Genomic DNA, 72089 nt, shown 5'->3' with positions numbered 1-72089 from the left:
GTACGAAGCAGGAACGGAGAGCATTTCGACAATCAGATTTGTAAGTCTCATTCTGGAGACATTCATGTATTAACACGTCAAACAGGCCACGAGAATGAGGGAAGGGGTCGTACCTTCAATACTGGATTTAATATTCACCAGGAAAGAAGAAGATATTTGACATCTAGTACCGCCCTCACTTTGGAAAGAGTGATCGTGTAGTGTCGTAAATTAAATATGCTTTGCGATACATTCTATAATAGAATTGGGACATTGAAACAGTTATTAAACTCGATTTAAAGAGAGAACACTGTGGGGAACTTAGAAAATTCTTTAATGAGTTTAAATGGACAGACTTGTTGCTAGCCAAAAAAGTAAGTGAAATGTATTCCAAATTTTGCGAAATATACTATGAAGGAACACAACATTTTTATCAAAACAGAGATGCAGGACGAGAAAACAGGATTGGTTCAACAGAAATTGTGATAGGGCCAGAGAGGACAAGGTAAGAAAATTGGTTCAATAACAGAACAGGTTTAATACCTGCAAAAATACCAGCAATACAAGCAAGGGAGAAACATTTAAACAGGGGTGAAGAGGTAGAAAAGAACTTTATGAAAGGTATAGCGGACATATATAAAACAGATCCAGGCATTTGTTTAAATTAATTAAATGCAAGCTGCATGTAAAGGAAAAAATCCAGAAAGTGAGAACGTGGAACAGGACAATTGAGAATGGAAAAAGAAATGTGTGAAATGCTAAATGCACAGTTCCAAAGTGTGTTTGTACAAAATGAGGATGCAATTCAGGTATCCCAAGATAAAGTTAAAAAATTACTCATGGGGCTAGGAAGAAATAAAGCAGTTGGCTTGCTGCGAGAATGTGCAACGGAACTAAGCATTCCACTCCAATTAATATTCCTGACATCCTTGTGCACAGGAATCTTAGCAAATACATGGAAAACAAACAAACATAGTACCAATCTATAAAAATAATAATCGAGAGGATCCTCTAAATTATAGACCCGTATCATTAACAAACGAGGTAGTCAAAACACTAGAAAAAATAGTTAAAGCAAAATGGGTTGAACACCTCGAGAGTAATGACATAATAACAGACAGACAGTATGGTTTTCAAACCAGATGATGCTGTGTAACAAATCTACTTACTTTCTTTGATAGAGCCACCGAAATAATACAGGAAAGTGGTGCCTGGGTTTACGGTGTCTTTCTGGACCTAAAAAAAATGGATTTTGACAGAGTCCCATATAAGAGGCAGTTCTGGAACCTGGAACATGCCAGCAGAGTGACAGGGAGACTTCTGACACGGATGAAAAAATGTTCTAACTGACAGATTGATGAAGACATTAATCAGAGACAATGTATGTGACAGGAGGAGAGTTACTAGTGGCGAACCACAGGGTTTAGTTCTTGAACAAGCATCGTTTTCCCCAAATAAGTATTCAGCACAGTAAACCTACAACTTAATCCACCATAATAAGCCCCCATAATAATCCTCATCATTAACCTTTAATAATAAACTTTAACATTAGCCTTTAATAATAAACTTCAACAATAACCCTTCATAATCATCCTCAACAATAAGCATCAATAATAATCGATAACAATAAGCCTCCATAATTTTCCAACAGAATAATCATCAAAATATTCCTTCATAAAAACCCTTAATAGTAATCCACAACAATAACCCTATATATTTTTAATAATACTCAACAATTACCTCTATAATAATAATAATCAACAATAACACTCTCTAATAACTCACAGCCATCGTCCTCCATAATAATAACCCACAATAATCTTTCTTAATAAACCACCAATATAACCCTCAATAATAATCAAGCACAATAATCCTACATAATAATCCATCACAATAAACCTACATAATAACCCTCAACAATAAACCTCATTAATAACCCTGAACGATAACCCTCCATGTTTATCTCCCACAATAACTTCGATAATCTACCAAAATCACCTTCAATAATAATACAATTCTAATAATAATTCACCACAATAAACTTCCATATTAATCCAATTAAATATTCTTCCATAGTAATCCATTATAATAGGTTTCCAGACATAGGTTGAAAAAACAAAACAAAAGGAAGAATTAGTCCAATTTTTGGGCTCGAGCTGACGACCGTCCGGCCACCGGCGGCAGACCCCACTCTGAGGCCATGACTCTTCCTAATTAGTCAAGACTCACCAAGTATTATATAGACCTCCACCTCAAGTGACCCCGAGAGACCATGTATACGCTTTAATTTCTAGTGACACCAAGAATATTCATATGAAGGAAGTAATAACCTTACAGGAGTGAAAACTGTCCTAATGGTATTTACCAGAGAAATCTTAATACAACACTCCTCTTATGGTAGGAATGAAAGCGATCACTCCTGACACGACTGTTATGAACTCTGGGTCATCACAGGTCACCCGTGTTTGTGTGTACTTATATTACCATTAATCAACATTCGAAGGATTTACTCTTTTTATTAAGATAGTCATAATCACTGTTCATGATATTACGTAAAATTTAGTTTCACGTTATATCATTTAGCCAGTTTATTTTCAGGCAACCACGTGATCATATAGTCATGTATACTGTAGAGCTCTCTGGACTGACAGCCAAGTGGTCATGTGGAGTGGCTGCTCCTTCATCAACAAGGTCATATGTTTTTGTAATTAGTGCGTCAGACAACCAATTGGTCATGTATACTGTGGAGCTGCTTGTCTGACAACCAAGTGATCATGAATATTATACTTACCTAGTTGTGATAGCGGGGGTTGAGCTTCTGCTCTATGGTCCCGCATCTCAACTGTCAATCAGCTGATTCGCATGATTGTGGGCCTATTGGGCTCCATCATATCTACATTTGTAACTCTGTTTGGAGTCAGCCTCCACTACATCATTTCAAATGCATTCCATTTGTAAATAATCCACGCAAATATCTTATCTTAATAATCCCCGGAAATAGCCCTCCACAATAATCCACGAAAATAATACTCCATATTAATCTACCAAAATAACGTTCTGTAATAATCCAACACAATAATTCTAAATAATAATCCAACACAATAATTCTAAATAATAATCCAACACAATATATGTCCATGATAATTATTCATAATAAGCATCAAAAATTATCTACTGCAATAAACGTACCTAATAATCTACAACAATAATCCTCCGCAATACTCAACCAAAATAGCCCTCCACAATAATAAAGAAATAACTCTCCAGATATAAGCCACAATAATAACCTTCCATAATAATTCTCATCAATTACCCTTTTTAATAATCCAGCACTATAAACCTCAATAAAAACCCACTAAACAAATCCTTCATATTAAGCCTCCAAAATACCTCCATATTAATACATGAGAATAATCCTCCATAATAATCCATCACAATAACCTTTCATAGGAATCCACCACAATGCCTCACCATAGTAATCTCTAACAGATACCGTTCATAATAAGCCTCAAGAATAACTCTCTATAATAATCCACCACAATTTTTCCTCATAATAATTAAATCAATAAAATCCATAATTTTGTAATATAATAATCATCCTAATAATCATCAAAAATAACTCACAATAATAGTTGCTTATAATAACCTCCTTCATGATATTTTACAATAACCCTCCATATTAATTCACCAAAATCACCATCAATAATAATCCACCACAATAACTCATCATAATAATTAACCATATTAACCCTTCCTAATAAGCCACTACAAAATCCCTCAATTATATTGAACCACAATAACCCTTCCTCAATTATCTGCAACAATAACTCTCAATAATAATCCACCACAATAACCTGTTATAATAACCAATAACAATAACTTTCCAGAATAATCCACCAAAATAAACCTCAAAAATAATCTACCACAATAACTCTTGGAATTAATCCACCACAATAACCCTTCAAAATAATCTTCTGAAATAACCTTCTTAACAATTACCATTAACACTGGTAATAATAAATCACCACTTTAACTTTCAAAAATATTTACTGCAATAACCCTCCCTTAAAATTCACCACAAAACCCTCATTGTAGTAAAATCACAATGGCATCATAAATCAATGGAAATACTTTTGGGGTAATGTAGTGACTTGTGGAGTACAAGTCACTCCATTGTCTCAAAATGATATTTATTGGTATATCACGTCATTGTGATTTCATTGTGATCTGAGTCTATTGTAGGAGTGTGAACGTCATTACCGACTGCCTGAATTTGGTCGGGTTGGCTATAAAACACTGGTTGGGCTCCGGTTTGGGGGGCCCAACCAGGGAGGTACTTATTAATTGTTTTCCTGTGTTTGGAATTAATACTTACAGGTTGAAATAAGAAAAAGGAAGAGTTGTTCATGAAGTGGGCTCGAGTTGACGACCGTCCGGCCACTGGCGGCAGACCCTACTCTGAGGCCGGGACTCTTCCTAATTAGTCAAAACTCACGAAGTATTATATAGACCTTCACTTTAAGTGACCCCTAAAGACCATGAATACGCTTTAATTTCCAGTGACACCAAGAACATTCATTTGAAGGAAGTGATAACCTCACAGGAGTGAAAACTGCCCTCATGGTACTTAACAGAAAAATCTTAATACAACACTCCTGTTTGGTAAGAATGAAAGAGATCACTCGTGACCTGACTGTTAAACCCTCTGGGTCATCACAGGTCACCCATCCCACCAAGAAGCAACACACGGACAAAGGAGGAACTCTATAACAAACGTGAGGGGCCTCATGATGGTTATGAGAGAGATTATAATGAAAACATATATAGATCGATGACGATCATTGGTTCTCGGGGACTTCAACTACAAACCAATAGACTGGGAGGCGTACGAAGCAAGAACGGAGAACATTTCGACAATCAGATCTGTAAGTCTTATTCTGGAGACATTCATGTAACAACACGTCAAGCAAGCCACGAAAATGAGGGAAGGGGATGTTCCGTCAATACTGGATTTAATATTCATCATTAAAGAAGAAGAAAATATATTTGACATATTGTACTGCCCTCCCTTGGGTAATAGTGATCGTGTCCATTTGTTAATTAAATATGCTTCGCGATATATTCTATAATAGAATTGGGACATTGAAACAGTTATTAAACTCGATTTCAAGAGAGAACACTGTGGGGAACTTTATTCTTTAATGTGTTCTTTCTTTAGAATGATAAGAAAAATTATTTAATGTGTTTAAATTGACAGACTTATTGCTAGGCAAGGAAGTAAGTGAAATGTATTCCAAATTTTGCGAAATATACGATGAAGGAACACAACATTCATATCAAAACAGAGATGCAGGACCAGAAAACAGGATTGGTTCAACAGAAATTGTGATAGGGCCAGAGAGGACAAGGTAAGAAAATTGGGTCAATATCGGAACAGGTTCAATACCTGTAAACATACCAGCAATACAAGCAAGGAAGAAACAATTATACAGCGGTGTGGAAGCAGAAAAAAACTTTAAGAAAGGTATAGCGGACAAATATAAAACAGATCCAGGCATTTTTTTAATTTAATTAAAAGCAAGCTGCACGTAAAGGATAAAATCCAGAGATTGAGAACGGGGAACAGGACAATTGAGAATGGAAAAAGAAATGTGTGAAATGCTAAATGAAGAGTTCCAAAGTGTGTTTGTATAAAATGAGGATTTCAGAGAGCTGGACCAAATACCAATTCCATAGCACACAATTGTGGTATCTCAAGACAAAGTGAAAAAATTACTCAGGGGGCTGTAATGGCGCCTGAATCTGGCCTTGAATGAATCTTTTCTACCCTCCTTCTTCTTCACTCAATATCCCAGATTAACACTGTTACAGTTCGGTATGACCCCCTCACTGAACTGCCACGGATATGTGCTGAATATTTAATGAAGAGGGCACAGCAAGAATTAGGGTTATTAATTTATAACTAATAATTAACACCTCATTAGACACTGCCACCACCTTCCCGATCATCCATACCTGAATGTGTCTATCGCCGATCCCCCAGGAAGGCAAGGAATCAGCAATCAAAGAACTCCCAGGTAATAGGTACTTTAGTAACAAATCTTGGGAATTTGTTTGTTTAATTTACTTTGCTTATTTAAATCCAAGGGCAACTTTAATATCTATTAAATGGAGGAGAACATGGGGGTTTCCAAGTACCACACGTATATATACCGCAATTGAAAAATTGAAAATCTTCAAGTACATAACCGACCGAAATTACTAAACAATCAAAAACTTTAATACTATATTTAAATTAAATAAATTTAACACATATACTGAAATCATATGAACATATACTCTATTCTATTATCCTAAGAGGCAAAGTGGATATCTACCGAGGACATGAATACTCAAGTGCACAATACCTTAAACTGCACTGAGGCCAAGTTGTCGATGGCTGCCCTCAGCCCCTCTGATGCGGGCCCGAGACCCTATTCCCCATACTCTCCCAGAACACACTACAGAAATTATGTTTCACCAACTTACCGGTGGCAAGGATTGCTCCTCCCACAATCTAGTACAGCCCCCAGAGCTCCACTCATTACTTGGCTATGGTCAACCATTTAAAACTAGGCCTGAGGTCTGGCTCTCTAGGGCCAATAAGGACTTGGCACTTATTTACCGCCAATCACCTTATATGATCAGCGGTGAAAGGATACATGAAATTCTTGAAGATTGAGTCAGCTCTCACCAGATAATTGAAGGGAACAAGGTGCCTCTAGATTGGACTACCAGAGCCTAGTGTACCTCCGAGCAATGTTTACAAAACTGATAAATTATGTTCAACCCCGTCTCCTCCAAGATAAAGTGTAGGGACATTTGACTCACCTGGTATGGAGGGAGGAACCGGTGAGAGGGGAAGAGTGGGAATTTAGAGGTGGATGGAGACGGAAATCTAAGTGGGGAGAACTGAGTGGGGAAGCAAATGTACCACAAGGGCCAGCTAGCACGACCACCCTCAAGTCCCTCCCTCCCTATTGGCCCTTGACAAATGGGCGAATGGGGGGTGAAGAGGAGGAGACGAATGACGGGCATGGGAAGGGAGAGAAAACGGGAGAAAAGGAGAAGGAAGGAGGGGAGAGGGGAGAACCATGATCTGAGCACCAGATCATTACAACTCCCCTCCTCGGAAATTAAGAAATTTGTGTTTAAAATGTTTTAAAGCACAAATTTATCCTGAAAATCCTGCGATACAATAACCATTAACTCTAAAAAGAAATCTTTGCAGATATATGGAAAAAGGTAAACATAGTACCAATCTATAAAAACGGTACTCGAGAGGATCCTCCAAATTATAGACCCATATCATTAACAAGCGAGGTAGTCAAAACACTAGAAAAAAATAGTTAAAGCTAAATGGGTTGAACATCTCAAGAGTAATGGCATAATAACGGACAGAAAGAATGGTTTTCTAACCGGATGATTCTCTGTAACAAATCTACTTACTTTTTATGATAAAACCACAGAGATAATACAGGAAAGCGGTGCCTGGGTTGACTGTGTCTCTCTGGACCTAAAAAAATGGCTTTTGACAGTGCCCCACATAAGAGGAATTTTTGGAACCTGGAACATGCCGGCGGGATGGCAGGGAGACTTCTGTCATGGCTGAAAAGTTTTCTAACTGACAGACAGATGAGAGCATTAATCAGAGACAATGTATCTGGGGAGAGTTACTAGTGCCGAACAGAGGGTTTAGTTCTTAAACAGTTATCGTCAGCCCACCATAATTATCCAGCACAGTAAACCTACAAATTAATCCACCAAAATAAGCCCCCATAATAATCCTCAACAGTAACCTTTAATAATAAACTTCAACAATAACCCTTCATAATTATCCTCAACAATAACGTGACATAATAATCAATAAACATAAGCCTCCATATTTTTCCAACAGAACAATCATCAAAATAACCCTTCACAATAACCCTTAATAGTAATCCACAACAATAACTCTATATAATAATACTACTACTCAACAATTACTTTTATAATAATAATAATCAACAATAACTCTAATAACACACAACAATCACCCTCCATAATAAAAATCCACAATATTCCTCGTTAATAAACCACCAAAATAACCCTCAATAATAATCAAGCACAATACCTCTTCATAATAATCCATCACAATAACCCTACATAATAACCCTCAACCATAAACCTCCATAATAACCCTAAACAATGACCCTCCATGTTTATTTCCAACAATAACTTCAATAATCTACCAAAATCACCTTCAATAATAATACAACTCTAATAATAGTTCACCACAATCAACTTCCATAATAATCCAACAGAATAATCCTACATAGTTATCAATTATAATACTTTTTCCAGACATAGGATGAAAAAAAACAAAAAGGAAGAATTATTAACTCTTTTGGGCTCAAGCTGACGACCGTCCGGCCACAGGCGGCAGACCCCACTCTGACGCCGTGACTCTTCCTAATTAGTCAAGACTCACCAAGTATTATATAGACCTTCACCTCAAGTGACCCCGAGAGACCATGTATACGCTTTAATTTCCAGTGACACCAAGAACATTCATCTGAAGGAAGTGATAACCTTACAGGAGTGAATGCTGCCCTCAATACTTAACGGAGAAGTCTTAATACAGCACTCCTGTTATAGTATGAATGAAAGCGATCACTCGTAACACGACTGTTATGACCTCTGGGTCATCAGAGGTCACCTGTGTGCGTGTTTACTTATATTACCATTAATCAACATGCGAAGTATTTACTCTTTTTATTAAGATATCAGTCATAATCACCGTTAATGATATTACGTGATATCTAGTTTCACGTAATATCTCGCAGGAAGTGTAGTCAGGCATCCACGGGATCACACAGTCATGTATACGGTAGAGTTCTCTAAACTGACAGCCACGAGGTCATGTGCAGTTGGTTGTCTTGCATCTTTAAGGTAATGAGTTTATGTAATTAGCTTGTCTGACCACCAAATGGTCATGTATACTGTACTCACCTATTTGTGCCTGCGGGGGTTGAGCTCTGGCTCTTTGATCCCGCCTCTCAACTGTCAATCAACTGGAGTACAGGTTCCTGAGCCTATTGGGCTCTATCATATCTACACTAGAAACTGTGTATGGAGCCAGCCTCCACCACATCACTGCCTAATGCATTCCATTTGTCAACTACTCTGACACTAAAAAAATTCTTTCTAATATCTCTGTGGCTCATTTGGGCATTCAATTTCCACCTGTGTCCCCTAGTGCGTGTGCCCCTTGTGTTAAATAGCCTGTCTTTATCTTCCCTGTCAATTCCTCTGAGAATCTTGTACGTGGAGATCATATCATCCCTAACTCTTTTGTCTTCTAGCGACGTGAGGTTTAATTCCCGTAGTCTCTCCTCGTAGCTCATACCTCTCAGCCCAGGTACTAGTCTGGTGGCAAACCTTTGAACTTTTTCCAGTTTGGTCTTATGCTTGACTAGATATGGACTCCATGCTGGGGCTGCATACTCCAGGATTGGTCTGACATAGGTGGTACACAAAGTTCTGAATGATTCCTTGCACAAGTGTCTAAATGCCGTTCTTATGTTAGCCAACCTGGCATATGCTGCTGAGGTTATCCTCTTGATATGGGCTTCAGGGGACAGGTCTGGCGTGATATCAACCCCCAGGTCTTTCTCCCTGACTCATGAAGAATTTCATCTCCCAAATGATACCTTATAACTGGCCTCCTGCTCCCTACACCTTTCTTCTTTACATTACATTTGCTTGGGTTAAACTCTAACAACCATTTGTTCGATCATTCCTTTAGTTTGTCTAGAACTTTTTGATGCCTCAAGCAGTCCTCCTCTGTCTTAATCCTTCTCATAATTTTGGCATCGTCAACAAACATTGAGGGAAATGAGTCTATACCCTCCGGGAGATCGTTCACGTATATCAGAAACAGGATAGGACCGAGCACAGAGCCCTGTGGGACTCCACTGGTGACTTCACGCCAATCTGAGGTCTCACCCCTCACTGTGACTCTCTACTTCCTATTGCTTAGGTACTCCCTTATCCACTGGAGCACCTTACTAGTTACTCCTGCCTGTTTTTCCAGCTTATATACCAGCCTCTTATGCGGTACTGTGTCAAAGGCTTTCCAACAGTCTAAAAAAATGCAGTTCACCTAGCCTTGTCTTTCTTGCTTAGTCTTTGTCACCTGGTCGTAGAATTCTATTAAGCCAGTCAGGCAAGATTTACCCTCCCTGAACCCATGTTGTCGATTTGTCACGAAGTCCCTTGTCTTCAGATGTGTTATTAGGTTTTTTCTCACGATCTTCTTCATCACCTTGCATAGTATACAAGTTAAGGACACTGGCCTGTAGTTCAATGCCTCTTGTCTGTCACCCTTTTTGTATATTGGGTCCACATTCGCCGTATTCCATATTTCTGGTAGGTTTCCCGTCTCCAGTGACCTACTATACACTATGGAGAGTGGCAAGCAGAGTGCCTCTGCACACTCTTTCAATTCCCATGGTGAATTTCCATCTGGACCAGCAGCCTTTCTCACATCCAGATCCAACAGGTGTCTCTTGGCCTCATCTCTCGTAATTTCGAACCCTTCCAAGGCCGCCTGGTTTACTGCCCCCTCTCCTAGCCCAGTGATCTCACCTTGTTCTATTGTGAAAACCTCTTGGAACCTCTTGTTGAGTTCTTCACACACCTCTTTGTCATTCTCTATATACCTGTCCTCGCCTGTTCTAAGTTTCATTACCTGTTCTTTCACTGTTGTTTTCCTCCTGATGTGACTGTGGAGTAGCTTTGGTTCGGTCTTGGCTTTGCTTGCTATATCATTTTCATAATTTTTCTCTGCTTCTCTTCTCACACTAACATACTCATTCCTAGTTTTCTGGTATCTCTCTCTGCTTTCTGGTGTCCTGTTATTTCGGAAGTTCCTCCACGTCCTTTTGTTCAGTTCCTTTGCTTCTCTACATGCCCTATTATACCATGGATTCTTCTTTGGTTTTTCGAATTTTTATTTTTGGTCCGGGATGAACCTGTTTACTGCCTCCTGACACTTTTGGGTGACAAAGTCCATCATATCTTGTACAGACATAGCTCTGAGGTCTGTGTTCCATGGTATATCCCTTAGGAAACTTCTCATCCCTTCATAATTCCCCTTTCGGTATGCCAGTCTTTTGTTTTCTAGTTGTTTTTGCAGAGAGATAAGTCCTAGCTCTACCAAGTACTCAAAGATTACTGGGATCACTCATTCCTAATGGTGCTTCCATCTTAGGGAAAAATATCAGATCAAGCATAGCTGGTTCATCCACCCCTCTCATTCTTGTCGGTCCCTTTATATGCTAGCTATGAAAGTTTCTTGTTGACGCGTCCAGCAGCTTAGCTCTCCATGTATCTGGTCCTCCATGCGGGTCTCTGTTCTCCCAATCAATCTTTCCATTATTTAAATCCCCCATGATTAGTAGTCCAGATCCATTCCTACTAGCAAGAGACGCTGTTCTCTCTATTATGTTAATGGTGGCCATGTTGTTTCTATCATATTCCTGTCTGGGTTTTCGGTCATTTGGTGGCTGGTTATATATGACTGCGACTACAATTTTTTGTCCTCCAGTTGCTATTATATAGTCACCTCCTATTATATATATCTCCTGTTATATAGTCACTGAAACCTTAACAACCCTGAATAACAATTTCGTCAAAGTCCCAGCTTTTTCTTACCAGCAGAGATACACCACCACCTCCTCTTCCTTCTCTCTCTTTCCTCACAACACAGTAGTCCTGTGGGAACACTGCATTTGTTATGGTTTCGTTAGCTTTGTTTCTGTGAGTGCTATTATGTCTGGGTTTTCTTCAAGTACCCATTCTCTCCCCTGTCCTTTTTCTGTAGAGCTGCTTGTCTGACCACCAAATGGTCATATATACTGTCGAGCTGCTTGTCTGACCACCAAGTGGTCATATATACTGTGGAGCTGCTTGTCTGACCACCAAATGGTCATATATACTGTGGAGCTGCTTGTCTGACCACCAAATGGTCATATATACTGTGGAGCTGCTTGTCTGACCACCAAGTGGTCATATATACTGTGGAGCTGCTTGTCTGACCACCAAATGGTCATATATACTGTGGAGCTGCTTGTCTGACCACCAAGTGGTCATATATACTGTGGAGCTGCTTGTCTGACCACCAAATGGTCATATATACTGTGGAGCTGCTTGTTTGACAATCAAATGGTCATGTATACTGTGGAGCTGCTTGTCTGACAACCAAGTGATCATGAATACTGTGGAGTTGCTTGTCTGACAACAAAGTGATCATGTATATTGCACTTACCAAGTTGTGGTTACGGGGGTTGAGCTTCTGCTCTTTGGTCCGAAATCTCAACTGTCAATCAGCTGATTCACATGTTTCTGGGCCTACTGGGTTCCATCATATCTACATTTGTAACTGTTTGGATTCTGCCTCCACATATCACTTCCAAATGCATTCCATTTGTAAATAATCCACGCAAATAACTTATCCTAATAATCAACGAAAAAAGTCCTCCACAATAATCCACAAAAATAGAACTCCATATAAATCCACCAAAATAACGTTTTGTAAAAATCTAACACAATAATTCTAAATAATAATCCAACACAAGAAATGTCCATAATAATTATTCATAATAACCATCAATAATTATCTATTACAATAAACGTACCTAATAATCCACAACAATAACCCTCCGCAATAGTCAACCATAATAGCCCTCCAGAATAATCACACAAATAACTCACCACATATAAGCTACAATAATAACCGTCCATAATAATCCTCAACAATAACCCTGTTTAATATTCCAGCACTATAACCCTTAACATTAACTCACCAAATTAATCCTTCATAATAAGCCTAAAAAAAACTCCATAATAATGCAAGAGAATAATCCTCCATAATAATCCATCACAATAACCTTTTATAGGAATCCGTGGTGTAGTGGTAAGAAACTCGCCTGGTGTTCCGCGAGCGCTATGTCATGGGTTCGTGTCCTGGCCGGGGAGGATTTGCTGGGCGCAAATCCTTAACTGTAGCCTCTGTTTAACGCAACAGTAAAATGTGTACTTGGATGAAAAAACGATTCTTCGCGGCGGGGATTGTATTCCAGGGACCTGCCCAAAACGCTACGCGCACTAGTGGCGGTACAAGAATGTAACAACTCTTGTATATATCTAAAAAAAGAAAAAAATCCAACACATAATAAGTTCATAATAAGCCTCAAGATTAACCCTCTATAAAAATGTACCAAATTTTTCCTCATAATAATTCACAGACTAAAATTAATAATTATACTATATAATAATCCTCTTAATAATCATCCACAATAACTCCCCATAATAATTTCTTACAATAACCTCCTTCATGATATTCTGCAAAAACCCTCCATATTAATTCACCAAAATATCCATCAACAATAATCCAGCACTATAACTCTTCATTATAATTCTCCACATTAACCCTTCCTAATAAGCCACTACAATAATCCTCAATTATATTAAACTACAATAACCCTCCCCTATAATCTACAACAATAACTCTTCGTAATAATCCACCACAATAACCTGTTATTATAACCAATAACAATAACTTTCCAGAATAATCTACAAAAAATAAACCTCCATAATAATCTACTACAATAACTAGGTATTAATCCACCACAATTCCCTTCAAAATAATCTTCTAAAATAGTCTTCTAAATAATTGCCATTAACACTATTAATAACAATTCACCACTTTAAGTTTCAAAATTATTTACTACAATAACCTTCCCTTAAAATTCCTCACAATAATCCACATCGCAGTAAAATCACAATATGGTTATATATCAATGAAAATAATTTTGGAGTAATGTAGTGACTTGTGGAGTTCAAGTCACTCTATTGTCTCAAAAAGATATTAATTGATATATCACGTCATTGTGATCAGAGTCTATTGTAAGAGTGTGAACGTCATTACCGAAGGCCAGAGTGTGGTCGGGTTGGCTGTAAAACCCTGGTTGGGCTCCAGTTTGAGGATTCCAGAACTTTCCATTAAATTCAGCAGAATTCTGGCTTGGTCGACTAATCTTTCGCAATAATCTTTCTCAACATCAGTATGTGTTATTGCAACCCGTTTCTTAGTTATTGAATATGAAATAATACTTTTTCCAAATAAAATATAACGAGAATTATTTTTTTTATATGGAACCATATTGCAGCTCCTTGTGTTTACTTATTAATTGATTTCCGGTGTTTGGAAATTATATTTATAGGATGAAAAAATATAAAGGAAGAGTATCTCATGACTAGGGCTCGTGCTGATGACCGTCCGGCCACCGTCGGCAGACCCCACTCTGAGGCCGTGACTCTTCCTAATTAGTCAAGACTCGCCAAGAATCATATAGACCTTCACCTCAAGTGACCCCGAGAGACCATGTATTCGCTTTAATTTCCAGTGACACCAAGAACATTCATATGACAGAAGTGATAACCTTACAGGAGTGAACACTGCCGTCATGGTACTTAACAGAGAAATCTTAATACAACACTCCTGTTATGGTAAGAATGAAAGCGATCACTCCTGACACGACTGTCATGACCTCTGGGTCATCACAGGTCACCCATCCCACCAGCAAGCAAAACATGGACAAAGGAGGAACTCTATGACAAACGAGAGGAGCCTCATGATGGTCATGAGAGAGATTATAGTAAAAACAGATAAAGATAAATGACGATTGTTGGTCCTCGGGGACTTCAACTTCAAACCAATAGACTGGGAGGCATACGAAGCAAGAACGGAGAACATTTCGACAATCAAATTTGTAAGCCTCATTCTGGAGACATTCATGTATTAACACGTCAAGCAGGCCACGAGAATGAGGGAAGAGGATGTTCCGCCAATACTGTTTTTAATATTCATTAGGAAAGAAGAAGAGATATTTGACATCCAGTACCATCCTCCCTTGGGAAAGAGTGATCGTGTCCTGTCGTAAATTAAATATGCTTCGCGATATATTCTATAATAGAATTGGGACATTGAAACAATTATTAAACTCGATTTCAAGAGAGAACACTGTGGGGAACTTAGGAAATTCTTTAATGAGGTTAAATAGACAGACTTGTTGCTTGTCAAGGAAGTAAGCGAAATGTATTCCCAATTTGACGAAATATACGATGAAGGATCACACCCATTCATACCAAAACTGAGATGCAGGACCAGAAAACAGGATTAGTTCAACATAAATTGTGATAGGGCCAGAGAGGACAAGGTAAGAAAATGGTTTCAATATCGGAACAGGTTCAATACCTGCAAACATACCAGCAATTCAAGCAAGGGAGAAACAATTACACAGCGGCGAGGAGGTAGAATAGAACTTTGAGAAAGGTATATTGGACAAATATAAAACAGATCCAGGCATTTTTGTTTAAATTAATTAAAAGCAAGCTGCATGTAAAGGATAAAATCCAGAGAGTGAGAATGTGGAACAGGACAATTGAGAATGGAAAAAGAAATGTGTGAAATGCTAAATGAACAGTTCCAAAGTGTGTTTGTACAAAATGAGGATTTCAGAGAGCTGGACCAAATGCCAATTTCAGAGCACGCAATTCAGGTATCTCAAGATAAAGTGAAAAAATTACTCATAGGGCTAGGAAGAAATAAAGCAGTTGACTTGCTGCGAGAATGTGGAACTGAGCTGAGCATTCCTCCCAATTAACATTCCAGACATCCTTGTGCACAGGAATCTTAGCAGATATATAGATAAAAGCAAACAGAGTACCAATCTATAAAAATGGCAGTCGAGAGGACTGTCTAAGTTATAGATCCGTATCATTATTAAACGAGGTAGTCAAAACACTGGAAAAAATAGTTATTGTTAAATGGGTTGAACACCTCGAGAGTAATGACATAATAACAGACAGACAGTATGGTTTTCGACACGGATGATCCTGTGTAACAAATCTACTTAGTTTTTAAAATAGAACCAAAGAGATAATAAAGGAAAGCGGTGCCTGGGTTGACTGCGTCTCTCTGGACCTAAGAAATAAAAAGGCTTTTGACAGTCCCACATAAGAGGCGGTTGTGGATCCTGGAACATGCCGGCGGGGTGACAGGGAGACTTCTGGCAAGGATGAAAAATGTTCTTACTGACAGACAGATGAGGGCATTAACCAGAGACAATGTATCTGACTGGAGGAGAGTTACTAGTGGAGAACCACAGGGTTTAGTTCTTGAACAAGCATCGTCTTCCCTCCATAATTATCCAGCACAGTAAACCTACAACTTAATCCACCAAAATAGGCCCCATAATAATCCTCAACATTAACCTTTAATAATAAACTTCAACATTAACCTTTATTAATAAACTTCAACATTACCCTTTATAATCATCCTCAACAATAAGCATAAATAATAATCCATAACAATATTCTTCCATAATTTTCAAACAGAATAATCATCAAAATAATCCTTCATAATAACCCTTAATAGTAATCCAGAACAATAACCCTATATATTAATAATAATACTCAACAATTACTTCTATAATAATAATAATCAACAATAATAATAATAATAATAATAATAATCACTCTCTAATAACGCACAACAATCACCCTCAATAATAATAACCCACAATAATCCTCCTTAATAAACCACCAAAATAACCCTCAATAATAATCAAGCACAATAATCGTACATAATAATCCATCACAATAAACCTACATAATAACCCTCAACAATAAACCTCAATAATAACCCTGAACGATCACCCTCCATGTTTATTTCCACAATAACTTCAAAATACTACCAAAATTACCTTTAATAATAATAAAATTCTAATAATAATTCACCACAATAAACTTCCATAATAATCCAACAGAATAATCCTCCATAGTAATTCATTAAAATACTTTTCCAGACATTGGTAGAAAACAAAAAACTAAAAGGAAGAATGCTACCGTTTTTTGGGCTCAAGCTGACGACCGTCCGGCCAGCAGCTGCAGACCCCACTCTGAGGCCGTGACTCTTCCTGATTAGTCAAGACTCACCAAGTATTATCACCTTCACCTCAAGTGACCCCGAGAGACCATGTATACGCTTTAATTTCCAGTGACACCAAGAACATTCATCTGAAGGAAGTGATAACCTTACAGGAGTGAAAACTGCCCTCGTGGTACTTAACAGAGAAATCTTAATACAACACTCCTGTTATGGTAAGAATGAAAGCGATCACTCGTGACACGACTGTTATGACCTCTGGGTCATCACAGGTCACCCATCCCACCAGCAAACAACAATGGAGCAAAGGAGGAACTCTATGATAAACGAGAGAGGCCTCACGATGGTCATGAGAGAGATTATAGTAAAAACAGCTAAAGATAAATGACGATTGTTGGTCCTCGGGGACTTCAACTCGAAAGCAATAGACTGGGAGGCGTACGAAGCAAGAACGGAGAACATTTCGACAATCAGATTTGTAAGCCTCATTCTGGAGACATTCATGTATTAACATGTGAATGAGACCACGAGAATGAGGGAAGGGGATGTTCCGTCAATACTGGATTTAATATTCTTTAGGAAAGAGGAAGAGATATTTGACATCTAGTACCGCCCTCCCTTGGGAAAGAGTGATCGTGTCCTGTCGTAAATTAAATATGCTTTGCCATACATTCTATAATAGAACTGGGAAATTGAAACATTATTAAACTGGATTTAAAGAGAGAACACTGCCAGGAACTTAGAAAAATCTTTAATGAGTTTAAATGGACAGAATTGTTGCTAGGCAAGGAATTAAGTGAAATGTATTTCAAATTTCGCGAAATATTCTATGAAGGAACATATCATTGATATCAAAAAAGGGATGCAGGACCAGAAAACAGGATTGGTTTAACAGAAATTGTGTAGGGCCAGAGAGGACAAGGTAAGAAAACTGGTTCAATATCGGAACAGGTTCAATGCCTGCAAACATTTCAGCAATACAAGCAAGGAAGAAACAATTACACAGCGGTGAGGAAGCAGAAAAGAACTTTAAGAAAGATATAGCGGACAAATATAAAATAGATCCAGGCATTTTTTAAATTAATTAAATGCAAGCTGCACGTAAGGATAATATCCAGAGAATGAAAACGGGGAACAGGCCAATTGAGAATGGAAAAAAAATGTGTGAAATGCTAAATGAACAGTTCCAAAGTGTGTTTGTACAAAATGAGGATTTCAGAGAGCCGGACCAAATACCAGTTCCAGAGCATACTATTGAGGTATCTCAAGACAAAGTGAAAAAATTACTCAAGTGGCTAGGAAGAAATAAAGCTGTTGGCTTGCTGCGAGAATGTGCAACTGAGCTGAGCAATCTATTCCAATTAATATTCCAGACATCCTTGTGCACAGGAACCTTTGCAGATATATGGAAAAAGGCAAACATAGTTCCAGTTTATAAAAATGGTAGTCGAGAGGATCCTCTAAATTATAGACATGTATCGTTAACAAGCGAGGTAGTCAAGACATTTTAAAAAATAGTTAAAGCTATATGGATTGAACACCTCGAGAGTAATGACATAACAACGGAAAAAAAGAATTGTTTTCGAACCGGATGATCCTGTGTAACAAAAGTACTTACTTTTTATGATAGAGCCAAAGTGATAATACAGGACAGCGGTGCCTGGGTTGACTGTGTCTCTCTGAACCTAAAAATTAGCTTTTGACAGAGTCCCACATAAGAGGCGGTTCTGGAACCTGGAACATGCTGGAGGAGTGACAGGGAGACTTCTGTCTTGGCTGAAAAGTTTTCTAACTGACAGACAGAAGAGGACAGTAATTAGAGACAATGTATCTGACTGGAGGAGAGTTACTAGTGGAGAACCACAGGGTTTAGTTCTTGAACAAGCATCGTCTTACCTCCATAATTATCCAGCACAGTAAACCTACAACATAATCCACGAAAATAAGCCCCAATAATAATCTTTAACAATAACCTTTAAGAGTAAAATTCAACAATAACCTTTAAGATCGGGCGATGAGTCACAATAACGTGGCTGAAGTATGTTGACCAGACTACACACTAGAAGTTGAAGGGACGACGACGTTTCGGTCTGTCCTGGACCATTCTCAAGTCGACAGTCATAACCTTTAGTTGTAAAATTCAACAATAACCTTTAAGAGTAAAATTCAACAACTACCCTTCATATTCTTCCTCATCAATAACGTTAAATAATAATCCATAACAATAAGCCTCCATAATTTTCCAACAGAATAATAATAATAGTCAACAATAATTCTCCCTAATAACACACAATAATCACCCCTACATAATAATAACCCACAATATTCCTCCTTAATAAACAACCAAATTAACCCTCAATAATATTCAAGCACAATAATCCTTCATAATAATTCATCACAATAACCCTCCATAATTACCTATCACGATAACCCTCCATAATAATCCATAATAATAACCCTCCATAATAACCCTCAACAATAAACCTCCATAATAACCCTGAACGATCACCCTCCATGTTTATTTCCCACAATAACTTCAATAATCTACCAAAATCACCTTGAATAATAATACAATTCTAATAATAATTCACCACAATAAACTTCCGTATAATCCAACAGAATATTCTTCCAAAGTAATCCATTATAATACTTTTTCAAATATAGGCTGAAAACTCTTCCATGGCCGTGACTCTTCCTAATTAGTCAAGAGTCACCATGTATTATATAGACCCTCACCTCAAGTGACCCCGAAAGATCATGTATACACTTTAATTTCCAGTGACACCCAGAACATTCATCTGAAGGAAGTGATAACCTTAAAGGAGTGAAAACTGCCCTCATGGTACTTAACAGAGAAATCTTAATACAACACTCCCGTTATTGTAAGAATGAAAGCGATCACTCGTGACACGACAGTTATGACCTCATGGTACTTAACAGTGAAATCTTAATACAACACTCCCGTTATTGTAAGAATGAAAGCGATCACTCGTGACACGACAGTTATGACCTCTGGGTCATCAGAGGTTACCCGTGTGTGTGTTTACTTATATTACCTTTAATCAACATTCGAAGTATTTACTCTTTTTATTAAGATATCAGTCATAATCACTGTTCATGATATTACGTGATATCTAGCTTCACGTGATATCACTTAGCCAGTTTATTATCAGGGAGCCACGTGATCACACAGTCATGTATGCCGTAGAGCTCTCTGGACTGACAGCCACGGGGTTATGTGGAGTTGCTGCTCCTGCATCATCATGTTCATGTGCTTTTGTAATTAGCTTGGGTGGTAACCAAGTGGCCATGTATAGTGTGGAGCTGCTTGTCTGACAACCAAGTGGTCATGTATACTGTGGAGCTGCTTGCCTGGCAACCAAGTGGTCATGTATACTGTGGAGCTGCTTGCCTGACAACCAAGTGGTCATGTATATTGTACTTACCTAGTTGTGATTGCGGGATTGAGCTACTGCTCTTTGGTCTCGCATCTCAACTGTCAATCGGTTGATTCACATGTTTGTTGGCCTATTGGGCTCCATCATATCTACATTTGTAACTCTGTTTGAAGTCTGCCTCCACCACATCACTTCCAAATGCATTCCATTTGTAAATTATCCATGCAAATATCTTATCTTAATCATCCACGAATATAGTCCTCCACAATAATACTCAAAAATAATACTCCATATTAATAAACCAAAATAACGTTTTGTAAAAATCCAACACAATAACTTTTAATGATAATCTAATACAATAACTCTAAATAATAATCCAACTCTAAACCTCTAAATAATAATCCAATACAATATTTCTAAATAATTATCCAACACAATATCTCTAAATAATAATCTAAAACAATAACACTAAATAATAATCTCATACAATAACTCTAAATAATAATCCAACACAATAGTTTTAAATAATAATCCAACACAATAATTATAAATAATAATCCAACACAATAACTCTAAATATTATTCCAACACAATAAATGTCCATATTAATTATTCATAATAACCATCAATAATTATCTACTTCAATATACGTACCTAATAATCCTCAACAATAATCCTCCGCAATAGTCAACCAAAATAGCCCTCCACAATAATCACACAAATATCTCACCAGATATAAGCCACAATAATAACCTTCTTTCATAATCCTCAACAATAACCCTTTTTAATAAACCAGCACAATAATAATAAAAACCCACAATAATAACTCACCAAAGTAATTCTTCATAATAATAACCCTTAAAAACTCCATAATAATACAAGAGAATAATCCTCCACAATAATACAAGAGAATAATCCTCCATAATAATCCATCACATAACCTTTCATAGAAATCCACCACAATACCTCTCCATAGTAATCTTCAACAGTTACCGTTCATAATAAGCCTCAAGAATAACCCTCCATAATAATCCACCAAAATTTTTCCTCATAATAATTCACGCCAATAAAATCCATAATTATGAAAAATAATAATCTTCATAATAATCATCTGAAATAACTCACCATAATAAGCATACACAATAATAATTTCTTGTCATAATCTCCTTCATGATATTCCACAATAATCCTCCATATTAATTCACGAAAATAACTATCAACAATAATCCACCACAATACCTCTCCATAATAAATCCTCACATTAACCCTTAATAATTAGCCACTACAATAAACCTCAATTATATTAAACCACAATAACCCTCCTCAATAATCTACAACAATAACTCTCCGCCATAATTCACCATGTTATCCTGATATAATAACCAATAACAATAACTTTAGATTATAATCCACCAAAATAAACCTCCATTATAATCTACCACAATAATTCTAGGAATTATTCCACCACAATAACCCTTCAAAATAATCTTCTGAAATAACCTTCTAAATAATTACCACTAACACCTTTAATAATAATAATCCACTTTAACTTTAAAAATTATTTACTACAATAAACCTTCCTTAAAATTAACTACAATAACCCTCATTGTAGTAAAATCACAATAGCATCATATATCAATAGAAATAATTTTGGGGTAATGTAGTGACTTGTGGAGTTCAAGTCACTCCATTGTCTCAAAATTATATTTATTGATATATCACGTCATTGTGATTTCAGTGTGTTCTGAGTCTATTGTAAGTGTGTGAACGTCATTACCGTAGGCCAGAGTGTTGTCGGGTTGGCTGTAAAACCCTGTTTGGGCTCTGGTTTGGGGCCTGCAGAACCTTCCATTAAATTCAGCAGAGTTCTGGCTTGGTAGACTTATCTTTCGTAATAATCTTTCTCAACATCAGTATGTGTTTTTGCAACAGTTTTTTTTGTTACTGAATAAGAAAAAATACTTTTTCCATATGAAATATTATGAGAAAAAAATTATAATATGGAACCATGTTTCAGCTCCTTGTATCTACTTATTAACTGATTTCCTGTGTTTGGAATTTATATTTATAGGTTGAAAAAACAAAAAGGAAGTGTTGTTCATGACATGGGCTCGAGCTGACGACCGACCAGCCACTGGCGGCAGACCCCACTCTGTGGCCGTGACTCTTTCTAATTAGTCAAGACTCACCAAGTATTATATATACCTTCACCTCAAGTGACCCTGGGAGACCATACATACACTTTAACTTTCAGTGACACCAAGAACATTCATCTGAAGGAAGCGATAACCTTACAGGAGTGAAAATTCCCTTCGTGGTACTGAACAGATAAATCTTAATACAACACTCCTGTTATGGTATGAATGAAAGCGATCACTCCTGACACGACTGTCATGACCTCTGGGTCATCACAGGTCACCCATCCCACCAGCAAGCAAAACATGGACAAAGGAGGAACTCTATGACAAACGAGAGGAGCCTCATGATGGTCATGAGAGAGATTATAGTAAAAACAGATAAAGATAAATGACGATTGTTGGTCCTCGGGGACTTCAACTTCAAACCAATAGACTGGGAGGCATACGAAGCAAGAACGGAGAACATTTCGACAATCAGATTTGTAAGCCTCATTCTGGAGACATTCATGTATCATCACGTCAAGCAGGCCACGAGAATGAGGGAAGGGGATGTTCCGTCAATACTGTTTTTAATATTCATTAGGAAAGAAGAAGAGATATTTGACATCCAGTACCATCCTCACTTGTGAAAGAGTGATCGTGTCCTGTTGTAAATTAAATATGCTTTGCGATATATTCTATAATAGAATTGGGACATTGAAACAATTATTAAACTCGATTTCAAGATAGAACACTGTGGGGAACTTAGGAAATTCTTTAATGAGGTTAAATGGACAGACTTGTTGCTAGTCAAGGAAGTAAGCGAAATGTATTCCCAATTTGACGAAATATACGATGAAGGATCACACCCATTCATACCAAAACTGAGATGCAGGACCAGAAAACAGGATTAGTTCAACATAAATTGTGATAGGGCCAGAGAGGACAAGGTAAGAAAATGGTTTCAATATCGGAACAGGTTCAATACCTGCAAACATACCAGCAATTCAAGCAAGGGAGAAACAATTACACAGCGGCGAGGAGGTAGAATAGAACTTTGAGAAAGGTATAGTGGACAAATATAAAACAGATCCAGGCATTTTTTTTTTTTAATTAATTAAAAGCAAGCTGCATGTAAAGGATAAAATCCAGAGAGTGAGAATGTGGAACAGGACAATTGAGAATGGAAAAAGAAATGTGTGAAATGCTAAATGAACAGTTCCAAAGTGTGTTTGTACAAAATGAGGATTTCAGAGAGCTGGATCAAATGCCAATTCCAGAGCACGCAATTCAGGTATCTCAAGATAAAGTGAAAAAATTACTCATAGGGCTAGGAAGAAATAAAGCAGTTGACTTGCTGCGAGAATGTGGAACTGAGCTGAGCATTCCTCCCAATTAACATTCCAGACATCCTTGTGCACAGGAATCTTAGCAGATATATAGATAAAAGCAAACAGAGTACCAATCTATAAAAATGGCAGTCAAGAGGACTGTCTAAGTTATAGATCCGTATCATTATTAAACGAGGTAGTCAAAACACTGGAAAAAATAGTTATTGTTAAATGGGTTGAACACCTCGAGAGTAATGACATAATAACAGACAGACAGTATGGTTTTCGACACGGATGATCCTGTGTAACAAATCTACTTAGTTTTTAAAATAGAACCAAAGAGATAATAAAGGAAAGCGGTGCCTGGGTTGACTGCGTCTCTCTGGACCTAAGAAATAAAAAGGCTTTTGACAGTCCCACATAAGAGGCGGTTGTGGATCCTGGAACATGCCGGCGGTGACAGGGAGACTTCTGGCAAGGATGAAAAATGTTCTTACTGACAGACAGATGAGGGCATTAACCAGAGACAATGTATCTGACTGGAGGAGAGTTACTAGTGGAGAACCACAGGGTTTAGTTCTTGAACAAGCATCGTCTTCCCTCCATAATTATCCAGCACAGTAAACCTACAACTTAATCCACCAAAATAGGCCCCATAATAATCCTCAACATTAACCTTTAATAATAAACTTCAACATTAACCTTTATTAATAAACTTCAACATTACCCTTTATAATCATCCTCAACAATAAGCATAAATAATAATCCATAACAATATTCTTCCATAATTTTCAAACAGAATAATCATCAAAATAATCCTTCATAATAACCCTTAATAGTAATCCAGAACAATAACCCTATATATTAATAATAATACTCAACAATTACTTCTATAATAATAATAATCAATAATAATAATAATAATAATAATAATCACTCTCTAATAACGCACAACAATCACCATCCATAATAATAACCCACAATAATCCTCCTTAATAAACCACCAAAATAACCCTCAATAATAATCAAGCACAATAATCGTACATAATAATCCATCACAATAAACCTACATAATAACCCTCAACAATAAACCTCAATAATAACCCTGAACGATCACCCTCCATGTTTATTTCCACAATAACTTCAAAATACTACCAAAATTACCTTTAATAATAATAAAATTCTAATAATAATTCACCACAATAAACTTCCATAATAATCCAACAGAATAATCCTCCATAGTAATTCATTAAAATACTTTTCCAGACATTGGTAGAAAACAAAAAACTAAAAGGAAGAATGCTACCGTTTTTTGGGCTCAAGCTGACGAACGTCCGGCCAGCAGCTGCAGACCCCACTCTGAGGCCGTGACTCTTCCTGATTAGTCAAGACTCACCAAGTATTATCACCTTCACCTCAAGTGACCCCGAGAGACCATGTATACGCTTTAATTTCCAGTGACACCAAGAACATTTATCTGAAGGAAGTGATAACCTTACAGGAGTGAAAACTGCCCTCGTGGTACTTAACAGAGAAATCTTAATACAACACTCCTGTTATGGTAAGAATGAAAGCGATCACTCGTGACACGACTGTTATGACCTCTGGGTCATCACAGGTCACCCATCCCACCAGCAAACAACAATGGAGCAAAGGAGGAACTCTATGATTAACAAGAGAGGTGTCACGATGGTCATGAGAGAGATTATAGTAAAAACAGATAAAGATAAATAACGATTGTTGGTCCTCGGGGACTTCAACTCGAAAGCAATAGACAGGGAGGTGTACGAAGCAAGAACGGGGAACATTTCGACAATCAGATTTGTAAGCCTCATTCTGGAGACATTCATGTATTAACATGTGAATGAGACCACGAGAATGAGGGAAGGGGATGTTCCGTCAATACTGGATTTAATATTCTTTAGGAAAGAGGAAGAGATATTTGACATCTAGTACCGCCCTCCCTTGGGAAAGAGTGATCGTGTCCTGTCGTAAATTAAATATGCTTTGCCATACATTCTATAATAGAACTGGGAAATTGAAACATTATTAAACTGGATTTCAAGAGAGAACACTGCCAGGAACTTAGAAAATTCTTTAATGAGTTTAATTGGACAGAATTGTTGCTAGGCAAGGAATTAAGTGAAATGTATTTCAAATTTCGCGAAATATTCTATGAAGGAACACATCATTAATATCAAAAAAGGGATGCAGGACCAGAAAACAGGATTGGTTTAACAGAAATTGTGTAGGGCCAGAGAGGACAAGGTAAGAAAACTGGTTCAATATCAGAACAGGTTCAATATCTGCAAACATTTCAACAATACAAGCAAGGAAGAAACAATTACACAGCGGTGAGGAAGCAGAAAAGAACTTTAAGAAAGATATAGCGGACAAATATAAAATAGATCCAGGCATTTTTTAAATTAATTAAATGCAAGCTGCACGTAAGGATAATATCCAGAGAATGAAAACGGGGAACAGGCCAATTGAGAATGGAAAAAAAATGTGTGAAATGCTAAATGAACAGTTCCAAAGTGTGTTTGTACAAAATGAGGATTTCAGAGAGCCGGACCAAATATCAGTTCCAGAGCACACTATTGAGGTATCTCAAGACAAAGTGAAAAAATTACTCAAGTGGCTAGGAAGAAATAAAGCTGTTGGCTTGCTGCGAGAATGTGCAACTGAGCTGAGTAATCTATTCCAATTAATATTCAAGACATCCTTGTGCACAGGAACCTTTGCAGATATATGGAAAAAGGCAAACATAGTTCCAGTTTATAAAAATGGTAGTCGAGAGGATCCTCTAAATTATAGACCTGTATCGTTAACAAGCGAGGTAGTCAAGACATTTTAAAAAATAGTTAAAGCTATATGGATTGAACACCTCGAGAGTAATGACATAACAACGGAAAAAAAGAATGGTTTTCGAACCGGATGATCCTGTGTAACAAATCTACTTACTTTTTATGATAGAGCCAAAGAGATAATACAGGACAGCGGTGCCTGGGTTGACTGTGTCTCTCTGAACCTAAAAATTAGCTTTTGACAGAGTCCCACATAAGAGGCGGTTCTGGAACCTGGAACATGCTGGAGGAGTGACAGGGAGACTTCTGTCATGGCTGAAAAGTTTTCTAACTGACAGACAGAAGAGGACAGTAATTAGAGACAATGTATCTGACTGGAGGAGAGTTACTAGTGGAGAACCACAGGGTTTAGTTCTTGAACAAGCATCGTCTTACCTCCATAATTATCCAGCACAGTAAACCTACAACATAATCCACGAAAATAAGCCCCAATAATAATCTTTAACAATAACCTTTAAGAGTAAAATTCAACAATAACCTTTAAGAGCGGGCGATGAGTCACAATAACGTGGCTGAAGTATTTTGACCAGACTACACACTAGAAGTTGAAGGGACGACGACGTTTCGGTCCGTCCTGGACCATTCTCAAGTCGACAGTAATAACCATTAAGAGTAAAATTCAACAATAACCTTTAAGAGTAAAATTCAACAACTACCCTTCATATTCTTCCTCATCAATAACGTTAAATAATAATCCATAACAATAAGCCTCCATAATTTTCCAACAGAATAATAATAATAGTCAACAATAATTCTCCCTAATAACACACAATAATCACCCCTACATAATAATAACCCACAATATTCCTCCTTAATAAACAACCAAATTAACCCTCAATAATATTCAAGCACAATAATCCTTCATAATAATTCATCACAATAACCCTCCATAATTACCTATCACGATAACCCTCCATAATAATCCATAATAATAACCCTCCATAATAACCCTCAACAATAAACCTCCATAATAACCCTGAACAATCACCCTCCATGTTTATTTCCCACAATAACTTCAATAATCTACCAAAATCACCTTGAATAATAATACAATTCTAATAATAATTCACCACAATAAACTTCCGTATAATCCAACAGAATATTCTTCCAAAGTAATCCATTATAATACTTTTTCAAATATAGGCTGAAAACTCTTCCATGGCCGTGACTCTTCCTAATTAGTCAAGACTCACCATGTATTATATAGACCCTCACCTCAAGTGACCCCGAAAGATCATGTATACACTTTAATTTCCAGTGACACCCAGAACATTCATCTGAAGGAAGTGATAACCTTAAAGGAGTGAAAAGTGCCCTCATGGTACTTAACAGAGAAATCTTAATACAACACTCCCGATATTGTAAGAATGAAAGCGATCACTCGTGACACGACAGTTATGACCTCTGGGTCATCAGAGGTTACCCGTGTGTGTGTTTACTTATATTACCTTTAATCAACATTCGAAGTATTTACTCTTTTTATTAAGATATCAGTCATAATCACTGTTCATGATATTACGTGATATCTAGCTTCACGTGATATCACTTAGCCAGTTTATTATCAGGGAACCACGTGATCACACAATCATGTATACCGTAGAGCTCTCTGGACTGACAGCCACGTGGTCATGTGGAGTTGCTGCTCCTGCATCATCATGTTCATGTGCTTTTGTAATTAGCTTGGGTGGTAACCAAGTGGCCATGTATACTGTGGAGCTGCTTGTCTGACAACCAAGTGGTCATGTATACTGTGGAGCTGCTTGCCTGACAACCAAGTGGTCATGTATATTGTACTTACCTAGTTGTGATTGCGGGATTGAGCTACTGCTCTTTGGTCTCGCATCTCAACTGTCAATCGGTTGATTCACATGTTTGTTGGCATATAGGGCTCCATCATATCTACATTTGTAACTCTGTTTGAAGTCTGCCTCCACCACATCACTTCCAAATGCATTCCATTTGTAAATTATCCATGCAAATATCTTATCTTAATCATCCACGAATATAGTCCTCCACAATAATACTCAAAAATAATACTCCAAATTAATAAACCAAAATAACGTTTTGTAAAAATCCAACACAATAACTTTTAATGATAATCCAAAACAATAACTCTAAATAATAATCTCATACAATAACTCTAAATAATAATCCAACACAATGGTTTTAAATAATAATCCAACACAATAATTATAAATAATAATCCAACACAATAACTCTAAATATTATTCCAACACAATAAATGTCCATATTAATTATTCATAATAACCATCAATAATTATCTACTTCAATATACGTACCTAATAATCCTCAACAATAATCCTCCGCAATAGTCAACCAAAATAGCCCTCCACAATAATCACACAAATATCTCACCAGATATAAGCCACAATAATAACCGTCTTTCATAATCCTCAACAATAACCCTTTTTAATAAACCAGCACTATAACCCACAATAATAACCCACCAAAGTAATTCTTCATAATAATAACCCTTAAAAACTCCATAATAATACAAGAGAATAATCCTCCACAATAATACAAGAGAATAATCCTCCATAATAATCCATCACATAACCTTTCATAGAAATCCACCACAATACCTCTCCATAGTAATCTTCAACAGTTACCGTTCATAATAAGCCTCAAGAATAACCCTCCATAATAATCCACCAAAATTTTTCCTCATAATAATTCACGCCAATAAAATCCATAATTATGAAAAATAATAATCTTCATAATAATCATCTGAAATAACTCACCATAATAAGCATACACAATAATAATTTCTTGTCATAATCTCCTTCATGATATTCCACAATAATCCTCCATATTAATTCACGAAAATAACTATCAACAATAATCCACCACAATACCTCTCCATAATAAATCCCCACATTAACCCTTAATAATTAGCCACTACAATAAACCTCAATTATATTAAACCACAATAACCCTCCTCAATAATCTACAACAATAACTCTCCGCCATAATTCACCATGTTATCCTGATATAATAACCAATAACAATAACTTTAGATTATAATCCACCAAAATAAACCTCCATTATAATCTACCACAATAATTCTAGGAATTATTCCACCACAATAACCCTTCAAAATAATCTTCTGAAATAACCTTCTAAATAATTACCACTAACACCTTTAATAATAATAATCCACTTTAACTTTAAAAATTATTTACTACAATAAACCTTCCTTAAAATTCACTACAATAACCCTCATTGTAGTAAAATCACAATAGCATCATATATCAATAGAAATAATTTTGGGGTAATGTAGTGACTTGTGGAGTTCAAGTCACTCCATTGTCTCAAAATTATATTTATTGATATATCAAGTCATTGTGATTTCAGTGTGTTCAGAGTCTATTGTAAGTGTGTGAACGTCATTACCGTAGGCCAGAGTGTTGTCGGGTTGGCTGTAAAACCCTGTTTGGGCTCTGGTTTGGGGCCTGCAGAACCTTCCATTAAATTCAGCAGAGTTCTGGCTTGGTAGACTTATCTTTCGTAATAATATTTCTCAACATCAGTATGTGTTATTGCAACAGTTTTTTTTGTTACTGAATAAGAAAAAATACTTTTTCCATATGAAATATTATGAGAAAAAAATTATAATATGGAACCATGTTTCAGCTCCTTGTATCTACTTATTAATTGATTTCCTGTGTTTGGAATTTATATTTATAGGTTGAAAAAACAAAAAGGAAGTGTTGTTCATGACATGGGCTCGAGCTGACGACCGACCAGCCACTGGCGGCAGACCCCACTCTGTGGCCGTGACTCTTCCTAATTAGTCAAGACTCACCAAGTATTATATATACCTTCACCTCAAGTGACCCTGGGAGACCATACATACACTTTAATTTTCAGTGACACCAAGAACATTCATCTGAAGGAAGCGATAACCTTACAGGAGTGAAAATTCCCTTCGTGGTACTGAACAGATAAATCTTAATACAACACTCCTGTTATGGTATGAATGAAAGCGATCACTCGTGACACTACTTTTATGACCTCTGGGTCATCACAGGTCACCCATCCCACCAGCAAGCAACACACGGACAAAGGAGGGATCTCTATGACAAACGAGAGGGGCCTCATGATGGTCATGAGAGAGATTATAGTAAAAACAGATAGAGATAAATGACGATTGTTGGTCCTCGAGGACTTCAACTTGAAAGCAATAGACTGGGAGGCGTACGAAGAAAAAACGGAGAACATTTCGACAATCAGATTTGTAAGCCTCATTCTGGAGACATTCATGAATCAACACGTCAAGCAGGCCACGAGAATGAGGGAAGGGGATGTTCCGTCAACACTGGATTTAATAATCATCAGGCAAGAAGAAGAGATATTTGACATCTAATACCGCCCTCCCTTGGGAAAGAGTGATCGTGTCCTGAGGTAAATTAAATATGCTTTGCGATATATTCTATAATAGAATTGGGACATTGAAACAGTTATTAAACTCGATTTCAAGAGAGAACACTGTGGTGAACTTAGAAAATTCTTTAATGTGTTTAAATGGACAGACTTGTTGCTAGGCAAGGAAGTAAGTGAAATGTATTTCAAATTTTTCGAAATATACGATGAAGGAACACAACATTTCTATCAAAACAGAGATGCAGGACAAGAAAACAGGATTGGTTCAACAGAAATTGTGATAGGGCCAGAGAGGACAAGGTAAGAAAATTGGGTCAATTATCGGAACATGTTCAATACGTGCAAACATACCAGCAATACAAGCAAGGAAGAAACAATTACACAGCGGTGAGGAAGCAGAAAATAACTTTAGGAAAGGTATAGCGGACAAATATAAAACAGATCCAGGCATTTATAAAAATTAATTAAAAACAAGCTGCACGTAAAGGATAAAATCCATAGATTGAGAACGGGGTAACAGGAATATTGAGAATGGAAAAAGAAATGTGTGAAATGCTAAATGAACAGTTCCAAAGTGTGTTTGTACAAAATGAGGATTTCAGAAAGCTTGACCAAATACCAGTTCCAGAGCACGCAATTGAGGTATCTCAAGACAAAGTGAACAAATTATTCAAGGGGCTAGGAAGAAATAATGCAGTTGGCTTTTTGCGAGAATGTGCAATTGAACTGAGCACTCCACTCCAATTAATATTTCTGAAATCCTTGTGCACAGGAGTCTTCGCAGATGTATGGAAAAAGGTAAACATAGTACCAATGTATAAAAATGGTAGTCGAGAGAGGATCATCTAAATTATAGACCCGTATCATTAACAAGCGAGGAAGTCTAAATAGTTAAATAACTATTTAGACTACCTCGTCTAAGTAAATAATAAACAAAACTAGAAAAAATAGTTAAAGCTAAATGGGTTTAACACCGAAGTAGAACTTCGGTTTCAACCCTTTTAACCCTGTCGTAGCTCAGTCGATTAAGGCAGTGTCTGGGATGCTCTCGGACGCAGGTTCGAATCCCCGTCACGGCCCTTGTGGATTTGTTCATTTGATGCATCACGTTAGTGTGATCTCTGTGTGTGATGATGTAAGGGCGAAGAGGGAGAACGGCCTGTTGACATTGCTCGGGTGCAAGGGGGGGGGGGGGGTGTTGTGTAAAAGCCTGGTTTGTGCCTCAGAGAGGCTATGGGATCCAGTAAGTTCAGTAGAACTTCGGTTTCAACCATTTTAACCCTGTCGTAGCTCAGTCGATTAAGGCAGTGTCTGGGATGCTCCCGGACGCAGGTTCGAATCCTCGTCACGGCCCTTGTGGATTTGTTCATTTGATGCATCACGTTAGTGTGATCTCTTCTTCTTCTTCTTGAGAATAGGTGCAGTTTGCATGAAGGGATTACCCTCCCGATGACTGCACCAGGACAGATGTTTGGAGACGCGGTGACGTTGAGGATGAGAAGAAAGTCAAAAGTATTAGATGTGTCGAGCCGTAGAGAGAGGAGTGGCGACGAAAGGACCTCGAGTTCATGGCAGCAGCTGAACCACGCACGGGAGAGCGGCGTGTGCAAAATGTCAACTAATATTTCTCCGGAAACTTGTGTAATGGAAAGCGCAAGCATTACGCATTCCAAATCACCCACGAGTCAGGGGACACATGGCCACCAGGTGGTGCCCTCGGCTGAGACATCTTATCCGGCACCCTATACACAAACTCCTTCACCCGCGACACCCAGATAGTGGACGAGATCCACGGGATTGGAAGCACCCGGGCATCCCGATAAGGGCCCAACACCGGATCCTCACAGGGCACGACCCAAGCAGTCGAGACGAGGCTGCTCCCAGACCGGGGCAACGAAGGAGGGAGAACCGCAGGGGATGCAGGCGCAGCACCGACCTCATCACAGGGCACAGGAGCCGAGGCCCCCCGGCGCACATCTTTCCGCAACATCACGACGAGGTCCCGATCATCAGGGACAACCCCCCACTGTGGGGATTCAACAGCAGGAGACGCAGGAGGGGGGGGGGCACAGGCAACAACTTCGGAGCCCCTCACAGCACCATCATCCACGGCGGGGCACCCCAGCTGAGCACCATACTCCCCCACCTCCTCCTAAGGCACACCACGAAGGGGAGACACACTCCGAGCCCGCCGCCAACGCTTCGAGACAAGCCGCACCACACCACGCCCAGCAGGCCCCGCCGGAGGCACAGCCACCATCTTCACATCCACACAGGCCACACCCGCACCGTCCGAAGAGTCCACAGAGGCCACATCACCCACACTGTCCATATCATCCAGGGAAACAGCCTCAGAACACCGACGCGCACGCTTCTACAAAGGGATGGAAAGAGCAGAACTACAGTTGTCAACACACACAGACACGGCAGGCACCTCCCCCTGCCGAAGCACCCCCTCCAAAACAGCAGAACCCGCGTCCCCGGGAGCCGTTACCACATCCACAGGCTGGGGCAGGACATGAACCTCCACCGGGACACCCTTCACTACACACAGCGCAGGCGACGGCCCGACACCCACACACACCGGCTAGACAAGCCCAGGGGCATCGGCAGTCACCAGACGTGTCGCACAGGCCGTAGAACCCGCCTCAACAGGCGGAGCAGCAGACAGGCAATCAGGCGCCTCAGGCACAGCACCCACTCCGTCCTCAGAACCGTTCGAACGCAACAGGGGCGGAAAATCCTCCACACGAAAAACATGTACCCAGCCAGTTGCTCCCACGTCGCACGCTGCAGACAGATGACCCTCGTGACCACACCGATAACAGGTGCGCGGTTGCCCCCGATACAAGCAGCGGAGTGTGTAACCCAACACGGACATCGACGACGGTACTCTACACTTCAGCGACATCGTCAGGGTGTGAGAGCCGTCAAGCATACCAACACAGTGCCCGGCAACGACCTTGTTCCAAAGAACACTTAACACCGTCCCAAATCGTTCAAAACAGGAGGTCAAGAAATCGTCCTGAAATTCGAAGGGGGCACCATGCACCGTCACAGACGTCAAGGTGACACTAAGATTCGCCACCTTAACGGAGCCAGTAGTATCAGGGAGAGGATAAACACGTCCCTCACACCGCTTGAGAAACGCCTGAAAGGCAGCCTGGAGGCGGTACTTGACCACAGCACGGTTGCCCTGAAGCAGCTGGATGCCCACCAGGTCCGACAGCTGCACATGAAGGACGTCCACCAGGGCGACACCAACCAACGAATGGTCCACCAGCACCGTAAATGCCAGACCAGCCGACAAAGTCCTCTTCACTGGAAGGCGAGAAGTCCCCATGGCAAAGTCAAACGTCACCCTGTCAGTGGCAAACCACCACCAGCAGGGCAAACAAGCAATCACCCAACGTAAACACGAGCCAGGAGCGGAGAGACCTCAGGAACGTCCGACCCGGCCGGTGGTCACCACGCAACTCCAGTGTGATCTATGTGTGTGATGATGTAAAGGCGAAGAGGGAGAACGGCCTGTTGACATAGCTCGGGTGCAGGGGGAGGGGGGTTGTGTAAAAGCCTGGTTTGTTCCTCGGAGAGGCTACGGGATCCAGTAAGTTCCGTAGAACTTCGGTTTCAACCCTTTTAACCCAGTCGTAGCTCAATCGATTAAGGCAGTGTCTGGGATGCTCCAAGACACAGGTTCGAATCCTCGTCAAGGCCCTTGTAGATTTGTTCATTTGATGCATCACGTTAGTGTGATCTCTGTGTGTGATGGTACACTAGTTTGGGCTCGAGCTGTCGACCGTCCGGCAACTGGCGGCAGACCCCACTCTGAGGCCGTGACTCTTCCTGATTAGTCAAGACTCACCAAGTATTATATAGACCTTCACGTCAAGTGACCCCCGAGAGACCATGTATACACTTTAATTTCCAGTGACACCAAGAACATTCATCTAAAGGAAGTGATATCCTTACAGGAGTGAAAACAGCCCTCAATACTTAACAGAGAAATCTTAATACAGCACTCCTGTTATGGTAAGAATGAAAGCGATCACTCGTGACACGACTGTTATGACATCTAGGTCATCAGAGGTCACCCGCGTGTGTGTGTTTACTTATATTACCATTAATTAACATGAGAAGGATTTGCTCTTTTTATTAAGATATCAGTCATAATCACCGTTAATGATATTACGTAATATCTAGTTTCACGTGATATCACGTAGGAAATTTATTGTCAGGCATCCACGTGATCACACAGTCATGTATACTGTGCAGTTGGTTGCCTTGTATCCTTAAGGTCATAAGTTTTTGTAAACAGCTTGTCTGACCAGCAAATGGTCATGTATACTGTGGAGCTGCTTGTCTGACAAACAAGTGGTCATGTATACTATGGAGCTGCTTGTCTGACAACCAAATGGTCATGCATAATGTGGAGCGGGTTGTCTGACAACCAAGTGGTCATGTATACTGTTAAGCTGGTTGTCTGGCAACCTAGTGGTCATGTATACTGTGAGGCTGCTCGTCTAACAAACAAATGGTCATGCATACTGTGGAGCTGCTTGTCTGACAAAGAAGTGGTCATGTATACTATGGAGCTGCTTGTCTGACAACCAAGTGGTCATGTATACTGTGGAGCTGCTCGTGTGACATTCAAATGGTCATGTATACTGTGGAGCGTCTTGTCTGACAACCAAGTGGTCATGTATACTATGGAGAAGCTTGTCTGACAACCAAGTTGTCATGTGTACTGTGGAGCTGCTTGGCTGACAACCAGGTGGTCATGTATACTATGGAGCTGCTTGTCTGACATCCAAGTGGTCATGTATACTGTGGAGCTTCTTGTCTGTCAACCAGGTGGTTATGTATACAATGGAGTTGCTTGTCTGACAACGAAATGGTCATGTATACTGTCGAGTTGCTTTTCTGCCAAACAGGTGGTCAGGTATACTGTACAGCTGCTTGCCTGACAACCAAGTGGTCATGTATACTGTGTAGCCGCTTGTCTGACAACCAAGTGGTCATGTATACTAAGGAGCTGCTTGTCTGACAACCAAATGGTCATGTATACTGTGGAGCTGCTTGTCTGACAACCAGGTGGTCATGTGTACTATCGAGCTGTTTATTTGACAACTAAGTGGTCATTTATATTGTACTTACCTAGGAATGATAGCGGGGGCTGTGCTTCTGCTCTTTGGTCCCGCATATCATCTGCCAATCAGCAGTTTCACATGTTTGTAAGCCTATTTGACTGTATCATATCTACATTTGGTATTCTGTTTGGAGTCTGCCTCCACCACATAACTTTCAAATGCATTCCATTTGTAAATAATTTACGCAAATAACCTATCATAATAATCCTCGAAAATAGACCTCCACAATAATCCCCCAAAATAATACTCCATATTAATCAACCAAAATTATGTTCTGTACTAATCCAACACAATAACTGTAAATAATAATCCAACACAATAAAATGTAAAATCAAATCAAAATCAAATGTTTATTCAGGTAAAGTACATACATACAAGGTGAGATACAAACATTGATGCATTTATAGATAGAGTTAGTACATACAAAACCTATAGCCACTATTAGGCAAAGCATTTCGGGCAGACCATACTTGAAGGTGCCGGGGATCGAACCTGGGGTCTCTCACATGCAAAGCGAGTAATAACTCGCAATAACTCTAACAATAATCCAACACAATAAATGTCTATAATAATTATTCATAATAACGATCAATAATTATCTACTACAATAAACGTACCTAATAATCTACAACAATAACTCTCCGCAATAGTCAACCAAAATAGCCCTCCAGAATAATCACGAAACAAACTTTCCAGATATAAGCTACAGTAATATTCGTCCATAATAATCCTCAACAATAACCCTTTTAAATAATCCAGCACTATAACCCTCAAAAATAACCCAGCAGACGAATCCTTTAAAACAAGCCTCCAAAAAAAACCTCCACAATAATACAGGAGAATAATCCTCATAATATTCCATCACAATAACCTTTCAACGGAATGCACCACAATATCTCTCAATAGTAATCTTCAACAGTTACCGGCATAATAAGCCTCAAGAATACCCTCTATAATAATCCACCAATATTTTTCCTCATAATAATTCAGCCCAATAAAATCCATAATTTTGCAATATAATATTCCTCATAATAATCATCCACAATAACTAACTATAATAACCATCCACAATAACTCACCATAATAATTTCTTACAATAACCCCCTTCATGATATTTCACAATAACCCTCCATATTAATTCACCAAAATAACCATCAACAATAATCCACTACAATAACCTGTTATAATAACTGATAAAATTAACTTTCCAGAATAATCCAATAAAATCCAGAATAATCCAACCTCCATAGTAATCTACCAAAATAAACCTCCATAATAATCTACCACAATAACTAGGAATTAATCAACCACAATAACCCTTCAAAGTAATCTACTGAAATAACCTTCTAAAGAATTACCACTAACAAAGATAATAATAATTCACCACTTTAAAATTCAAAATTATTTAGTACAATAACCCTCCCTTAAAATTCACCACAATAACTCTTATTGTAGTAAAATCTCAATTGCATCATATATCATTAGAAATAATTTTGGGGTAATGTAGTGACTTGTGGAGCTCAAGTCACTCCATTGACACAAAATGATATTCATTGATATATCTTGTCATTGTGATTTCATTGTGATCTGAGTCTATTGTAAGAGTATGAACGTCATTACCGAAGGCCAGAGCGTGGTTGGGTTGGCTGTAAAACCCTGGTTGGGCTCCGGTTTGGAGCCTCCTCCAAACCGTAATAGTCTTTCTCAACATCAGTATGTGTTATTGCAACCCGTTTCTTGGTAATTGAGAAAGAAATAATCCTTTTTCCATATGAAATATTAGGAGAAAAAAATTATAATATGGAACCATGTTGCAGCTCCTTGTGTCTACTTATTAATTGATTTCCTGTGTTTGGAATTTATATTAATAGATTGAAAAAAGAAAAAGGAAGAACACCTAATGACGTGACCGTCCGGCCACCGGCGGCAGACCCCACTCTGAGGCCGTGACTCTTCCTAATTAATCAATACTCACCAAGTATTATATAGACTTTCACCCCAATGGACCCCGAGAGCCCATGAATACGCTTTAATTTCCAGTGACACAAAGAACATTCATCTGAAGGAAGTGATAACCTTACAGGAGTGAAAACTGCCCTCGTGGTACTTAACAGGGAAATCTTAATACAACAATCTTGTTATGGTAAGAATAAAAGCGATCACTCGTGGCACGACTGGTATGACCTCTGGGTCATCACAGGTTACCCATCCCACCAGCAAGCAACACAAGGACAAAGGAGGAATTCTATGAGAAACGAGAGGAGCCTCATGATAGCCATGAGGGAGATTACAGTAAAAGCAGATATAGATAAATGACTATTGTTGGTCTTCGGGGACGTCAATTTGAAAGCAATAGACTGGGAGGCGGTCGAAGCAAGAACGGAGAACATTTCGACAATCAGATTTGTAAGCCTCATTCTGGAGACATTCATGTATTGACACGTCAAGCAAGCCACGAGAATGAGGGGAAGGGAATTTTCCGTTAATACTGGATTTAATATTCAGCAGGAAAGAAATAGAGATATTTGACATCTAGTACCGCCCTCCCTTGGGAAAGAGTGATCGTGTCCTGTCGTAAATTAAATATGCTTTGCGATACATTCTGTACTAGAATTAGGACATTGAAACAGATATTAAACTCGATTTCAAGAGAGAACTCTGGGGGGAACTTAGAAAATTCTTTAATGAGTTTAAATGTAGAGACTTTTTGCTAGGCAAGGAAGTAAGTGAAATGTATTTCAAATTTAGCAAAAAATTCTATGATGGAACACAACATTTATATCAAAACAGATGCAGGACCAGAAAACAGGATTGGTTCAACAGAAATTGTGATAGGGCAAGAGAGAACAAGGTAAGAAAATTGGTTCAATATCGGAAAATGTTCAATACCTGCAAACATGCCTGCAATACAAGCAAGGAAGAAACAATTACACAGCGGTGAGGAAGCAGAAAAGAACTTTAAGAAAGATTTAGAGGACAAATATAAAACAAATCCAGGCATTTTTTAAAGTTAATTAAAAGCAAGCTGCACGTAAAGGATAAAATCCAGAGAGTGAGAACGGGAAACAGGACAATTGAGAATGGAAAGAGAAATGTGTGAAATGCTAAATGAACAGTTCCAAAGTATGTTTGTACACAACGAGGATTTCAGAGAGCCGAACCAAATACCAGTTCCGGAGCACGCAATTGAGGTATCTCAAGAAAAAGTAAAAAAAAATTACTCAAGGGGCTAGGAAGAAATAAAATAGTTTGCTTGTTGAGAGAATGTGCAACTGAAATGAGCATTCCACCCCAATTAATATTCCAGACATCCTTGTGCACAGGAATCTTAGCAGATATATGGAAAACATATATCTGCTTAAACATACATAGTACCAATCTATGCAAATGGTAGTCGAGAGGATCCTCTAAATTATAGACCCGTATCATTAACAAGCGAAGTAGTCAAAACCACAGAAAAAGTAGCTAAAACTATATGGATTGAACACATCGAGAGTAATGATATAACAACAGACAAAAGGAATGGTTTTCGAACCAGATGATCCTGTGTAACAAATCTACTTATTTTTATGATAATAATAATCAAGCACAATAATCCTTCATAATAATCCATCACACTAACCCTCCATAATAATCCATCACAATAACCCTCCATAATTACCTTCAACGATAAACCTCCATAATAACCCTGAACTAATACAATATTAACCCTGAAATAATACAATTCTAATAATAATTCACCACAATAACCTTCTATATAATCCAACAGAATATTCTTCCATAGTAATCCATTATAATACTTTTCCAGACATGGGCTGAAAAAAACAAAAGAAAGAATTATACAGTTTTTTGGACTCGAGCTGACTACCGTCAGGCCACTGGCGGCAGACCCCACTATGGGGCAGTGACTCTTCCTAATTAGTCAAGCCTCACCAAGTATTATATAGACCTTCACCTTAAGTGACCCCGAAAGACCATGTGTACGCTTTTATTTCTAGTGACACCAAGATCATTCCTCTGAAGGAAGTGATAACCTTGCAGGAGTGAAAAGTTTACTCATGGTACTTAACAGAGAAATCTTAATAGAACTTTCCTGTTATGGTACGAATGAAAGCGGTCACTCGTGACACGACTGTTATGACCTTTGGGTCATCAGAGGTCACCCGTGTTAGTGTTTACATATATTACCATTAATCCACATTCGACGTATTTACTCTTTTTATTAAGATATCAGTCATAAATCACTGTTCATGATATTACGTGATATCTAGTTTTACGTGATATCACTTAGCCAGTTTATTGTCAGGGAGCCACGTGATCACACAATGTATACCGTAGAGCTCTCTGGACTGACAGTTACGTGGTCATGTGGAGTTGCTGCTCCTGTATCAACAAGGTCAAATGTTTTTGTAATTAGCTCGGGTAGTAACCAAGTGGCCATGTATACTGTAGAGCTGCTTGTCTGACAACCAAGTGGTCATGTCTACTGTGGAGCTGATTGCCTGACAACCAAGTGGTCATGTATATTGTACTTACCTAGTTGTGATTGCGGGACTGAGCTACTGCTCCTTTGTCCCGCATCTCAACTGTCAATCAGCTGATTCGCATGTTTGTGGGCCTATTGGGTTCCATCATATCTACATTTGTAACTCTATATGGAGTCTGCCTCCACCACATCACTTCCAAATGCATTCCATTTGTAAATTATCCACGCAAATATCTTATCTTAATCACCCACGGAAATAGCCCTCCACAATAATACTCAAAAATAATACTCCATAATTATCAACCGAAATAACGTTTTGTAATAATCCAACACAATAACTTTTAATAATAATCTAACACAATAACTCTAAATAATAATCCAACTAAAAACCTCTAAATAATAATCCAATACAATATTTCTAAGTAATAATCTAACACAATAACTCTAAATAAAAATCCAACACAATAGTTTTAAATAATAATCCAACACAATAACTCTAAATATTAATCCAACACAATAAATGTCCATATTAATTATTCATAATAAACGTCAATAATTATCTACTACAATAAACGTGACTAATACTCCTCAACAATAATCTTCCGAAATAGTCAACCAAAATAGCCCTCCACAATAATCACAAAAATAACTCAACAGATATAAGCCACAATAATAACCGTCTTTCATAATTTTCAACAATAACCCTTTTTATTAATGCAGGACTATAACCCTCAATAATAACCGTCTTTCATAATCCTCAACAATAACCCTTTTTAATAATGCAGCACTATAACCCTCAATAATAACCCACCAGAGTAATCCTTCATAACAATAACCTTATAAAAACTCCATAATAATACAAGAGAATAATCGTCCATAATAATCCATCATAATAACCTTTCATAGATGTCCACCATATTACCTCTCCATAGTAATCTTCAACAGCTACCGTTCATAATAAGCCTCAGGAATAAACCTCTATAATAATCCGCCAAAATTTTTCCTCATTATAATTCACACCAATAAAATCCATAATTATGAAATAAAATAATCTTCTTAATAATCACCTACACTAACTCACCATAATAACTCACAATAATAATTTCTTACAAGAATCTCCTTCATAATATTCCACAATAATTCTCCATATTATTCACGATAATAACTATCAACAATAATCCATTACAATAATTCTCCATAATAAATCCCCACATTAACCCTTCCTAGTTAGCCACAACAATAAACCTCAATTATATTAAACCACAATAAACTCCCTCAATAATCTGCAACGATAACTCTCCGAAACAATGCACCAGATTAACCTGTTATAATAACCAATAACAATTACTTTCCATAATAATCCACCAAAATAAACCTCCATAATAATCTACCGCAATACTTCTAGGAATTAATCCATCACAATAACCCTTCAAAATAATCTTCTGAAATTATCTTCTAAATAATTACCACTAAAACTATTAATAATTGTTCACCACTTTAACTTCCAAAATTATTTACTACAATAACCCTCCCCTAAAATTCACCACAATAACCCTCATTGTAGTAAAATAACAATGACATCACATATCAATGGAAATAATTTTGGGGTAAGGAAGTGACTTGTGGAGTTCACTCCACTGTCTTATTGCAAACCGTTTCTTTGTTATTGAATAATGAAATAATACTTTTTCCGTATGAAATATTATGAGAAAAAATTATAATATGGGACCAGGGTGCAGCTCCTTGTGTTACCTTTTTAATTGATTTCCTGTGTATGGAATTTATATTTATAGGTTGAAAAAAAAGGAAGAGTATCTCATGACTAGGGCTCGTGCTGATGATCGTCCGGCCACCGGCGGCAGACCTCACTCTGAGGCCGTGACTCTTCCTAATTAGTCAAGACTTACCAAGTATTATATAGATCTTCACCTCAAGTGACTCCGAGAGACGATTTATACGCTTTAATTTCCAGTGAACTTTCTTATAAAGGAAGTGATAACCTTACAGGAGTGAAAACGGCCCTCACGGTACTTAACACATAAATCTTAATACAACACTTCTGTTTTGGTAAGAATGAAAGCGATCACTCCTGACACGACAGGTATGACCTCTGGGTCATCACAGGTCACCCATCCCACCAGCAACCAACACACGGACAAAGGAGGAACTCTATGACAAACGAGAGGGGCCTCATGATGGTCATGAGAGAAATTATAATAAAAACAAATAAAGATGAATGACGATTGTTGGTCCTCGGGGACTTCAACTTCAAACCAATAGACTGGGAGTCGAACGAAGCAATAACGGAGAACATTTCGACAATCAGATTTGTAAGCCTCATTCTGGAGACATTCATGAATCAACACGTCAAGCAGGCCACGAGAATGAGGGAAGGGGATGTTCGTACATACTGAATTTAATATTCATTAGGAAAGAAGAAGAGATATTTGACATCTAGTATCACCCTCGCTTGGGAAAGAGTGATCGTGTCCTGTCATGAATTTAATATGCTTTGCGATATATTCTATAATAGAATTGGGACACTGAAACAGTTATTAAACTCGATTTCAAGAGAGAACACTGTGGGGAACTTAGAAAATCCTTTAATGAGTTTAAATTGACACACTTATTGATATGCACGGAAGAAAGTGAAATGTATTCTAAATTTTGCGAAATATACGACGAAGGAAGACACCCATTCATACAAAAAGAGAGATGCAGGACCAGAAAACAGGATTGGTTCAATATAAATTATGATAGGGCCCGAGAGGTCAAGGTAAGAAAATTGGTTCAATATCGGAACAGTTTTCTATACCTGCAAACATGCCAGCAATACAAGCAAGGGAGAAACAATTATACAGCGGTGAGGAGGTAGGAAAGAACTTTGGGAAAGATATAGCGGACAAATAAAAACAGATCCAGGCATTTTTTAAAACTAATTAAAAGCAAGCTGCATGTAAAGGATAAAATCAAGGGAGTGAGAACGGGGGAACAGTACAATTGCGAATGGAAAAAGAAATGTGTGAAAGGCCAAATGAACAATTCCATAGTGTGTTTGTACAAAAATGAGGATTTCAGAGAGGTGGACCAAATACCAGTTCCAGAGCACACAATTGAGGTATCTCACGACAAAGTGAAAAAATAACTCAAGGGGCTAGGAAGAAATAAAGCAGTTGGCTTGCTGCGAGAATGTGGAACTGAGCTGAGCATTCCACTACAATTAATATTTCAGAAATCCTTGTGCTCAGGAATCTCAGGAAAGAAAAAGAAAAAGGAAGAGGTTCAAATGTCATAGGTTCGAGCTGACGACCGTCCGGCCACCGGCGGCAGATCCCACTCTGAGGCTGTGACTCTTCCTAATGAGTCAAGACTCACCAAATATTATATAGACCTTCACCTCAAGTGACCCCGAGACACCATGTATACGCTTTAAATTCCAGTGACACCAAGAACATTCATCTGAAGGAAGTGATAACCTTCCAGGAATGACAACTGCCATCATGGTACTTAACAGAGAAATCTTAATACAACACTTATATTATGGTAAGAATGAAAGCGATCACTCGTGACACGACTGTTATGACTTCTCGGTCATCAGAGGTCACCCGTGTGTGTGTTTACTTATATTACCATTAATCAACATTCGACGGATTCACTTTTTTATTAAGAGATCTGTCATAAACGCTGTAGATATCTCGTGGACAGTAATTGTCATACAGCCTCGTGATCACATAGTCATGTACACTAAGGAGCTGTTTGTCTGACAACCAAGCAGTTATATATATTGTACTTGCCTAGTTGTGATTGCGTGGGGGTTGAGCATCTGCTCCTTAGTTCCGCATCTCAACTGTCAATCAACTGATTCACATGATTCTTGGCCTATTGAGCTCCTTAATATCTACATTTGTAATTGTATAGAGTCTGCCTCCATAACATTACTACCAAATGCTTTCCATTTGTAAATAATCCACGCAAATAATTTATCTTAAAAATACACGAATTTAGCCCTCCACAACAATCCACAATAATAATACTACAATTCACCAAAATAAAGTTTTGTAATGGTCAAACACAATAACAGTTTGTAATAATCCAACACAATAACTCTAAATAATAATCCAACACAATAACTAAATAATAATCCAACACAATAAATCTAAATATTAATCCTACACAATAAATGTCAATAATAATTTTTCATAATAACCATCAATAATTATCTACTACAATAAACGAATCTAATAATCTACCACAATAACCCTCCGCAATAGTCAACCAAAATAGCCTTCCACAATAATCACAAAAATGACTCTCCAGATATAAGCCACAATAATATCCGTCCATAATAATTCTCAACAATAACACCTTTTAATAATCCAGCACTATAACCCTCAATAAAAATCCACCAAAGTAATCCTTCATAATAAGGCTCCAAAACCCCTCCACAATAATACAAGAGAATAATCCTCCATAATAATCCACCACAATACCTCTCATAGTAATCTTCAACAGTTACCGTTCATAATAAGCCTCATGATTAACCCTCTATAATAATCCACCAAAATTTTTCCTCATAATAATTCACCCCATTAATAGCCATAATTATGCAATAATCCTCTTAATAATCATCCACAATAATTCACCATAATAACCATCTGCAATAACTCACAATAATAATTTCTTACAATAACCTCCTTCGTGAAATTTTGCAATAACTCTCCATATTAATTCAGCAAAATAACCTTCAACAATAACCCCCCACAATAACTCTACATAATAATTCCCCACATTAATCCTTCCTAATAAGCCACTACAAAAATCTTCAATTATATTAAACCACAATAACCCTCCTCAATATTCTACAACCATAACTCTCCGTAATAATCCACCACAATAACCTGTTATAATAACTAATTACAATAATTTTCCAGAATAATCCACCAAAATAGACCTCAATAATATTCTACCACAATAACTCTAGGAATTAATCCACCACAATAACCCTTCAAAATAATCTTCTGAAATAATCTTCTAAATAATTACCACTTACACTATTAATAATAATTCACCACTTTAACTTTCAAAATTATTTACTACAATAACCCTCCCTTAAAATTCACCACCATCACCCTCATTGTAGTAAAATCACAATGGAATCATATATCAATGGAAATGATTTTGGGGTAATGTAGTGACTTGTGGAGTTCAAGTCACTCCATTGTCTCAAAATGATATTCATTGATATATCACGTCATTGTGATTTCATTGTGATCTGAGTCTACTGTAAGAGTGTGAACGTCATTACCGAAGGCAAGAGTGTGGTCGGGTTGGCTGTAAAACCCTGGTTGGACTCCGGTTTGGGGCCTCCAGAACCTTCCTTTAAATTCATAAAAGTTCTGGCTTGGTCGACTTATCTTTCGTAATAAGTTTTCTCAACAACAGTATGTGTTATTGCAACCCGTTTCTTTGTTATTGAATAAAAAATAATACTTTTTCCATATAAAATATCATGAAAAAATAATTATAATATGGAACCATGTTGCAGCTCCTTGTGTCTACTTATTAATTATTTTCCTGTATTTGGAATTAATATTTATAGGTTTAAATAATAAAAAGGAAGTGTTAGCGAATTGGACTCGAGTTGACGACCGTCCGGCCACCGGCGGCAGACCCCACTCTGAGGCCGTGACTCTTCCTAATTAGTCAAGACTCACCAAGTATTATATAGACCTTCACCTCAAGTGACCCCGAGAGACTATGTATACGCTTTATTTTCCAGTGACACAAAGAACATTCAACTGAAGGAAGTGATAACTTTACAGGAGTGAAAACTGTCCTCAATATCACGTTGGAAGTTTATTGTCAGGCATCCACGTGATCACACAGTCATGTATACTGTACAGTTCTGTGGATTGACAGCCACGTCATGTACTGTTGTTGTCTTGCATCTTTAAGGTCATAAGTTTTTGTAATTAGCTTGTTTGACCACAAAATGGTCATGTATACTGTGTAGCTGCTTGTCTGACAACTAAATTGTAATATATACTGTGAAGCTGCTTGTCTGACAATTAAACGGTCACGTATACTGTGGAGCTGCTTGTCTGACTACCAAGTTGTCATGTATACTGTGGAGCTGCTTGTCAGACCACCAAGTGGTCATGAATACTGTGGAACTGCTTGTCTGACAACCACGTGATCATGTATATTGTCCTTACCAAGTTGTGATAGACGGGGGTTCAGTTTCTGCTCCTTGGTCCCGCATCTCAACTGTCAATCAGCTGATACACATGTTTGTGGGCCTATTGGGTTCCATCATATCTACATTTGTATCTGTATGAAGTCTGCCTCCACACGTCACTTCCAAATGAATTTCATTTGTAAATAATCCACGCAAATAACTTATCCTAATAATCAACGAAAATAGTCCTCCACAATAATCCACAAAAATACTATACCATGTTAATCCACCATAATAACGTTTTGTAATAATCTAACACAATAACACTAAATAATGATCCAACACAATAACTTTAAAAATTAATCCAACACAATAACTCTAAATATTAATCCAACTCAAGAAATGTTCATAATAATTATTCATAATAACCATCAATAATTATCTATTACAATAAACGTATCTAATAATCCACAACAATAACCCTCCGCAATAGTCAACCAAAATAGCCCTCCAGAATAGTCACACAAATAACTCACCAGATATTAGCCACAATAATAACCGTCCATAATAGTCTTCAACAATAACTCTTTTTAATAATCCAGTACTTAATCCTCAATAATATCCCACCAAATAATCCTTCATAATAATCCTCCAAAAAAACTCCATAGTAATACAAGAGAATAATCCTCATAATATTCCATCACAATAACCTTTCATAGGAATCCACCACAATACCTCTCCATAGTTATCTTCAACAGTTACCGTTCATAATAAGCCTCAAGATTAACCTTCTATAATAATCCACCAAAATTTTTCCTCATAATAATTTACACCAATAAAATCCTTAATTATACAATATAATAATACTCTTAATAATCATCCACAAAAACTCCCCATAATAATTTCTTACAATAAGCTCCTTCATGATATTCTGCAATAAACCTCCATATTAATTCACCAAAATATCCATCAACAATTATCCACCACTATAACTCTTCATTATAATTCCCCACACTAACCCTTTCTAATAAGCCATTAAAATAGTCCTCAATTATATTAAACCATAACAACCCTCCTCAATAATCTACAACAATAACTCTCTGTAATAATGCACCACAGTAACCTGTTATAATAACCAATAACAATAACTTTCCAGAATAATCCACCAAAAAAAAACCTCCATAATAATCTACCACAATAACCTCAGGAATTAATCCACCACAATAAATTTTCAAAATAATCTTCTGAAATAACCTTCTATGTAATTACCACCTACACTATTAATAATAATTCACCACTTTAACTTTCAAAATTATATACTACAATAACCCTCCGTTAAAATTCAAAACAATAACCCTCATTACAGTAAAATCACAATGGCATCATACTTCAATGGAAATAATTTTGGGGTAATGTAGTGACTTGTGGAGTTCAAGTCACTCCAGTGTCTCAAAACGATATTCATTGATATATCACGTCATTGTGATTTCATTGTGATCTGAGTCTATTGTAAGAGTGTGAACGTCATTTCCGATGGCCAGAGTGTGGTCGGGTTGGCTAAAAAACCCTGTTGGGCTCCGGTTTGGGGCCTCCAGAACCTTCCATTAAATTCAGTAGAGTTCTAGCTTGGTCGACTTATCTTTCGTAATAATCTTTCTCAACATCAGTATGTGTTATTGCAACCCGTTTTTTGTTATTGCATAAAAAAAAAGTTTTTCCCTATGAAATATTATTGAGAAAAAAGTTATAATATGGAACCATGTTGCAGCTCCTTGTGTCTACTTATTAATTGATTTCCTATGTTTGGAATTTATATTTTAATGTTGAAAAAAGAAATAGGAAGAGTTGTTTATACTATGGGCTCGAGCTGACAACCGTCCGGCTACTGGCGGCAGACCCCACTCTGAGGCCGTGACTCTTCCTAATTAGTCAATACTCAACAAGTATTAAATAGACCTTTACCTTAAGTGACCTGGAGAGACCATGTATACATTTTAATTTCCAGTGACACCAAGAATATTCATCTGAAGGAAGTGATAACCTTACAGGAGTGAAAACTCCCCTCCTGGTACTTAACAGATAAATCTTAATACAACACTCCTGTTATGGTAAGAATGAAAGTGATCACTCCTGACTCGACTGTTATGACCTCTGGGTCATCAGGTCACCCGTGTGAGTGTTTACTTGCATTACCATTGAACAACACTCGAAGGATTTACTTTTTTATTAAGAAATCAGTCATAAATCGGTCATTGATATCTCGTGGACAGTAATTGTCATACAGCCACGTGATCACATAGTCATGTATACAGTGGAGCTGCTTGTCTGACAACCCAGCGATCTTGTATATTATACTTACCTAGTTGTGATTGCAGGGGGTTGAGCATCTGCTCTTTAGTCCCACATCTCAACTGTCAATCAACTGATTCACATGATTCTGGGCCTATTGGTCTCCATAATATCTACATTTGTAACTGTATGGCGTCTGCCTCCATAACATAACTTCCAAATGCATTCCATTTGTAAATAATCCATGCAAATAATTTATCTTAATAATCCACGAAAATAGCCCTCCACAATAATCCACAAAAATAATACTCCAGATTAATTCACCAAAATATCTTTTGTAATAATCCAACACAATAACGTTTTGTAATAATCCAACCAAATAATGTTTTGTAATAATCCAACACAATAACGTTTTGTAATAATCCAACACAATAACACTAAATAATAATCCAACAATATAACTCTAAATAATAATCCAATAAAATAACGCTAAATAATAATCCTACACAATAAATGTCCATAATAATTATTCATAATAACCATCAATAACTGTCTACTACAATAAACGTACCTAATAATCCACAACAATAACCCTCTGCAATAGTCAACCAAAATAGCCCTCAACAATAATCACAAAAATAACTCTCCAGATATAAGCCACAATAATAACCGTCAATAATAATTCTCAACAATAAACCTTTTTAATAATCCAGCACTGTAACCCTCAATAGTAACCTACCAAAGTAATCTTTCATAATAAGCCTAAAAAAACCTACAAGAGAATAATCCTCCATGATAATCCATCACAATAACCTTTCCTAAGAATCCACCACAATACCTCTCCATAGTAATCTTCAACAGTAACCTTTCATAATAAGCCTCAAGAATAACCCTCTATAATAATCCACCTAAATGTTTCCTTATAATTATTCATCCCAATAAAATCCATAATTATGTAATATAATAATCCTCTTAATAATCATCCACAATAACTTACCATAATACCCATCTACAATAACTCACAATAATAATTTCTTACAATAACCTCCTTCAAGATTTTTCACAATAACCCTCCATATTAATTCACCAAAATACCCATAACAATAATCCCCTTAACAACAACTCTCCATAATAAGTCCCCACATTAACCCTTCCAAATAAGCCACTACAATAATCCTCAATTATATTAAACCACAATAACCCTCCTCAATAATCTACAACAATAACTCCCTGAATTATTCCACCACAATAATCCTTCAAAGTAATCTTCTGAAATAACCTTCTTAAAAGTTACCACTAACACTATTAATAATAATTCACCACTTTAACTTTCAAAATTACTTACTACAATAACCCTCACAGTCTTACCTGGGACGCGGTCGGGTCAAGAAGTACCTGCTCCGCGACTAGAGGTGAATTTAGTGTTGGTGTTTAGCTCAGTCTACACATAAGGAGACTGACTAGTATCAATCGCCTTCTACACATCTCCCCCCATGCTGGGTACTGAGATGGAGACTCAGTCTCCAGAAGAACTGGCTACTTCCCACGGCAATATTAACAAGGGCTCAGAAAGCAGTCAGTCAGTCGAGGAGGGTGAGTTTCAAAAAGTTCTTACCAGGCAACAGAAGAAACGGAGAAGACAGGATGTAAGGCGTAGTGTTGACAGTGATAGTACACATAACGGAAACGACAAGAGAATGAAGAACGACGCCGAGACTGATCAAACCAGTGTCGACGAACGGACAGAACGATGTCAGGAAGGTGAGGGTCAGCAGAGGTGGAGGCTTCTCTTCCCTGCCTCATTCACACTAGCCTATCATCACAAGCTGCTGTGGACAGTCAAACTTGGAAGAGAACACCGCAAGTTCGAACCCCTGCTGAAGGAAGGTGTAAACAGACCTTACTTAACGTACGTTCTATGGAGGTAGTTGTGTTTCTTACCCAGCAAGAATATGATGGAACTGTTATGCAAATACCAGAGGGGAACGAGAAGCTGACGAAGGTAATTATCTACAAATACCCTCAGATTCTAGACCCCGAATTCATCCTCGACGACCAACGATTTGTGGGCCAAGCGTCACCTTATTAAAGGTGAAGCTAGGAATCAGGTGGTGGCTCTAGTGAGAGGTGAAGTTCCCGAGAAAGTGTTCATCACCGGGGCTAACTACAGGCATGTAGCAAAGTATGTGGAAGAGCCCATAATATGCCTGAAATGCTGCAGATGGGGGCATAAATCCTGGAGCTGTCAACATGATCCACGGTGTCGTTTCTGCGGAAAGTCTCACCTCTCTAATGTTTGTAGAAACAGACTTAATCTGGATGAGAAAATAGTTCCCAGATGTTGCAACTGTGGAGGTGTTCACAATGCCAGCTCGGCTGTGTGTAGCAAGAGGCCGAGTATGGATGTTTCTTGGCCGGTGAATGTTACAGAGCAAGCAAGAGCTCTTACCCAGACACCGGGAGCACAGCAAAACAGTCTGCCCCAAACAGCGCCAGTGAATCGGACGAATGCGTGGGTTAAGGAGTCACTTTTACTTCGTCAGGCTCAAACAACAAGCAGCCACGCCACCACTCAGGACTCCGGCAGTGACAGTGTAACGGTGAGTGAAGTGGCTACTGTGGCTCAGAAAGAGGGCCATAATGATATGGTCAAGGAGGTGTGGGCTGAACTAAGAAAAGTTGGCCAGATTGCGAAAGGGATCTGGGAGTTATGATTAGTAAGAATTTAAAACAAAAGGATCAATGCATGAATGTTCGTAATAAGGCAAATAGGACACTGGGATTTATTAATCGAAGTGTTAGTAACAAGACACCTGGTGTGGTTCTTCAGCTATATCTTGCTCTGGTTAGGCCCCATTTAGATAATGCAGTTCAGTTTTGGTCACCGTACTATAGAATGGATATAAATTCACTTGAACGTGTCCAGCATTGGATGACTAAGTTAATTCCTCAAATTAGAAATCTTTTATATGAAGAAAGATTAACAAAACTTAAATTGCATTCACTGGAAAGGCGAAGAGTTATTTATTACCATGATAGAGGTTCACAAATGGATGAATGGACACAACAAAGGGGATATTAATAGGGCATTAAAAGTATCAACACAAGACAGAACACGAAACAATGGGTGTTGGATAAAAATTTGATAAATTTAGATTTAGGAAAGACTTGGGTAAATACTGGTTCGGTAACAGGGTTGTTGATTTGTGGAACCAATTACCGCGTAACGTGGTGGAGGTGGGGTCCCTCGATTGTTTCAAGCGCAGTTTGGACATGTATATGAGTGGGATTAGGTGGTTATAGATAGGAGCTGCCTCGTAAGGGCCAATAGGCCTTCTGCAGTTGCCTTTGATCTTATGTTCTTATGTTAAGAACTCCATACCAGCAGAGTTAGTAGAACCGCCGTCAAAAACGCAAGGTATAGAGAGTATCTGTGTTAAATTATCATTAAGGGAAGGGGAATTTATTGTAGTTAATTTGTATGTATCCAGGAACTACTTCGACCCTCACTATCTACCTGACTGCATTTATATTAATCCTTCATTGGTCATTGGGGACCTTAATGCTCGGCTCACAAGCCTTGGGACAGTGGGTGGTATTAATGCTAATGGGGTCAAGTGGTTACAGTTTCTGTAAGATCATCCAGATACCTGTCTCTTGGGAAACAACGAACCAACTCACATCAGGGGAGGACGGCTTGACTATGCCTTCATTTTAAACTCTCAGGGGATTAGGGGGGGAGGTTGGGTTGTTCGGGAACTACTTAGGACCACTTTGCCTTGAACGTTGAATTACCACTGGGGAAAAAACAAGTCCACTTTCAAAGGAAAAGGCTAACTATTAATAATGATATGAAAAATTATTTTATTCAAAATATGGGAGATTGGTATCAACAATACACGCCGCTCTGCGTTGATAGTTTTTACGAGGACATGATCGAGAACATAAAGAAATTAGTACAGAGGGAAAATAAAGGGGGCAGGGGAAGCAAGACGCATGAACCTAAGAAATTTAAGTATTCCAATGATCAGCAAGTTAAGGGGTGGTAGAGAATGCTACGGAGTGCACATAAAGAATGGTTAAAAATGGAATGAGAGATGAAGAGGACGGCAAATTCATTTGCCGTGTTGGAGGACGAGTGCTGTGGTGCGCCTGCAGGGAGGAAATCAGCGAGGAACGGCGGAGCGCAGGCCCCTCAGGCTGCTCAGAAAGTTAAGGCGGTACCGAAGCGAATTTTGGTTGTGGAAGATTCCCAGGTGAGGTATTTAGACAGAACGTTTTGTGCCAGAGATAGGGGGAACAGATTAAGGGTTTGCTATCCGGGAGCTGGAATTGGTGATATTGTTGAAAACATGAATGATATTATGACGGGAAATGGGAACAAACTCATTATTTGTATTAGTGCAGGGGGTAATGATGTTGGGCGAGTTAGGAGTGAGGAACTAATACAGAGATTTAGGACAGCCATTGAATTAGTTATGAGCAAGGGAGGAATCCCGATCATATGTGGCATTCTTCCAAGAAAGGGAGTGGGAAATGAATGGATGTCGAGGGCAATTGGTGTCAATTGCCGGCTGGAAAGATATTGCAAATCAAGATATTGCAAAACTGTGATACCAGTTTTTAAGATGTGATACCAGTTTTTAAGGTGTGATACCAGTTTTTAAGAAAGGAGATAGATCACTTGCGTCTAACTATCGACTAATTAGCCTAACGTCTATTGTGGGAAAGTTACTCGAATCTATAATAGCAAATAAAATTCGTCTTCATCTTGAAAAACATAAATTAATAATTGAGTCGCAACATGGTTTTAAGAACATAAGAACATAAGAACAAAGGTAACTGCAGAAGGCCTATTGGCCCATACGAGGCAGCTCCTATTCTATAACCACCCAATCCCACTCATATACTTGTCCAACCCGTGCTTGAAACAATCGAGGGACCCCACCTCCACAATGTTACGCGGCAATTGGTTCCACAAATCAACAACCCTGTTACTGAACCAGTATTTACCCAAGTCTTTCCTAAATCTAAACTTATCCAATTTATATCCATTGTTTCGTGTTCTGTCCTGAGTTGATACTTTTAATACCCTATTAATATCCCCCCGGTTATGTCCATTCATCCACTTGTAAACCTCTATCATGTCACCCCTAACTCTTCGCCTTTCCAGTGAATGCAACTTAAGCTTTGTTAATCTTTCTTCATATGAAAGATTTCTAATTTGGGGAATTAACTTAGTCATCCTACGCTGGACACGTTCAAGTGAATTTATATCCATTCTATAATATGGCGACCAAAACTGAACTGCATAATCTAAATGGGGCCTAACTAGAGCAAGATATAGCTTGAGAACCACACCAGGTGTCTTGTTACTAACGCTGCGATTAATAAATCCAAGTGTCCGATTTGCCTTATTACGAACATTTATGCATTGATCCTTTTGTTTTAAATTCTTACTAATCATAACTCCCAGATCCCTTTCGCAATCCGACTTCGCAATCACAACACCATCTAGCTCGTATCTTGTAACTCTATCATCATTACCTAACCTCAGAACTTTACATTTATCAGCATTAAACTGCATCTGCCAATCCTTTGACCATTTCAAAACCCTATCTAGATCAACTTGAAGTGATAGTGAGTCCTCCTCCGAATTAATTTCCCTACCGATTTTCGTATCATCGGCAAATTTGCAAATGTTGCTACTCAAACCTGAATCTAAATCATTTATATATATTATAAACAACAGAGGTCCCAGGACAGAGCCTTGAGGCACTCCACTTACAACATTTTCCCACTCTGACTTGATTCCATTTATACTAACTCTCTGTTTCCTTTGGTATAGCCATGCCCTAATCCAGCTTAATATAGCACCCCCAATACCATGAGACTCTATTTTTTTAATCAGTCTTTCATGTGGCACTGTATCAAAAGCTTTGCTAAAGTCAAGGTATACAACATCGCAATCCTTACCACTATCAACTGCCTCAACAATGCTAGAATAAAAAGATAACAAATTTGTTAAACATGAACGGCCATTTATAAAACCATGTTGCGACTCAATTATTAATTTATGTTTTTCAAGATGAAGACGAATTTTATTTGCTATTATAGATTCGAGTAACTTTCCCACAATAGACGTTAGGCTAATTGGTCGATAGTTAGACGCAAGTGATCTATCTCCTTTCTTAAAAACTGGTATCACATTAGCAACTTTCCAAAACTCTGGCACTCTGCCTGACTCTATTGATTTATTAAATATGGTTGACAGTGGGTCACAAAGCTCCTCTTTGCATTCTTTAAGCACCCTAGCAAACACTTCATCCGGCCCTGGGGATTTACATAAGAACATAAGAACAAAGGTAACTGCAGAAGGCCTATTGGCCCATACGAGGCAGCTCCTATTCTATAACCACCCAATCCCACTCATATACTTGTCCAACCCGTGCTTGAAACAATCGAGGGACCCCACCTCCACAATGTTACGCGGCAATTGGTTCCACAAATCAACAACCCTGTTACTGAACCAGTATTTACCCAAGTCTTTCCTAAATCTAAACTTATCCAATTTATATCCATTGTTTCGTGTTCTGTCCTGTGTTGATACTTTTAATACCCTATTAATATCCCCCCGGTTATGTCCATTCATCCACTTGTAAACCTCTATCATGTCACCCCTAACTCTTCGCCTTTCCAGTGAATGCAACTTAAGCTTTGTTAATCTTTCTTCATATGAAAGATTTCTAATTTGGGGAATTAACTTAGTCATCCTACGCTGGACACGTTCAAGTGAATTTATATCCATTCTATAATATGGCGACCAAAACTGAACTGCATAATCTAAATGGGGCCTAACTAGAGCAAGATATAGCTTGAGAACCACACCAGGTGTCTTGTTACTAACGCTGCGATTAATAAATCCAAGTGTCCGATTTGCCTTATTACGAACATTTATGCATTGATCCTTTTGTTTTAAATTCTTACTAATCATAACTCCCAGATCCCTTTCGCAATCAATTTGTTTGGTTTGAGTTTTACTATTTGTTTAAGAACATCCTCCCTGGTAACTGCTAAACTCGTCAACCTGTCCTCGTCCCCACCCACATAGACTTGTTCGGCTGAAGGCATATTGTTAAGTTCCTCTTTAGTAAATACAGATACAAAATATTTATTAAAAATACTACTCATCTCTTCATCACTATCTGTTATTTGACCTGTCTCAGTTTTTAATGGACCTTTCCTTTCCCTAGTCTTAGTACGATATAACTGAAAAAACCCTTTAGGATTTGTCTTTGCTTGCCCTGCTATGCGAACATCATAGTTTCTTTTTGCTTTCCTTATCTCTTTTTTAACATTTCTAACCAGTTGTACGAATTCCTGTTCTAAAGTGACCTCCCCATTTTTAATCCTTTTGTACCAAGCTCTCTTTTTACCTATAAGGTTCTTCAAATTCTTTGTTATCCACTTTGGGTCATTAGTATACGATCTATTCAATTTGTATGGTATACTACGTATATAAATGGCCGTTCATGTTTAACAAATTTGTTATCTTTTTATTCTAGCATTTTTGAGGCAGTTGATAGTGGTAAGGATTGCGATGTTGTATACCTTGACTTTAGCAAAGCTTTTGATACAGTGCCACATGAAAGGCTGATTAAAAAAATAGAGTCTCATGGTATTGGGGGTGCTATATTAAGCTGGATTAGGGCATGGCTATACCAAAGGAAACAGAGAGTTAGTATAAATGGAATCAAGTCAGAGTGGGAAAATGTTGTAAGTGGAGTGCCTCAAGGCTCTGTCCTGGGACCTCTGTTGTTTATAATATATATAAATGATTTAGATTCAGGTTTGAGTAGCAACATTTGCAAATTTGCCGATGATACGAAAATCGGTAGGGAAATTAATTCGGAGGAGGACTCACTATCACTTCAAGTTGATCTAGATAGGGTTTTGAAATGGTCAAAGGAATGGCAGATGCAGTTTAATGCTGATAAATGTAAAGTTCTGAGGTTAGGTAATGATGATAGAGTTACAAGATACGAGCTAGATGGTGTTGTGATTGCGAAGTCGGATTGCGAAAGGGATCTGGGAGTTATGATTAGTAAGAATTTAAAACAAAAGGATCAATGCATAAATGTTCGTAATAAGGCAAATCGGACACTTGGATTTATTAATCGCAGCGTTAGTAACAAGACACCTGGTGTGGTTCTCAAGCTATATCTTGCTCTAGTTAGGCCCCATTTAGATTATGCAGTTCAGTTTTGGTCGCCATATTATAGAATGGATATAAATTCACTTGAACGTGTCCAGCGTAGGATGACTAAGTTAATTCCCCAAATTAGAAATCTTTCATATGAAGAAAGATTAACAAAGCTTAAGTTGCATTCACTGGAAAGGCGAAGAGTTAGGGGTGACATGATAGAGGTTTACAAGTGGATGAATGGACATAACCGGGGGGATATTAATAGGGTATTAAAAGTATCAACACAGGACAGAACACGAAACAATGGATATAAATTGGATAAGTTTAGATTTAGGAAAGACTTGGGTAAATACTGGTTCAGTAACAGGGTTGTTGATTTGTGGAACCAATTGCCGCGTAACATTGTGGAGGTGGGGTCCCTCGATTGTTTCAAGCACGGGGTGGACAAGTATATGAGTGGGATTGGGTGGTTATAGAATAGGAGCTGCCTCGTATGGGCCAATAGGCCTTCTGCAGTTACCTTTGTTCTTATGTTCTTATGTTCTTATCAAATGCAATATCTTTCATAGACAACTGGGAACGCTTCTATGGAAGAAATTAAATGTATACTCGTGATGGGGTGCATCTATCGAGGGCTGGGGTTGTTGCTGTTGCGAACTCGTTGGAACCAGTGGTTAGAGTTGTTTGTTTGGGTTTAAACTGTTAGTAGATAGAGGTATGGGAATTGATTTGGAGGAAGGAGGTAATAGAAGTATGTGTTCGTGGGAGAAAAGAATTGGCAAAATGATCAGGGAAAGAAAAGGGCCTCAAAATAACTATTCACTTAGGATATATTACACTAACAGTAGAAGTCTAAGAAATAAAATTAACGAATTAAATGCTCTTGTCTGCACAGAAAAAATAGATATTATTGCACTTACCGAAACGAGGATGAATGTAGAAAATAGAGAACTATTAGCTGAATATCAGATAAATGGATTTAAACTATTTCACACAGATAGATATATTAGACGAGGAGGGGGAGTAGCCATATATGTTAGGGACAATTTGAAATGTAGTCTCAAAGAGGGAATCAAAACTGAGCCACACACAGAAACCATTTGGATAGAATTGAACGAAAAAGCAAATAATATTATAATAGGAGTTATATATAGGCCACCAAATTTAGACAGAATTGAAGCAAAGCATCTATGGGATGAAATATCTAGAGCATCTAGATCTAACAGTATTTATGTCATGGGTGACTTTAATTTTAGTGGAATAAACTGGGTGAACAAAACAGGGAATAGTGAAGCAGAAGATTTTCTAGAATTAATTGACGATTGCTTTCTTACGCAACACATTAAGGAACCAACGCGGGAAAATAATATTTTAGATTTAGTGTTAACTAACAGGGAAACACAAATTAATGACATCGAAATAGGGAGTGAGCTAGGGAACAGTGATCACAAAGTAATCAGATTTAGCATAGAATGGAATAGACCTGTAGGAGAAAATTCTGTTAAAGTGCCAGATTTTCGAAAAGCTGATTTTAATAGCCTAAGAAATTTTTGGGGTCAAATAGATTGGAAAGTCTTGGGTATGGGGTGTGGGCCGGTCTTAGAACGAGACATGAACCCAGCGATAGGTGACGTAAAAGAGGATTTCGATGTGGATTTAATATATAACTTATTTAAGAATATTCTAAACAAAACACAGGAACGTAGTATACCATACAAATTCAATAGATCGAATACTAATGACCCAAAGTGGATAACAAATAATTTAAAGAACCTTATAGGTAAAAAGAGTGCTTGGTAAAAAAGGATTAAGAATGGGGAAGTCAGGTTAGAACAGAATTCATATAACTGGTTAGAAATGTTAAAAAAGAGATTAGGAAAGCAAAAAGAAACTATGAAGTTCGTAGCAGGGCAAGCAAAGACAAATCGTAAAGGGTTTTTTCAGTTGCGAAGTTGCAGTTGTGATTGCGAAGTCGGATTGCGAAAGGGATCTGGGAGTTATGATTAGTAAGAATTTAAAACAAAAGGATCAATGCATAAATGTTCGTAATAAGGCAAATCGGACACTTGGATTTATTAATCGCAGCGTTAGTAACAAGACACCTGGTGTGGTTCTCAAGCTATATCTTGCTCTAGTTAGGCCCCATTTAGATTATGCAGTTCAGTTTTGGTCGCCATATTATAGAATGGATATAAATTCACTTGAACGTGTCCAGCGTAGGATGACTAAGTCAATTCCCCAAATTAGAAATCTTTCATATGAAGAAAGATTAACAAAGCTTAAGTTGCATTCACTGGAAAGGCGAAGAGTTAGGGGCGACATGATAGAGGTTTACAAGTGGGTGAATGGACATAACAAGGGGGATATTAATAGGGTATTAAAAGTATCAACACAGGACAGAACACGAAACAATGGGTATAAATTGGATAAGTTTAGATTTAGGAAAGACCTGGGTAAATATTGGTTCAGTAACAGGGTTGTAGATTTGTGGAACCAATTGCCGCGTAACGTGGTGGAGGTGGGGTCCCTCGATTGTTTCAAGCGCGGGTTGGACAAGTATATGAGTGGGATTGGGTGGTTATAGAATAGGAGCTGCCTCGTATGGGCCAATAGGCCTTCTGCAGTTACCTTTGTTCTTATGTTAGTTATATCGTACTAAGACTAGGGAAAGGATAGGTCCATTAAAAACTGAGACAGGTCAAATAACAGATAGTGATGAAGAGATGAGTAGTATTTTTAATAAATATTTTGTATCTGTATTTACTAAAGTGGAACTTAACAATATGCCTTCAGCCGAACAAGTCTATGTGGGTGGGGACGAGGACAGGTTGACGAGTTTAGCAGTTACATAAGAACATAAGAACATAAGAACAAAGGTAACTGCAGAAGGCCTATTGGCCCATACGAGGCAGCTCCTATTCTATAACCACCCAATCCCACTCATATACTTGTCCAACCCGTGCTTGAAACAATCGAGGGACCCCACCTCCACAATGCTACGCGGCAATTGGTTCCACAAATCAACAACCCTGTTACTGAACCAGTACTTACCCAAGTCCTTCCTAAACCCAAACTTATCCAATCTATATCCATTGTTTCGTGTTCTGTCCCGTGTTGATACTTTTAATACCCTATTAATATCCCCCCGGTTATGTCCATTCATCCACTTGTAAACCTCTATCATGTCACCCCTAACTCTTCGCCTTTCCAGTGAATGCAACTTAAGCTTTGTTAATCTTTCTTCATATGAAAGATTTCTAATTTGGGGAATTAACTTAGTCATCCTACGCTGGACACGTTCAAGTGAATTTATATCCATTCTATAATATGGCGACCAAAACTGAACTGCATAATCTAAATGGGGCCTAACTAGAGCAAGATATAGCTTGAGAACCACACCAGGTGTCTTGTTACTAACGCTGCGATTAATAAATCCAAGTGTCCGATTTGCCTTATTACGAACATTTATGCATTGATCCTTTTGTTTTAAATTCTTACTAATCATAACTCCCAGATCCCTTTCGCAATCCGACTTCGCAATCACAACACCATCTAGCTCGTATCTTGTAACTCTATCATCATTACCTAACCTCAGAACTTTACATTTATCAGCATTAAACTGCATCTGCCAATCCTTTGACCATTTCAAAACCCTATCTAGATCAACTTGAAGTGATAGTGAGTCCTCCTCCGAATTAATTTCCCTACCGATTTTCGTATCATCGGCAAATTTGCAAATGTTGCTACTCAAACCTGAATCTAAATCATTTATATATATTATAAACAACAGAGGTCCCAGGACAGAGCCTTGAGGCACTCCACTTACAACATTTTCCCACTCTGACTTGATTCCATTTATACTAACTCTCTGTTTCCTTTGGTATAGCCATGCCCTAATCCAGCTTAATATAGCACCCCCAATACCATGAGACTCTATTTTTTTAATCAGTCTTTCATGTGGCACTGTATCAAAAGCTTTGCTAAAGTCAAGGTATACAACATCGCAATCCTTACCACTATCAACTGCCTCAACAATGCTAGAATAAAAAGATAACAAATTTGTTAAACATGAACGGCCATTTATAAAACCATGTTGCGACTCAATTATTAATTTATGTTTTTCAAGATGAAGACGAATTTTATTTGCTATTATAGATTCGAGTAACTTTCCCACAATAGACGTTAGGCTAATTGGTCGATAGTTAGACGCAAGTGATCTATCTCCTTTCTTAAAAACTGGTATCACATTAGCAACTTTCCAAAACTCTGGCACTCTGCCTGACTCTATTGATTTATTAAATATGGTTGACAGTGGGTCACAAAGCTCCTCTTTGCATTCTTTAAGCACCCTAGCAAACACTTCATCCGGCCCTGGGGATTTGTTTGGTTTGAGTTTTACTATTTGTTTAAGAACATCCTCCCTGGTAACTGCTAAACTCGTCAACCTGTCCTCGTCCCCACCCACATAGACTTGTTCGGCTGAAGGCATATTGTTAAGTTCCTCTTTAGTAAATACAGATACAAAATATTTATTAAAAATACTACTCATCTCTTCATCACTATCTGTTATTTGACCTGTCTCAGTTTTTAATGGACCTATCCTTTCCCTAGTCTTAGTACGATATAACTGAAAAAACCCTTTAGGATTTGTCTTTGCTTGCCCTGCTATGCGAACTTCATAGTTTCTTTTTGCTTTCCTTATCTCTTTTTTAACATTTCTAACCAGTTGTACGAATTCCTGTTCTAAAGTGACCTCCCCATTTTTAATCCTTTTGTACCAAGCTCTCTTTTTACCTATAAGGTTCTTCAAATTCTTTGTTATCCACTTTGGGTCATTAGTATACGATCTATTCAATTTGTATGGTATACTACGTTCCTGTGCTTTGTTTAGAATATTCTTAAATAAGTTATATATTGAATCCACATCGAAATCCCCATTTAAGTCACCTATCGCTGGGTTCATGTCTCGCTCCAAGACCGGCCCACACCCCATACCCAAGCCTTTCCAATCAATTTGACCCAAAAAATTTCTTAGGCTATTAAAATCAGCTTTTCGAAAATCTGGCACTTTAACAGAATTTTCTCCTACTGGTCTATTCCATTCTATGCTAAATCTGATTTCTTTGTGATCACTGCTCCCTAGCTCACTCCCTATTTCGATGTCATTAATTTGCGTTTCCCTGTTAGTTAACACTAAATCTAAAATATTATTTTCCCGTGTTGGTTCCTTAATGTGTTGCGTAAGAAAGCAATCGTCAATTAATTCTAGAAAATCTTCTGCTTCACTATTCCCTGTTTTGTTCAACCAGTTTATTCCGCTAAAATTAAAGTCACCCATGACATAAATACTGTTAGATCTAGATGCTCTAGATATTTCATCCCATAGATGCTTTGCTTCCATTCTGTCTAAATTTGGTGGCCTATATATTACTCCTATTATAATATTATTAGCTTTTTCGTTTAATTCAATCCAAATAGTTTCTGTGTGTGGCTCTGTTTTGATTCCCTCTTTGAGACTACATTTCAAATTGTCCCTAACATATATGGCTACTCCACCTCCTCGTCTAATATATCTATCTGTGTGAAATAGTTTAAATCCATATATTTGATATTCAGCTAATAGTTCTCTATTTTCTACATTCATCCACGTTTCGGTAAGTGCAATAATATCTATTTTTTCTGTGCAGACAAGAGCATTTAATTCGTTAATTTTATTTCTTAGACTTCTACTGTTAGTGTAATATACCCTAAGTGAATTGTTATTTTGCGGACCTTCTCTTTCCCTGATCGTTTTGCCAATTCCTTTCTCCCACAAACACATACTTTTATTACCTCCTTCCTCCAAATCAATTCCCATACCTCTATCTACTAACAGTTTAAACCCAAACAAACACCTCTAACCACTTCTTCTAGCGAGTTCGCAACAGCAACAACCCCAGCTCTCGATAGATGCACCCCATCACGAGCATACATTTCATTTCTTCCATAGAAGTGTTCCCAGTTGTCTATGAAAGATATTGCATTTGATTTGCAATATCTTTCCAGCCGGCAATTGACACCAAGTGCCCTCGATATCCATTCATTTCCCACTCCCTTTCTTGGAAGAATGCCACATATGATCGGGATTCCTCCCTTGCTCCTAACTAACTCTATGGCTGTTTTATACCTCTGAATCAGTTCCTCACTCCTGACTCGACCAACATCATTTCCTCCCACGCTAATGCAAATAATGGGATTGTTCCCATTACCAGCCATAATATCATTCATGTTGTTTATAATATCACCAATGCCAGCTCCGGGATAGCAAACCCTTAACCTGTTCCCCCTATCTCTAGCACAAAACGTTCTATCCAAATACCTTATCTGGGAATCTCCCACAACTAATGTTTGCTTAGGTACTTCCAGGGAGGATGTTATTAAACAAATAGTAAAACTCAAACCAAACAAATCCCCAGGGCCGGATGAAGTGTTTGCCAGGGTGCTTAAAGAATGCAAAGAGGAGCTTTGTGACCCACTGTCAACCATATTTAATAAATCAATAGAGTCAGGCAGAGTGCCAGAGTTTTGGAAAGTTGCTAATGTGATACCAGTTTTTAAGAAAGGAGATAGATCACTTGCGTCTAACTATCGACCAATTAGCCTAACGTCTATTGTGGGAAAGTTACTCGAATCTACAATAACAAATAAAATTCGTCTTCATCTTGAAAAACATAAATTAATAATTGAGTCGCAACATGGTTTTATAAATGGCCGTTCATGTTTAACAAATTTGTTATCTTTTTATTCTAGCATAGTTGAGGCAGTTGATAGTGGTAAGGATTGTGATGTTGTGTACCTCGACTTTAGCAAAGCTTTTGATACAGTGCCACATGAAAGACTGATTAAAAAGATAGAGTCTCATGGTATTGGGGGTGCTATATTAAGCTGGATTAGGGCATGGCGATACCAAAGGAAACAGAGAGTTAGTATAAATGGAATCAAGTCAGAGTGGGAAAATGTTGTAAGTGGAGTGCCTCAAGGCTCTGTCCTGGGACCTCTGTTGTTTATAATATATATAAATGATTTAGATTCAGGTTTGAGTAGCAACATTTTCAAATTTGCCGATGATACGAACATCGGTAGGGAAATTAATTCGGAGGAGGACTCACTATCACTTCAAGTTGATCTAGATAGGGTTTTGAAATGGTCAAAGGATTGGCAGATGCAGTTTAATGCTGATAATTGTAAAGTTCTGAGGTTAGGTAATGATGATAGAGTTACAAGATACGAGCTAGATGGTGTTGAGATTGCGAAATCGGATTGCGAAAGGGATCTGGGAGTTATGATTAGTAAGAATTTAAAACAAAAGGATCAATGCATAAATGTTCGTAATAAGGCAAATCGGACACTTGGATTTATTAATCGCAGCGTTAGTAACAAGACACCTGGTGTAGTTCTCAAGCTATATCTTGCTCTAGTTAGGCCCCATTTACATTATGCAGTTCAGTTTTGGTCGCCATATTATAGAATGGATATAAATTCACTTGAACGTGTCCAGCGTAGGATGACTAAGTTAATTCCCCAAATTAGAAATCTTTCATATGAAGAAAGATTAACAAAGCTTAAGTTGCATTCACTGGAAAGGCGAAGAGTTAGGGGTGACATGATAGAGGTTTACAAGTGGGTGAATGGACATAACAAAGGGGATATTAATAGGGTATTAAAAGTATTAACACAAGACAGAACACGAAAAAATGAGTATAAATTGGATAAGTTTAGATTTAGGAAAGACTTGGGTAAATACTAGTTCAGTAACAGGGTTGTTGATTTGTGGAACCAATTACCGCGTAACGTGCTGGAGGTGGGGTCCCTCGATTGTTTCAAGCGCGGGTTGGACAAGTATATGAGTGGGATTGGGTGGTTATAAATAGGAGCTGCCTCGTGTGGGCCAATAGGCCTTCTGCAGTTGCCTTTGTTCTTATGTTCTTAGGAGAAAAATACGATGTTGGAAGTGGCTAGGGAATGCAGTCAGGTGAGGAAGGAGGCGTGGGACAGATACTGGCAAGACTTTGCTAAGTCCATTGGTAATACTAAAAATTTTAAAGACATATGGAGAGCAGTAAATAAAATCATGGGTTTAAAACCAAAATCAATGCTCACTCAGATCCATCCGAAGGTTGCTAATGACTTAGTATATAAATGAGCTAGTGCTGCCGGTATGGAGTCCTTACCTGCAGACACGAGAGTCACCATTGAGTCATGGGAAAATATTAGAAATGGAGTAACTTTATGTGCCTTAAATACAAGATCTGTAACATGCACGGAGATAACTCACGAAGAGCTACTGGATGCTATAAAAAGTGGCAGCTCTACTGCTCCGGGGAAAGATGGAGTAACGTATGACATTCTTAATTATTTAGCCGGTATGAAACCTAGTCCCTTACTTGATTTGTTTAATATGAGTTATAGAGAGGGAAAGTTACCAAGAAAATGGAAAGAGGCTGTCGTCATTCCTATCCCTAAGTCAAACGGGGGCTACAGGCCTGTTTCCTTAATATCCTGCTTTTGTAAAATGCTGGAAAGAATTTTGTTAAATAGGCTATCTACCTTGTAGGTGATAGCATGTCCAGTAATCTCTTTGGTTTTATCAAGGGCAAAAGTACTGCGGATTGTCTCTTAAAGTGTTTGTCTAATGTGGATGACAATTGTAAAGTTTTTGTTGATCTACAAGGAGTATTTGATAAAGCCAATGGGGAAGTAATCTAATACGAATTAGCCAATCTGGGAATAACAGGGAGATTGCTGCATTGGATAAGGCATTATCTACAAGGCAGAAAAGGTCAGGTGTATTACCAGGGATACATGTCTGAGGAACGGATGCTTCAGTTAGGTACCCCCCAAGGGGGAGTTTTAAGTCCCACCTTATTCAATGTATTAATGAACAGATTAGCATCAGAGATGTGTCCTCCAGGGGTCACGCCGATCATATATGCTGATGACATTCTTATACAAGGCACTTCTGGCAACAAACTTCAAACTGCTCTTAACATACTTGGTACAACCTGTCACAAGTTAGGCTTAGTTATAAATGCAGACAAAACCAAATATGAGTATAAGAAACGAAGAAATATAACACTTACTCTAAATGGTGTGGAACTGAGCCGTGTTCAGAAGTACAAGTAGCTGGGCATGTATGTTGGATACACATGTGAGAGTAAAAATGCTGAAATAAATCATATCAGCACCTTATGTAAAGCCCGTCTGCATCCTCTAAAACAACTGGCTCTTTCTGGTGAAGGTGTTCGGGTACCTATCTTGCGGATGTTCTACATAAGCACTGTTCGGTCCCTGATAGACAACGCAGCACCCGTTTTGTCTTACACAGGCCAAGGAAGAATAAAAAAAAAAACTGATATTGAAAGAGGCCATGAGGATTATTCTTTGATGTCAAAGAAATGCAATGATTGTAATAATGAAAATGGAATTAAATTTACAGAGTGTGTATGATAGAGTCCGTGACATTAACACTAGAGTATCTATTCGTTTCATACGGATAAAAGGAGGGGATGACCTGTTTCAGAGCGTTCAGACCTGCTTGAGTGACGTACACACTTCCAGGAAACTGAGGGAGACACGCTACACGAGGGGATTAGCTCATGACCTCAGGGAATTCGACGTACTTGACTGCTGTAAACCCTCTCACCAGTGTAATAGGTCTGCTCCCTGGAAAGTACAGAAAATAGTCGTCGAAATTGTACCCCTCAAGGTGAAAAAGATTCATCATGAACCAGGACAATTACGGTGTTTGTATGGAAGCATGATATCTCGATTACCAAGAGGCAACAGTTTACATGTATATTGTGACGGGTCGGTGGTGGAGGATGGCAGGGCAGGGTGTGGTGTCCTAATAAGGAAATATACTGAGTTTGGGACTATGGACAGGATAATTGAACTTCGACTTAGTAATCATATATCATCCGCACAAGCTGAACTGCAGGCCATTCTGGCGTGTTTGGAGGAAGTGTGTCATGACGACAAAAATGTTTTTGTATTTGTCGATAGCCGAGGAGGACTTGATTCCTTAAACAGTCGAAACCCAGTCTTCATGTCCATAGTTGAGGATTGTAGGGAAAGGATAGCTGAGATACAGCTGAAAAGTCATAGTGTGAAATTCATGTGGATTCCGTCACATGTTGTAATAGTGCTCAACGAAGTAGCGGATGACATGAGAACATAAGAACAAAGGCAACTGCAGAAGGCCTGTTGGCCCATACGAGGCAGCTCCTATTTATAACCACCCAATAAGAACATAAGAACAAAGGTAACTGCAGAAGGCCTATTGGCCCATACGAGGCAGCTCCTATTCTATAACCACCCAATCCCACTCATATACTTGTCCAACCCATGCTTGAAACAATCGAGGGACCCCACTTCCACAATGTTATGCGGCAATTGGTTCCACAAATCAACAACCCTGTTACTGAACCAGTATTTACCCAAGTCTTTCCTAAATCTAAACTTATCCAATTTATACATAAGAACATAAGAACATAAGAACAAAGGTAACTGCAGAAGGCCTATTGGCCCATACGAGGCAGCTCCTATTCTATAACCACCCAATCCCACTCATATACTTGTCCAACCCGTGCTTGAAACAATCGAGGGACCCCACCTCCACAATGTTACGCGGCAATTGGTTCCACAAATCAACAACCCTGTTACTGAACCAGTATTTACCCAAGTCTTTCCTAAATCTAAACTTATCCAATTTATACCCATTGTTTCGTGTTCTGTCCTGTGTTGATACTTTTAATACCCTATTAATATCCCCCCGGTTATGTCCATTCATCCACTTGTAAACCTCTATCATGTCACCCCTAACTCTTCGCCTTTCCAGTGAATGCAACTTAAGCTTTGTTAATCTTTCTTCATATGAAAGATTTCTAATTTGGGGAATTAACTTAGTCATCCTACGCTGGACACGTTCAAGTGAATTTATATCCATTCTATAATATGGCGACCAAAACTGAACTGCATAATCTAAATGGGGCCTAACTAGAGCAAGATATAGCTTGAGAACCACACCAGGTGTCTTGTTACTAACGCTTCGATTAATAAATCCAAGTGTCCGATTTGCCTTATTACGAACATTTATGCATTGATCCTTTTGTTTTAAATTCTTACTAATCATAACTCCCAGATCCCTTTCGCAATCCGACTTCGCAATCACAACACCATCTAGCTCGTATCTTGTAACTCTATCATCATTACCTAACCTCAGAACTTTACATTTATCAGCATTAAACTGCATCTGCCAATCCTTTGACCATTTCAAAACCCTATCTAGATCAACTTGAAGTGATAGTGAATCCTCCTCCGAATTAATTTCCCTACCGATTTTCGTATCATCGGCAAATTTGCAAATGTTGCTACTCAAACCTGAATCTAAATCATTTATATATATTATAAACAACAGAGGTCCCAGGACAGAGCCTTGAGGCACTCCACTTACAACATTTTCCCACTCTGACTTGATTCCATTTATACTAACTCTCTGTTTCCTTTGGTATAGCCATGCCCTAATCCACCTTAATATAGCACCCCCAATACCATGAGACTCTATCTTTTTAATCAGTCTTTCATGTGGCACTGTATCAAAAGCTTTGCTAAAGTCAAGGTATACAACATCGCAATCCTTACCACTATCAACTGCCTCAACAATGCTAGAATAAAAAGATAACAAATTTGTTAAACATGAACGGCCATTTATAAAACCATGTTGCGACTCAATTATTAATTTATGTTTTTCAAGATGAAGACGAATTTTATTTGCTATTATAGATTCGAGTAACTTTCCCACAATAGACGTTAGGCTAATTGGTCACCCATTATTATTAATACCCATTGTTTCGTGTTCTGTCTTGTGTTGATACTTTTAATACCCTATTAATATCCCCTTTGTTATGTCCATTCACCCACTTGTAAACCTCTATCATGTCACCCCTAACTCTTCGCCTTTCCAGTGAATGCAACTTAAGCTTTGTTAATCTTTCTTCATATGAAAGATTTCTAATTTGGGGAATTAACTTAGTCATCCTACGCTGGACACGTTCAAGTGAATTTATATCCATTCTATAATATGGCGGCCAAAACTGAACTGCATAATCTAAATGGGCCTAACTAGAGCAAGATATAGCTTGAGAACCACACCAGGTGTCTTGTTACTAACGCTGCGATTAATAAATCCAAGTGTCCGATTTGCCTTATTACGAACATTTATGCATTGATCCTTTTGTTTTAAATTCTTGCTAATCATAACTGCCAGATCCCTTTCGCAATTCGACTTCGCAATCTCAACACCATCTAGCTCGTATCTTGTAATCCTATCATCATTACCTAACCTCAGAACTTTACATTTATCAACATTAAACTGCATCTGCCAATCCGTCGACCATTTCAAAACCCTATCTAGATCAACTTGAAGTGATAGTGAGTCCTCCTCCGAATTAATTTCCTTACCGATTTTCGTATCATCGGCAAATTTGCAAATGTTGCTACTCAAACCTGAATTTAAATCATTTATATATATTATAAACAACAGAGGTCCCAGGACAGAGCCCTGAGGCACCCCACTTACAACCAAATTTATTACAGGACAAATCGTAATATGGAACCGTATTGCAGCTCCTTGTGTTTATTTTTTAAATTATTTCCTGAGTTTCAAATTTATGTTAATATGTTGAAAAAGAAAAAAATACATGATTCTGGGCTGGAGCTGACGACCGTCCGGCCACCGGCGGCAGACCCCATTCTGAGGCCGTGAATCTTCCTACTTAGTCAAGACTCACCTAATTAATCAAGAAACTGAATATTTCTAGACTGGTTTAGAAATTGTATATGGTTGATAATTATGCAAAGATTCTAACAGGTAAGATGACTGTATGATGCTGAGATAATCTAAATCAAAACTAAATGAAAAATTGCATTCATGTTAGTTATGACATATTATGAAAAGTTTATATTCAAACTTATAATGAAGGGTAAGTGACACTACTACTACTAGTAGTAGAAAGTAATTATGATGTGGCTTTCCTTACCTTAGAGTATACTCTATTTCAAAACAAATTTATTTAGAATACTATTTAGAATATTCTCTGTATTCATAAATAATGGAGGATGTATGGTTTGATTCTATTCGTCCAGTTACAGTCAGCACACCAATGGCATTACTGTACTTAACACTCAATGGAATACTTTGCATACAATTCCCTGCCACTTCCTGAGTATGAATATTGTAACTGAAATAATTTGTCATATGCATTGTACACTTTGGTACAGCAATTATTTGTACCTCACTGAAAAATTTAAGGTTTGACTTTAAATTAAAATTTGTCAAGATTATACGATAATATTATATAGTACTAAATTATATAAAGTTAGAATATGTTTTAATCTATATTATCAAATAAGTCAGATAAATTTAAGTACTGTATACGATATTTAGAAAAGTATAATATTTAGTTAAGATGAAAAAATCATAAATTTAAGTGTTATATTTGTGCATTAAGAAACTGGCTAACTACTGGATGGTAAGCAAGCTTTAACATAAATTTAATATAGGCTCCTATGTTCATACTTCAACTATTTTTTTATTTTTACATGCTTAAGTAACAAATTTTGTCAACATTACTTTATTTTCAAATTAAATTTCACTGCTACATCTTCCGATACTTAGTGGTCATGTCACATTGTTCTTCTACATTCATATACTTTTTTCCAGCCTTTAATTTGCCGCTGAGTCAAGGTCTGCACTTTGAGAGGAGATTAAGCAATATCACTTTTACCACAGTGAGTAATGTCATTATTTTAAAAGAACAATTTTATTATTTATCGTTAATGCAAAGAAACAGGGTTATAATTCTTACATAGTTACAGTTATATAAGTTATGTATAATAATTGTTCCTTAACCCTAGAAATGTGTCCATCAGAATTGCCATGCTGCATTTGCATAGTGCATTGAAATGCCTCTCTCTTGCGGGTTTTTGCAGCCTAGCAACCTTCATGCGATTAAATCCATACCAGTCTTGCAAGTCATATATAAATCTACTGGGACCATTGGCCAAAACCTGGTAACAATATATAAAGTTAAAGCTCGGGAAAGAAAGACAAGGAATAGAAGTCATTTATTAAAAAAAGAGTAGTATGGAAGGAGGGAATTTGAGGCCGACCAACATATGGCCTGCGGTGGTGACTACCTCAGAGCGAGGAAACACTTCATGAACCCATTATATGACTGACCTTTCAATCGTCGCTGAAACTTTAATGGGCCTCAGGAAATGACGAATCAGCTCACAACACCTCAGAAAATCAGAATCTATCCTCGACAGGCCATTGGCCATACACGCATAACTCATGGACACCGAATGAAGCACCGCCCTGCTCCCTATTGTCGACACTGCATTGTCCCTCCCACGATCTTGCCTTCTAAAATGTCCGGACTTCCAGGACGAACATGTATCTTGCTTTCCAACCGTCCCTCGCGGTCACTTGTCTCGATAGAATTCTAGGTGAAACGGATACCTTTGATATCTTTCACCTTAGACGTTTCTGTCCTCATAGTGGCATCCTTAGTATTTAGCGCCCAATGATTATCCCACACATATGATGGTGAT

Source organism: Procambarus clarkii, chromosome 4, assembly GCF_040958095.1.
Source record: "Procambarus clarkii isolate CNS0578487 chromosome 4, FALCON_Pclarkii_2.0, whole genome shotgun sequence".
NCBI classification, from domain to species: Eukaryota; Metazoa; Arthropoda; class Malacostraca; order Decapoda; family Cambaridae; genus Procambarus; species Procambarus clarkii.
This window is presented reverse-complemented; position numbering follows the sequence as displayed.